The 72,089-nt window shown below is 39.4% G+C and overlaps 1 protein-coding gene across 1 annotated transcript; it reads left to right on the forward strand.

Moving 5' to 3' along the window:
• The first annotated feature begins 4,303 nt into the window (after positions 1-4,303).
• DBT (dihydrolipoamide branched chain transacylase E2) lies at positions 4,304-58,811 on the forward strand. Its single transcript, XM_032301412.1, has 11 exons — positions 4,304-4,409; positions 10,149-10,272; positions 13,672-13,747; positions 25,145-25,326; positions 34,568-34,689; positions 44,613-44,829; positions 46,378-46,544; positions 51,090-51,167; positions 52,724-52,915; positions 53,057-53,128; positions 57,159-58,811. The coding sequence occupies exons 1-11, from the start codon at positions 4,359-4,361 to the stop codon at positions 57,324-57,326; spliced, it is 1,449 nt and encodes a 482-aa protein (XP_032157303.1). The 5' UTR covers positions 4,304-4,358; the 3' UTR covers positions 57,327-58,811.
• Positions 58,812-72,089: the final 13,278 nt, after the last annotated feature.

Raw genomic sequence — 72,089 nt, forward strand, 5'->3', positions numbered from 1 at the left:
TCCAATTGGGAAGTATTTCTTAAGACAGAAAAAGCACTAACCATACAGGAAAAAAACAAACAAACAAGCAACAAACAAACAGATACATTCAACCATGTTAAAAGGAGGGAGGAACTCTGTACATCAAAGACTCTTATAAAAGAGCAAAGACAAGGAAAAAGATACCAAAAACTCAAATAAATGAAAAAGCATTACAATCTAAAATATATAAAGAACTCCCACACAAATCATCTAGAGAAAGACATACACACGATAGTGGGGAAAAAAAGCTAAAAACATGAGCTGGCACTTTAAGAATGATTGATAAATATATGAAAATGTGTTGACCTTATTAACAATCAGGAAATTCAAATTAAGAACATGATACCATTTTACAACTACTATGTTGGGAAAAATATTATTTTGGTTTTAGTGCGACAATATCAAATCAGAAACAATGGTTAATCTCTTAATAGCTGCTGTGTAGTTTGCATGATCATGTTGGGAAACAATATAGCACTATCTTGGGTAAAGTTAAAGGTAAGTATAATCTTGGGGTGCTTTGGTGGCTCAGTTGGCCAAGCAGCCAATCTTCAGTTTGGCTCAGGTCATGATCTCAGGGTCGTGAGATCCAGCCCTGTGTTCAGGTAGGTGCTGAACATGGAGCTTGCTTAAGATTTCCTCTTGCCTCTCCCCGCCCATGCTCTCTTTCAAAAAAAAAAGGGGGGGGGGATAAGTATAATCCAAGTCTCCACAATTCTATTTTTTTAAGTTTGTTTGTCTGTTTTAGTAATCTCTCCCTTCAGCATGGGGCTTGAACTCAAAACTCTGAGATCAAGAGCTCCACCACTTGAGCCTGCCATGTGCCCCTCCACAATTCTATTTTTAAGCATATATCCTTGTCTTACTAATCAAAGTGTAATTGGCTAACCAATAGCAACTAGAGCTTGTTAGGAATGCAGAATTTCGGGCCTCATCCAGATCTATTGAATGGGAATCTGCATTTTGACAAGATCCCCAGATGATATGAATGTGCATTAAATCTGAGAAGCACTGCCGTAAAGAAACTCTTGCACATGTATCAGGAGAAAAGAATGTATGTAGCGGCAGTAGTGGTAATAGTTGTAATGGCAATAGAAAAGAACTGGAAACAACACAAATGTTCACTGCACAGAGAATGGATAAGTAAATTGTGGTACAGTCATAAAAGCTAGTTGCAGAAAGATACAATTTGATGACATTTTTATAAAACTCAAAAATAAGTAACGGTAAGCAAGATATTGTTGGAGATTCATATATAACATATGGAAACAAAGTTATGCTTACACACATGCAGGATAATTTACCTCCAGTGAGAGGAAGGGTTAAGAGGAGGAGGAGACAGTGTGACCTTCACCAGAATAGGAAAGCTTATATTTCTTAAATTGGGTTATGGGCTCCAGGTTTTTGTTACTATGTGCGACTTACCGATATGTTATATTATTCTTTGTAAATATACGATGTAACACAAATTTTAACAGCGTCATTGAGCTATATGCCATAAAATTCACTTGTTTTAAGTGTATAATTCAATGATTTTTAGTACATTTTATAGTTCTGCAACCATCACCACAGTCTGGTAATAGGAAATTTTCATTACCATAAAAAGCTTTTTCCCATTCCCAGTCATTTGCCATTTCCCACTCCTATTCTCAGGCCCACGCAACCACTAATCTGCTCTGTCTCTGTAGATTGTTTTCTTTGGACATTTCATATGAATAGAATCATGCAATGTATGACCTTTCAGATCTGGCTTCCTTTACTTCCCATAATATTCTTGAGGTTCATCCATGTCATAGATGTACAAGTGTTTCAGTCATTTTTAAGGATACATAATATTTTATTATGTGAATATACCACATTTTGTTCATCTGTTCACCTGTTGAAGAGTATTTGGAGTGTTTCTAGTTTGGGGCTATTAAAAACAATGCTATTGCCATTATTCTTGTACTGGTCTTTGTGTGGACATATGTTTTCATTTCTCTTGGGTAGATACCTAGCAGTGGAACTGATGGGTCATAATCAGTCATTTATTAATTAGGAAAAGGGAAAAATGGTTCTTAGTTTCTTTTGAACTCAAGCAAATGGGTTAACTAGTAAGTAGGTGGCATAACAGTTGATGGTGAAAGATAAGGACACACACAATACTGAATGTGGACTCAATCCATTGAGGTCAAAAGAGGGTAAAAAAAAAAAAAAAGAATAACCAAGTATTTCCTTGGAAGAAGGTAGAATTAAAGGGAAAGTTAAGGGGTGCCTGGGTGGCTCAGTCGTTAAGTGTCTGCCTTCAGCTCAGGTCATGAAAACACAACACACCAAAATTATGGGCTGCAGCTTAAAGCTGTGCCATGAGATAAATTTATGACCTCAAATATTTGATTAGAAAAGGAGATGTTGGGGCACTGGGGTGGCTCTGTTGTTAAGCGTCTGCCTTCGACTCGGGTCATGATCCCAGGGTCCTGGGATCAAGCCCTACATCAGGCTCCCTGCTCAGCGGGAAGCCTCCTTCTCCCTCTCCCATTCCCCCTGCTTGTGTTCCCTCTCTCACTGTGTCTCTCTCTGTCAAATAAATAAATAAAATCCTTAAAAAAAATAAATAAAGGGAAAGTTAAGAGGAAGAAGGTGGTATACAGGCCCTGGGAAGAAAATAATTCACTTCAAAGTCACAGCTATTACATCTTCTCTTTATTTATTTATTTAAAGATTTTTTATTTATTTAACAGAGCAAGATCACAAGTAGGCAGAGAGCCAGGCAGAGAGAGGGGGAAACAAGCTCTCCGCTGAGTAGAGATTCCCAATGTGGGGCTTGATCCCAGGACCCTGAGATCATGACCTGAGCCAAAGGCAGAGGCTCAACCCATTGAGCCACCCAGGCACCCCATATCTTCTTCTTCTTCTTTTTAAAGATTTTATTTATTTATTTACAGACAGAGATCACAAGTAGGCAGAGAGGCAGGCGGTGGGGGGGGGAGGAGCAGGCTCCCTGCTGAGCAGAGAGCCCGATATGGGGCTCGATCCCTGGACCCTAAGATCATGACCTGAGCCAAAGGCAGAAGCTTTAACCCACTGAGCCACCCAGGGGCCCCCCACCCCCGCCCACATCTTCTTTTTAAAACACACACACACACACACACACACACACACACAATTGGGAATATCAAGTAAATAGTGCTTATAAAATGTTTTGTTAATTGGAAAGTTAAAAAAATTAAAGTTCTGACTTTTCAGATATTGTTCTAAAAGTAATGATTCGTATGTATTGCTTACAGTAGTTTGTATGAGAAATATACTGAAAAGCAAAAAAAAAAAAAAAAAGGAAAAAAAAGTGTGAGTTTGGGTAATATTAGGAAATTTGTGAAATAACTGAGAATTTGTTCCAGTCATTAACCTTGAATATTGAGGATTTAAAACGTCTTTGTTCCCATATTTTGGTCTTTAATTTTTTAGACATCTGTACAGATTTTATTTTTCATGTGGAGGGCAAAAACCATGCAAATGTCATCCTGGAAGTTTCTACTAATTGTTGTCCTAGTTGCTCTGAGAAAGATTGACTATTAAAACTCTGATATCATATTTTCCCCCCAATCAACTTGACCTGAATTTGACATTCTCCAAGAGCCAAGTAAATCAAGGTTATATATGTCTGTGATATATATTGTATATGCTGGGCAGCTGCATTTGACAACATTCTCTAAGAAGAAAAGATAATGTTGGTATCTTTATTTCAGACATTAGGGTAACCTTTATCTTCTGTAGGGAAAAAAAAATTGAAAAGGCAATTTCGGTCACTAAGAACCCTCAATGGGAGTAAGGAATACCAGTCAGTGGGTAGGATCCCAGCATAGACTTGTGACTCGATTAGTGATACAGAGCCTTGCTGCAAAGTTTGGAAACGTCGCATTTTCTGTAATCAAGGCGGGTACGATACAAGCTGAAAGGGGGTATTTTCCTACTCATCAGGTCTTCACCATAACTCTCTCCAAGTAACAGTCTTCCTTTTTGTTCCCTTAACAGTCTCCATTTCTACTACACGTATGAAAAAGATGATGGTTAGTGGACACAGCCATGGCCTGCCCAACTTTGTCCCCGAAACTCACGTCGAGCTGCCTCCAACCAGCTCTTTCCCCGCCAGCGTTGCTCTCTTACCTCGGTGCGGGACTCTCCGCCCCTTCGTGTTTCCCTCAGGCCCCGCCCCGCCCGCTGGTTGGCTGTGGGGTGGGAGGCTCGTTCCTGCCCTCGCCATTGGCCGCTCAGGGGGAGGTGCGTTTCCCGGCTCCCCATTGGTCGGCCCTGCGAGACAACTCTTCACAACCACCGAGCATTTGTCATTTCCGGGTAAGATGGCTGCAGTGCGTGTGCTGAGGACCTGGAGCCAGAATGCTGGGCGGCTGGTAAGGGGTTTGGGGCTGATTTGAGGTCGGGAAGGAATGATTTGTCGCCAGTGTTCCCGGAGAGGTGTGTTACTTTGTCGTCCGAGAGCCAGGCGGTCGGGGCACGTGGGATGGAGAAGTGGAAGGATGTATGCTACACGAAGGGCAGAGAAGGTGGCGAGCGGACCGGTCCAGAGACCCACTCCCTCCTTACCTGGCCGCGTTTCTGTCGCAACTCCGTCTCCTTCCAGCTTATCTACACCCAGTGCCATCTAGCCTTTCACCCGATAGCCTTTCATTGGGCACCATCTAGGTGCTGGGCATTGTGATAAACGCTGGGGATATGGAGATATATATTCATTCAGCATTTATTGAGCACCCACTGTGTGCCAGACACTGAGCACACGACCCCTGCCTCGGAGAACTTACAGTCTAGAGGAACTCGGAGAACTTACAGTCTAGAGGAAGAGACCCGTAAAGCAAACCGTAACAGCACGGATCCTTGCCTCCGAGGAGCAGGGAGACTCAGGCTCCATTCTGTGGACCTGTGTTCCTCTCCTGTGTCTGTGCCACATATCTTTACAACTTTTTATCACCATAGCTGCGACCTACCTCCATCTCCCCTTAAGTTTTCCCCTTTGAACAACCCTTTAGCACCAATCACCTGACATCCCGGTAAGCATAGTGTTTCGTCCTATTTGCATAGCGTTTTTCCTTCTGGGATCCCTTTTCCCTAAGGTCTTACAGTGGTCGATCCCTGAGCTTAGAAAATCTGTCAAGAGCCTGCTGTGTGCTAGGTCCTGTGCTAGGCACTCGCGAAGCAAATGTGAATGAGAGAACCCTGCCGTCTCAGATTAATTACAGCCTTGGGGTGGAAGGCAGGGAAGAAAAAGTTACAAAGAATTAGGACAGCTTGAGAAGTGCTATAATGGGGCATTATAGAGTTACAGGAACACATAGGCGGGGTACTGGTGGGTCAGAGAGGAGTTCTCAAGGGATACTGTGTAACTTGAGATTTACACCGTGGTAGGTATTGGCCTCTCTTGAAAGTTCTCCTTGCTTGGCTTCTGTGACACCACTTCCCACTATTCTTCTTCCTAGATGTTTGGCCACTCCATCCAAATCTCCTGTTTTTCCTGCCTGACTTGTAAATATGTATTGGTGTTTATAAGGGCTAGGACTTTGGCACTCTGCACTTCCCAAACTACTTCAGCCACTTCTTTCAATTTAGTTGCTGTCTGTATGCTGATAATTCCTAAAGTTCCAGCCTTCAAGACAGCTCTACTCCAGACCCACATATATCCTGCTGTCCTGGAGAGCTCCAGTTGCATACATAGTAGGTATTTTTCATCTGCAAGAAATAAAAACCCAGCCAATAAATGGGAAATTAACTAACTATGCATCCCATAGCTAGATGGCAGCTGGCATTGGTTAAGTGGCTCATACTTATCAGGGTTGTCATTTCAACAATTCATGAGGCCTTTCCCTTATGGTTACAAGAGGGCCACTACAACTTCATATTCGAGGGAGGAAGGGGGAGGGGGTGATACCAGCCACACTTTGGCCAGGACTATGTTACATGGCCACCGCTAGCCCAGGGGGTCTTGAAGGAGTTAGCATTTAGCCATCTCACAGCATTTACCCTAATGCCTCAGAGGCACATCGGATTCTGGTTTCCAGAGCTAAACCCTTAGACCTGTTTCTCTTTTGATTCTAGCCTATACAACTTGAGAATTTAGTCATTATTCTCCACCTTGCCCCCAGCTGCAGCTTTCCTGGTCCTTCCTAATTGGACTTTCTGCCTCCAATTGGTGCCTCCCCAACCCATTCTCCATAGTGTAACCAGGGTGATCTTACAAAGTAAGATACACATTTGAGAATGTCATTTCCTTGCTTAAAACTGCCTCAAACAAAATGTCCAAAATCTAAAAGACTATGAGGCAATTTATGATCTGGACCTTTCCAAATCTCTCAGGCTTCATCTCTTGCTGAAACCTACACACCCCAACCCCCACTCTGACACTTGCCTCACCCTTGCCCCACACTGAACTACATTGGAAATACAGTGAGCTTCAGTTAATTAAATACACTGCCTCTCTCAACTTCAGACTCCAGACCTTTGCACATGTATTTCCTCTGCTTTAAAGACTCTTGCTTTCTTTCCCTATGTCCTCATCTGTAATAACACCTCATGTCTTGGATTACTCTTACTCAGCCCTTAGGTCTTACTTCAAATTTGCTTTCTTGAAGTAGATTGGTTTCTTCCTTTGTGTTTGTTTTTAATACTCTGTTCTTCCCATTATAACACTATGTCATGATCAACTCTTTAACTGTCTTCCTTTGAAGGTATGGACTGTACATTCCATGAGAGAAGGAATTCATCTATTTTGTTCTTTAATCCCAAGTGCCTAGCACGGAGTAGACACTCAATAAATGTTTGTTGAACAACTCAGTAAAAAGTCTATTTTTTCCATCTGTTGTAAAGTATAAATAACAGGAGGTCTTAATATGTGTAGTAGATCATTAACAAGGTCTTACTACGTTGTGTTTTATTCTTCCTTATTGCACTGAGCATTTGACTCTTGATGAATTTACCATCGAATTAACATTGAGCTTTTCTATTTTGTCTGTCTTCTTGTACTGAAGTGTGAGCAATTTGAATTTAGGGACTATATTCTATAGCTTATTTAGCTTTGAATTCCCAAGCCCAGCACAATCCCTGTCTTTAAGAATGCTCAACAATTGCCTGTTTAATTATTATTTATTTCCTTGTTTGAATCTACTAAAACTTGGCTTCATTTCCTATTTTTTTGCATTCTGTTTCTAGAAAAAAATGTCTTTTTAGTTTGACAAATTATTTTTTCTCCTTCTCCCTTCTGTTGCCTTTTTTTTTTTTTTTTAAGATTTTATTTTTTTATTTATTTGACAGACCGAATCACAAGTAGGCAGAGAGGCAGGCAGAGAGAGAGGGGGGAGGCCTGCTCCCTGCTGAGCAGAGAGACCCGATGCGGGACTCAATCCCAGGACCCGGGGATCATTACCCGAGCCGAAGGCAGAGGCTTCAACCCACTGAGCCATCCAGGCGCCCCTTCTGTTGCTTTTTTGTCTTTCCATTCAGCAGCTTCACTAATTAGTCTAGTCTTCTCTTAGTTCAATTAGTCACTGTCACATAATGCCTGTTGTACTTATGTTGCTTTCTCCATTTCCACTGTAAATCACTTCAGGAGCCTGGTAGTTCATGCCTCCAATACTGTAATAGTTTCTTAACTTTTTCCTCTCTTACTTGGCTTTACTTGTTATAATCTAACCAATAAACTGCAACTATATTAATTTCTTAGTCCTTTTTCTTCAATAATCTGTAGTGTAGAAGTTCAAACTCCTTAGCCTGACCATTATATTCAACAATAATTCGGTCCTCATTGAGCCACTTCCAACACTCCCCCCTCCTTTTTTTTTTTTTTTTTAATTTCATTTGACAGAGCATAAGCAGGCGGGGCAGCTGGGGGGCGGGATACAGACTCCCCACTGAGCAGGGAGCCTGTGGGGCTCTATCCCAAGACCCTGAGATCATAACCTGAACAGAAGGCAAATGCTTAATGACTGAGCCACCCAGGCACCCTGCAACACTTCCTTTTATAAATTTGATCAAGCCAAATAAGCAACTCACTGCCTGAGGAGACAAGTTCTGGCAGCAGTTCTTTGTTTATTCTGTTCCCTCTGCTTTAAAAGTGCATTGCTGCTCTTTAATAATTAATACTTACTATGCAAGGCCCACCACAACTCTTCCCCCGGAAGCCTTCCCAGATCAAGCCAACCTTAAAAAACCAAACTAAAACACAAAAAAACTCTCCGCTTAAGTTCCTGTAACGCCTACTGCCTATACTTATTACAAAAAACTAGAGCATACATGTCCATGCATGAATGTGTGTGTGTGTGTGTGTGTTTATTTGTTTCTGCTAGGTTATAAATTCAAAGCAGGGATTATTTCTACTACATATAACAATGTGATGTAAGAGAAAGAGCCTCAGCTTCAGAGTCAAATTTTCTTGGTTTCAGAGGTGAATCTTGCTATTTGTTTGCTATTTGTGACCTTAGACAAAGCATTTAACCTCCTTGATCATTAGTTTCTCATGTGTTAAAGAGGGCTAATGTGCCCATTATTTCAGAAGGTAATTGTGAGATTAAAAAGAAGATGATGGATTTAAAGACCTTTAAAGTATCCAGCACATAGTAGGCATTCCTGCCTCCCTTGCCCGATTAGTAGTTCTTCAATAAAAGTTGCCATTGTTTAAGGTAGGACTTCCTAGTAGTTAAATTTTCTCTCAAGGTTTTTAAAAAAACCATTTCTTTATATCAAGGTGAACCCATATTCTTCAAAACCTCCATTTATTGCCCTAAATTAAAATTTGTGAATGTCTGATGAAGTGGAGGTTGATTTACACCTTTCATTCTGTTGTTGATTAAGAGCCAGGATTGTGGAAGTTGAAGGAGAAAGAAAGGACACAGAAAATGGGGGGTTGGGAAAGAGAATTCTTTCACTATCTGCTAAGTTTTAAGCTATCAATTTTCTTTAGGTTTTATGTTTCCCAAATGTTAATGTTAATAAAAATAAAATATATATTGTAAAGATTAGTTGCTTTATGATGATCTCTTAAGGTAAAACTAAGATGCATGATTTAAGATTATTTGTGTTTTAGGAAAGAGATCTTTAGTTTTTCTTTGCTTTCAGAAATCAGTAACAGCTTAGAAATTAAGGTGAAATATCACATAATAATTTAAATGTATTATTCGTGTTGGTAAACCAAATACTTGTTTTTATATTATTTGCTGTCAGAAAAAGAACAAAATTCTTGTTTATAAATACATATTATAATGTGGCTATAGTACATAACATAATATGTATTATAAAATAACTTTTAAATTTAAGGGCTAATCACCACCGAAGGATAAAGTACATGATAATAAAGTAATTTTTTAAATTAAAAGTAACTCCTACATTAATAAAAAAAATTGCGAATATATACCACTCTTCTCAAATACAGTAATGGGGTTCGAAATTTCTGTACATTATGTTTAAAAGTGTGATATAGTTAACCTGCTGTTAATAACATTGAAATGTTAACTTTCAAAATAAAATAGTCTACCTTTCAGACACATAGGTTCTAATATATCAAGATGAATACATTAAGGTCAATTTACTTCTCTTGTATATTGTCTTGCATTATACTGAGATGTTATACAAAATGGTCACATCTAAAGAGTCATCTGTAAATTATAGTAAGAAAACCTTTCCCTACAGCACTACACATGTTTTCAATGTCTTTAGTAGTTTTATTTTGGGAAGTCTTTAGTGACGCAACTGTACCTACAAACTCATGTGTTTGTACAAAATATATCGTTAAAATTTCTTCACTTTCTCAAGAAATTTTAAGCAAGGATCATAAGCATATAAGCAGCTGTGACTTTAGGGATATAGTTTTACTAAGTAAAAGAACAAAAGAATGTTCCTGGGTGACAGGGTTTAAGTTCCTTTGATTTCTTGAACAGAAATACTTGAGAAATAACCAGTCTTAATAAACTTTATTTTCACTGATTCCAGGTTTGGGCCAGTTCAGATATTGGCCTGGATAATTTCATACTGTTTGTATTGTGATAATGACTGTTCTACTTTTAGAACAGACTTGAAATTCAGTGTGTACTTACAGAGATAAGCCATCAAGAACATTCACAAAAGCTTTTACTTTATTTTCTCATCTTTAGATTTGTGTTCGCTACTTTCAGACATGTACGAATGTTCATGTTTTGAAGCCAAAATACGTGTGTTTCTTTGGTTATCCTTCATTCAAGTATAGTCATCCACATCAGTTGCTGAAAACAACTGCTGGTAAGTATGATCTCAAAATAGACTGTATACAATAATGTTTTATATCATACTCAGAACTTTTTAAAAAGGTAATTAAAAACTTATCAAAGTAGAAAGAGTTAACCTTTTCATTCTAGCCCAGCCCTCTTCGCTTTCCCTGAATCTTTCCTTTTCTTACTTTCTTTTTTGTGTGCCCTGCCCCCATCCCTTTCATATCTTTACATAAATGCGTGTGTCTTCATAATGTTGGGAATGGGTTGTCTTGGGCCATCTGCTCTGTATCACCTGGCTCATCCGAGTGCAATAGTCAGGTAAATTGTTGACTTAGTAGATTATATCCTTATACTGTCACTGTATTACTGGTTGGATGAAGCACTTACCTCAGTCTGTTGTGTTAAGATTGTGTGATGAAACTTTCACCAAGTGTTCCTAAATAGAAAGTTTCCTGACTTTTACCATTTAATTACCTTTCTCACATCTTTTTCTACCCTCAGTAAAGAACTTGAGGCTTAAGTATTAGATTTGGCAAGGGCACTAAGATTTTTTTTTTCCTGATTTTCTATTTAGATCTCTGATAAAGAACCCTAGACTTTTGTTACATCATTAAGCTTTTGACAGATACTTGTTGCCATAGTCTGTGCTAGCAATGAAAAATAGGGGGATTCCAGGCAGATCTAACCCTTGAGATCAAGTCTTTCCATGCCTTTTTATAGGTCATTTTCCATAATACCTTAAGATATATAAACCCTACCTTTGCCTTCTTCTTCTTTTTTTTTTTTTTAAAGATTTTCATTTTTAAAAGTTGATCTTTTCTCTTTACTTCTTAGAGAAAATAGAGGCCATTCAAGCAGAAACTCCCAACTTCTTGATCTAGTCTCTAAACACTTACCTTAAGCTTTGGGTTCTTGGTCTATCAATTACTAGCTGTGTAACTTTAACCAAGTTACTTAATTCCTTTCTATTTCATCATCTGTAAAATTGGAGTAATCACTGTACCTAACTCATTGTGTCATTGTGAGAATAAATTCATTTAACACAAATACTTACTTATCACCTGCTGTCTTCCAAGGCACTGTTCTAGGTACTTGGGATACATTCTCTTCCTATATTCCCTAACTTGGTGAATACTTAAGAGAGAAACCTGGAGCCCTCCTGATTCCTGTTTCACATCAAATTGATTACTGAGATCTATTAATTTGACATCCTCATGATTCTTAAATCTGTCTTCTCTTTTTCAGACAGTTTTGAAAATATATAAATATATTAAATTCTATACTTCTGTTTCGTACGTGTAATAGCCTCCTAACTGCTTTCTCTGTCATCCCTTCCCCAACCCCATCCACCACATTCCTGCCAGGGAGATTCTTTCTAAAATGTATAGATTTAAAGTTACAACTCTGAAATTGCAGATGGTATTCCCTATTGGTTAATTATTGCTGACTAATAACCCTGCCCATGACTTTAGGCTTAAAGCAACAATGATTTATTATTTCTCAGGATTCTGGGAGTTACCCAGATGGTTCCTGTGCTGGTTTCACCCAAGCTCACTAATATGAGGATCCTCGGCTAGAGGATTATCTCTCCTGGAAGGTCCCAAGATGGTCCCACATACATGTCTGACAGTTGGTCCTGGTTTTTGGGTGGGGTGTCTCATTTCTTCTCTACTTGGCCTTTTATCCTCCAGTAGACTAGATAAGTTTCCTTACTCCAGGATTTCAAGGCAGTATTCCAAGAGGGAGATGGTAGAAGAAGCTGCGAGGTCCTGGCTCCAGAATTTGTACAGTTTCACTTCTGCTGTATTCTGTTGTCCAAGCAAGTAATAAGCCAGCGTAAATTTAAGTAGTGGTAAATTAGACTCTACATCTTATGGGAGCAACTGCAAAAAATGTGTGACCATATTTACTTACCACTGGCTCGTGATCACCTTCAGGGCAAATTTCCAGCAGCTCACCATGGCACAGCAAAGAAAGCCTTTTTCAATCTTGACTGATTTATTTATTTATTTATTTATTTGCCACATGTACTATCTTCAGCCATGGAATTGTGTGTTATTCCCTAACCATGCTCTGTGCTATATTTCCATATTCTTCTTGCACATGCTGTCCCTTGAATAATACTGTTTTGTATAGAGGTTCCATAATATATTTGTCATTTTTCAGTTACTTCAATTGGAATTATAGATCTTCATTTTAACTCTATGATAACTATTCTTTTTTTTTTTTTTTAAGATTTTATTTATTTATTTGACAGAGATCACAAGTAGGCAGAGAGGCAAGCAGAGAGAGAGAGAGGGAAGCAGGCTCCCCGCCGAGCAGAAAGCCCAACTCAGGGCTTGATCCCACGACCCTGGGATCATGACCTGAGCCGAAGGCAGAGGCTTTAACCCACTGAGCCAGCCCAGCTGCCCCATGATAACTATTCTTGAGTACAAATCTTTGTGTACCTCTCTTAATTATTTCCTCAGGGGGAAAAAGTCTTAAAAGCAGAATTGCTTATTGAGTCAAAGATGTGGACTTTTTTTTTTAAGGCTTTTGATATTTAACACCAAACTACTTTTTCAGAAAGGTTCCAGTTTGTACTTTGAGCAGCAGGCCATAAGAGGACCGAACTTACCAGAGAGGAAATAAGAGGTGCCTAATACCTCTATATCAAAAATGCACTTGTATTTCTTAACCATAAACTTATCTTCTCATATTTATTAAAGAAAATCTTAGTACTTGAATCAGCTTGTTGTGTATTTTGTAAGCAATTTTGATGAATTTTGATGAAGATAGAGGAGAACTCTTGAATCAGTTCAGAGCCACTTGTTATCCTGCAAAAGTGAGAGGATCCATATCTACTTCCTGTTGACCAGAAATACTTTTTCTGGGGAATAATTGCCATAAAGTATCACTTGGCATCTAGTTGTTAATAAGAGTGGAGTAGAAATTTAAAAAGGGATAAACAATGGAAAGGAAGGAGAGAGACAAAGATTTAATAAGTTGGGCAGAACATGGTTTGGACAGATGAAAATTTTCCAAGTTTTCTATATATAGAGCCCTCTGATTGTTATCCACTAAGAATGAGTAGAGTTACTTGAAGTCAAAAGAGATCTAAGAGCAGGACAGTAAGGTTACTATAGTTTAATAGCAGAAAACAAGGAGATCCAGCTAGCTGGGCCTTCTATACCTTTGTAAGAGTGCATTCTTTTTCTTGAAAGTTGGAAAATGGAAGTGCTGTGGCCATTATTCATAGGTCTGTGATGCTGAGTAATTTATTTAAATCTTTGATGGTTATGAATGATGTTTATGCTTTCAAAAATTATTAAATACTTTTTTTATCTGTAAAATGCAATAGGTTCTGCCTCTCATTTAGTTGTGAAAGCATCTATTAGGAATATATTATGTATTTAATGAGACCATTTCTCATTTGTCTTTGAAGCTCTGCAGGGGCAGATTGTTCAGTTCAAACTCTCAGACATCGGAGAAGGTATTAGAGAAGTAACTATTAAAGAATGGTAAGTTGGGGCATCTCTCTGGCTTGGTTAGTAGAGTATGTGATCTTGATCTCAGGTTTGGAAGTTCGAGCCCCATGCTGGGTGTAGAGATTACCTAAAAATAAAATCTTAAAAAAAAAAAAAAAGTAAGTTATTCTGAAAAAGATTGTAAGTCAATGTAAAAATTAGTTGTTTGAAAATAAATATGAATTCTTTAAGCTGAGAAATTTCTTTCTTTAACAATGCTTTGTTTTAAAAGCATTAAGGTAGTTTATGTTGCTAATATGTTGTTAACACAATTCATCATACATCATGACATTTTATTTGATGTAATTTCTTAAGGATTATTTTTTATTCTTTTAAAAAAATTATTTCACTGCTCACCCCTCTATGAAAAAGGGAAATTAGTCTGTAAAAAATGTTAACTTGATATGACCATGTGTTTGAATGACATTTTATATGAACTATTTTTTTCCAGACTGTTTTAAAATCATGATATAGTCTAAGCTCTCTTTACTGAAAATGACCTCAGTAAGAATGTCTGTACGTTTTACTCATTGTTCTCTGACAGTTGGCCTGTATTTTTAGGATAGGTTAAATATAATACTGAAAGATATTAATCAAAAAATAATTTTGCAAAGGTTCAGAGTTTTTCAAAAAAAAGCCTTGTAACAGGCTCCTACTGCTTTAATCATTCTTCTACCTCTTTTCTGTTTCCTTTTTGGAAATAAAAAAGAAACACCTCTGGGTAGTGAACTGATTTTTAAAAGTGTCTAGGAATAGCAGTGAAGATGAATAAATGGGTGCTCTTCTCCATAGTTTTATACCGTTGAAGATCCCTATAAGAATCTGATTCAGCCACTTGTATATTCTTTCTCTGTAGTTTTCACTGTTGTTACTTCATAAATTAGAAAACAGTAAGAATGTAATTGTGCCTTACAGTTACATCTCTAGTGGCATTGTGGGATTAAGGAAGGAGCAAGAGCAAATTAGAAGAGCCTGACTGATACTTATAAACCATCTTGCCTGGGATTCACTTGGTCTCTACTGAGCATTGATTCTTAATGTGTAAATTGGGGGAAACAGCACTTACTCTGCCATCTTACAAAGGTTTTTTGTTGTTGTTTTTGTTGTTTTTGTTTTTGTTTTTTTAGCAGGCTCCCCATGAGCAGGGGAAGCTAGATATTGGATCCCGGGACCCTGGGATCATGACCCGAGCCGAAGGCAGTGGCTTAACCAACTGAGCCACCCAGGCGCCCTCACAAAGGTTTTGAAAGGATCAAATAATATAATATATAGAGAATGCCTTTTAAAATTGCCAAGTAATATGTACATTTTTGCTTCTTTCTATCTTTTAGAAAAATAACTTCTTTCTAAGACAAACACTAGTCTTTGTAGATTCTAGAATTTTTTTTTTAACATTTCTTAATTTCTACCTCTTACTAATTCTCTGGACACATATGTTTTGATAAAGGGTTTTAAGGTTCTTGGAAAAGGAGATTATGTCATTCCTAATGAAAATGAATAGTTCATTAGATAAGAAACACATATTTGATTAAGGTTTTACAGACGTTTTTAAAGAAATATTAAGAGCTTTCTTAAATTCTGTGTGCTTTTTCTCTAACTTAATATCTATAAATCTCAATTCAAGGGGAAATAATATATATTGTAAAGCAGTTGGGGGCGCCTGGGTGGCTCAGTAAGTTGTGGTTGGCTCTTGATCTTGGCTCAGGCCTTGATCTCATGGTTGTGAGTTTGAGCCCCACTTTGGGCTTTTTTTTTTTTAAGTCTACTTAAAAAAAGTATATGTATATATAATTACATATATACACACACTCTCTCTCTATATATACAACATCATGTATTTAAGCATACACTCTATATATAATATTATGTGATATATGTAGTATGTATTACCATATGGTATATATATAGATACACATACTATATATATATATACACACACACATACATTATATGTATATATAATGTAGATTGGTAAAATGTTCAAAAGTAGAATAGTGTGCTGTACAGCAAGAATAGAAATTTGAATGTGTAAGGAAGCATGATTTCACAGAAGGTGATGTTTTCGTGTAAGTGTCAGTAAAACCTTATCCTTAGAATTTGTAGCAGCAAATAAATGGGTAAAGAAGAAAAATACTTCAATTTCAAAAAGGCTTTGACAGATTTCCAAAACAAAAGTTTGGATTATATATTTGCTTTTGCTTTAAAGTCAGTTTTGTCTGATAGTAATACAGCTACTCCAGCTTTCTTTTGGTTACTGTTTGCATGATTTTGTGTGTGTGTGTGTGTGTGTGTGTGTGTGTGTGTGTGTGTTATGTATTTTGCATGTGTTGTGACCGTATAATTGTGAGTTTATCTCTGGATTTTCTGTTTTGTTCTATTGATCAACATGTCTGTTTTTGTGCCAGTACCATACTGTTTTGATTATTACGGCTTTGTAATATAATTTGAAGTCTGGAATTTTGATCCCTCTGGCTTTGCGTTTCTTTCTCAAGATTGCTTTGGCTATTTGCGGTCTTTTGTGATCCCATACAAATTTTAGGATTGTTTGTTCTACCTCTGTGAAAAATGCTGTTGGTATTTTTATAGGAATTACATTAAATGTGTAGATTGCTTTGAGTAAAAAAAAAAGTAGACTTATTTTTTAAAGATTTATTTATTTATTTATTTGACAGAGAGAGATCATAAGTGGACAGAGAGGCAGGCAGAGAGAGGGGGGAAGAGAGCCGGATGCGGGCTTGATCCCAAGACCCTGAGATCATGACCTGAGCCGAAGGCAGAGGCTTACCCCACTGAGCGACCCAGGTGCCGCAGTAGTATAGACATTTTTAATCATATTTGTTTTTCCAATCCATGAGCTGGACTATCTTTGTATTTCTTTGTATCATCTTCAGTTTATTTCATCAGTGTTTTATTTTTTTCAGAGTACAAGTCTTTCTCTTCTCTTTGGTTAGGTTTATTCCTAGATGTCTTCTTATTTTTGGTGCAATTGTAAATGGGTTTGTTTTCTTAATTTCTCTTTGTGCTGCTTCTATAGTGATGTATCAAAATGAAACAGATTTCTGTACATTGATTTTATATCCTGCAGCTTTACTTAATTCATTTAGCAGTTTTAGTAGTTTTTTGGTGGAATCTTACGGGTTTTCATAATATGTCACCTGCAAAAAGTGGAAGTTTTGCTTCTTCTTTACCAGTTTGGATGCCTTTTATTTTTGTTGTTGTCTTATTGCTGAGGCGAGTACATCTAGTACGATGTTGAATAAAAGTGAAGACAGTGGACATCATATCTTATTCCCGACCTTAGGGAAAGTCTCAGTTTTTCCTCATTCAGGATGATGTTAGCTGTGGGTTTTTCATATATGGCCTTTATTATGTTGAGTTATGTTCCCTCTAAACCTACTTTGTTGAGGGTTTTAATCATGAATAGATACTGTACGTTGTAAGATGCTTTTTATATGTCTATTGAAATGATCATATGATTCTTATCCTCTTATTGATGTGATGTATCGATAAGACTTCTGTTTGTTGGGAGTTTTTTCACTACTGATTCGATTTCTTTGCTGGTTCTCTCTCTACTCAAAATTTCAATTTCTTCTGATTCAGTTTTGGTAGTTTATATGTTTCCAGTTGTCCAATTTGTTGGCAGATAGTTTTTATAATAATCTATTACAATTGTTTGTGTTTTTGTGGTGATGGTGGTTGATTCTCCTCTTTCATTTGTGATTTTATCTATTTGAGTTCTTTTTCTTTTTTCCTTGATAAGTCTGGCTAGAGGTTTATCAATTTTACTGATTTTTCCAAAGAACCGGGTCCTGGTTTCATTGATCTGTTCTATTGTTTTTAAAATTTCTTTATCATTTATTTCTGCCCTAATCTTGTTTATTTCCTTCCTGCTACTTTTAGGTTTTGGTTTTTGTTCTTTTTTCTAGCTTTTTTGGGTATAAGAGTAGATTGTTTATTTGAGATTTTTCTTGCTTCTTGAGGTAGGCCAAATTGCTGTAAACTTCCCTTTTAGAACTTTTTTTGTGGACCTTATGTTTTCATTTTCACTTGTTTCTATGTACTTTTAAAATTTCCTCTTTTTATTTCCTGTTTGACCCATTCTTGCTTATTAGCATGTTATTTAACCTCACTGTATTTGTGAGCTTTCCAAATTTTTTCTTGTGGTTGATTTCTAGTTTAATAACATTGTGATAGGAAAAGATGCATCGTATTACTTTAGTCTTCCTGAATTTGTCAAGGATTGTTTTGTTGCTTAATATGTGATCTATTCTGGAGGATGTTCCATATATGCCTGAAAAGAGTGCATGTTCTCCTGTTTTATGCTGGAATGTTCTGAATATATCTATTAAATCCATCTGGTCCAGAGTGTCTTTCTTTTTTTTTTTTTTAAAGATTTTATTTATTTATTTGATAGACAGAGAGGCAGGCAGGGAGAGAGGAGGAAGCGGACTCCCTGCTGAGCAGAGAGCCTGATGCGGGACTCGATCCCAGAACCCTGAGATCATGACCTGAGCTGAAGGCAGAGGCTTAACCCACTGAGCCACCCAGGCGTCCCCCAGAGTGTCTTTCAAAGTCATTGTTTCCTTGTTGATTTTCTGTTTCAATGAGCTGTCCATTGATGTAAGTGGGGTATTAAAGTGCTCTTTTATTATTGTATTATATATTGGGTCCTTTATTTTTGTTATTAGCTATTTTATGTATTTGGGTCCTTCCATGTTGGGTGCATAAATATTTACAATTATATCTTCTTGTTGGATTGTCCCTTTTCTTATTACATAATGTCCTTATTTGTCTCTTTCTTTTCTTTTCTTTCTTTCTTTTTTTTTTTTTTTTAAGATTTTATTTATTTATTTGACAGACAGAGATTACAAGCAGGCAGAGAGGCAGGCAGAGAGAGGGGGGGAAGCAGGCTCCCCGCTGAGCAGAGAGCCTGATATGGGGCTCGATCCCAGGACCTGAGATCATGACCTGAGCCAAAGGCAGAGGCCTTAACCCACTGAGCCACCCAGGCACCCCTCTTTTTTTTTTTTTTTTAATTAAATATTCTATTTATTTGTTTATTTTAGAGAAAGAGAACATGAGCTGAGGGAGGAACACAGGAAGTGGGAGAAAAAAATCTCAAGCAGATTCCATGCTGAGCATGGAGCCTGATATAAGGCTGAGATCAAGACCCAAGCCAAAATCAAGAGTCAGGAACTCAACCGACTGAGAGACCCAGGTGCCCCATACTCAGCTTTCTTTTGACATCCATTTGTATGATAGATGTTTCTCGATCCCCACTTTCAATCTGCAGGTGTCTTTAGGTCTAAAATGAGTCTCTTGTAAACAGCATATAGATGGGTCTTTTTTTTTTATTTTTGTTTTTTATCCATTCTGTCTCCCTGTGTCTTTTGATTGGGATATTTAATCCATTTACATTCCAAGTAATTATTGATATGTATTTTTCACTATTTTATTACCTGTTTTGTGGTTGTTTCTGAAGAATTTTCCCGTCTTTCATGGTTTTCTGGTTTTGTTGAGTGATATATTTAGATTTCTTTCTCTTTTTCTTTGCATATTTATTAGTGGGTTTTGGTTTGTTGTTACCATTAGGTTTATATATAACATCTTCTGCATATAGCAGTGTAAATTAAGTTGATGGCCATGTAAATTTGAGCACATTCTTTTCTCCTCCCCATGTTTTAGGTATATATTGTCATATTTTACATCCTTCTATTTGTGAATTCTTTGACTTATTTTTTACAGGAATAGTCATTTTTACTGCTCTTGTGTTTCCTACCATCATACTGTCACTCTCAGTCTCTCCTTTCCACTCAGAGTCTCTTTTAATGTTTCTTGCAAGGCTGGTTTAGTGGCCATGAACTCCTTTAGTACTTGTTTGTCTGAGAAATTCCTTATCTTTCCTTCTATTCTGAATGATAGACTTGATCACTAGAGCATTGTTGTCTGCATTTTTTTTTTCCATTTAGCACTTCAAATATATCATGTCAATCTCTTCTGGCTTTGAAAGTTTCTGCTGAAAAATCTCTTGATAGCCTTATGTGGTTTTTCTTGTATGTTGCTATTTTCTTTTGTCTTTCTGCTTTTAAATTTTCTTTAACACCGTATTTTGCCAATGTGATTACAATATGTCTTGGTGTAGATCTGCTTTTGTCAGTTTTGATGGGGGCTCTCTGTGCCTACTAGGTCTGGATATCTGTTTCCTTCCCCAGATTAGAGATGTTTTCAGCTATTATTTCTTCAAATAAAGTTTCTATCCCCATTTTCTCTCTCTTTTGGGACTCCTATAATATAAATGCTACTACATTTGGTGGAGTCACTGAGTTCCTTAAGTCTGTTCTCATTTTGCATAATTCTTTTTTCTCTCTTTTGTTCAACTTGATTACTTCCCATTACTATGTTTTCTAGATCATTAATTTGCTCCAAACTGGTGTTCATTGCATAAAGTGTGTTTCTAATCTTGTTTATTTTACTCTTCATCTCTAATTTGATCTTTTTTTTTTATCTCCATTAAGGGTCTTACTGATGTGTCCTACTCTCTTTTCAAGTTTAAGAAGTATTTTATGATTATTACTTGAAATACTCCATCAGGAATATTACTTATATCTCTTCCACTTAGATCTCCAGCCATGGCCTATTCTTTCATTTGGATCAAATTTCTCTGTCTTCTCATTTTGTTTAAGTCTCTGTGCCTGTTTCTTTGTGTTTAGAAACATGTTCTTAAAGGTAATAACCTTATAAAGAAGAGGTCCTCTAGTATCCTAGTGCCCTGCCATGTAGTGTCCCCTGTTCTCCAGAGCCTGGCACTTATAGGAGTGTCTCCAGTGTGTGTTGCATGTGCTCTGCTGTTTTATCCTGGCCACTTTATCCTTTAGGCGTGTTGTCTGCAGAGGATGCCTTGGCCTGTTGTGGGCAATATTTGGTCCCTGGCCTGATTGTGGTGTGTTTTAATTAGGTGTGCTCTGGTCTGCTTGTCAAATGAGACCTGTTGCCACTGCTGTCAGAACCAAGGCTCCACAAAACGCCCAGATTGGGAGATACAGCATTGGTAGGGTTTTGGACCAGTCTTTTGGGGGAGGGGACTCACCATGCTGGGACTGAGGCAGTGTGGCCAGGAAGGGTGCTTCCACTGGAGCATGGGGTGCAGGAGGTGGTGGGACTTGGTGTAAACATGCTAAGTAGTATGTGTCAGCACCACACAGCTTCCTGTAGGTAGACCTGTGCTTTTGCTGAAGGGTAGGGGAGGGAAATTGCACCTCCCAGTTCTTTTGTTTCTGAAGGGTTCTCTCTGTGAATGCTGCCTCTCTGGGATGTCCTCTAAGATAAACAAATAACCTTCTCACCTTGTGATCCAGGATGTTTTTGAGGTCACTGTTTCCATGCTGTATATCTGCAGGCTATTTGCCTAGTCTTCTTTCCAAGAGCACCCTCAATGCCTTCAGGCTCTATCTGAGCCAAGTCCACTGACCTTGACAGCTCTAGGCTTTAAGCCGTGCTGTTTGCAAGAACTCCTGAAATTCAGCCAATTCCAAGCCAATTACTATTGCAGTTAAGTTTTCCCCGTGCACTCCCCTATGTGTTAGTTTGTCTCTCACCCTTCTCTGCCACCAGTTACCTACCTCGCAACTGCAGCTGCCAGTCTGTTTCTCTCCTAAACCATGTCTCTGCACATCCTACATTCATTAATGTGACCTCTTCTCTACCTTTAGTTGTGGAGTTTGTTCTGCCAGCCTTAAGACTGACTTCTTAAGGTATGATTTCTTAAGGGTATGTAGGATGATATGGGAGTTGTCTAGTTGTATTTGTGGGATGAGGTGAGCCTTGGGTCCTCCTGCTCTGCCACCATCTTTCCCTCCTGCATGATATATTTTTTTGCATCCTTTTAACTTATTTGTGTCTCATAGATAGTATATAGTGGAATCATTTTTTGAAATGCATTTTTCCAACTATGCCTTTTATTGGCATGTTTAAGCCATTTATATTTAATATAATAGATAAAGTAAAATTCATATCTGCCATTTTGCTATTTGTTTTCTATGTTTTATGTGTTTTTTTTCATATATTTCTCCCATTAGTGCCTCTTATTGTGATAAATAGCTATTTCTACCATACCATTTTAATTTCCTTGTTTCTTTATATATATATGTGTGTGTGTGTGTGTGTATATATATATATATATATATATATATATATATATATATATATATATATTTAGTTACTTTCTTAGTGGCCGCCCTGTGGTTTATAAAAAACAATGTAGTTTGGATTAATATCAACTTAGTTTCTATAGTACATTAAAAACGTTGCTCCAATATAGCTTCTTCCCTTCTCCCCTCCTTTTTTGCTATTATCATCATATGTATTACCTGTTTTAAAATTACAAGCCCATCAATAGTTTTTAAAATATTGCTTTATGCACTTGTTTTGTAAATCAGATAGAATTAAAAAGCTGTACAAAGAAAATTTAGTGTCTTGGGGCACCTGGATGGCTCAGTGGGTTAAAGCCTCTGCTTTCGGCTCAGGTCGTGATCCCAGGGTCCTGGGATCGAGCCCCGCATCGGGCTCTCTGCTCAGCAGGGAGCCTGCTTCCCCTCCTCTCTCTCTGCCTACTTGTGATCTCTCTCTGTCAAATAAATAAATAAAATCTTTAAAAAATATATATAGTGTCTTGTATATTTACCTATGTAGTTAATCTTTATTAGTATTCTTTATATCTTCATGTGGATTTGAGTTGCTGTCTATTGGCCTTTTATTTTAGCTTGAAGGACTCCTTTTAGCATTTCTTGTAAGGCAGGTTGCTAGCAAAAATACTGTTTTAAGTTATTTGAGAATGTATTTATTTCTCCTTCATTTTTTGAAGCACAGTTTTGTTAGATATAAGTATCCTTGACTGACAGTCTTTCTTCTTCTTCTTTTTTTTTTTTTTAAGATTTTATTTATTTGTCAGAGAGAGAGAGAGAGTACAAGCAGGGGGAGCAGCAGGCAGAGAGAGAAGCAGGCTCCCTGCTGAGCAAGGAGCCCAATGTGGGTCTCGATCCCAGGACCGCAAGATCCTGACCTGAGCTAAAGGCAGATGCAGCCAGTTGAGCCACTCAGACATCCCCAGTCTTTCTTTTCTTTCAGCACATTGAATGTACATTCATTGCCTTTTGGCCTCCATGGTTTCCGACTAGAAACCATCTATTAGTCTTGAAAGGGTTCCTATAGTTGATGAGTGGTTTTTCTTTTGCTGATTTTAAGATTTTCTCATTGTCTTTCAGCAGTTTGATTATGAAGTGTCTAGGTGTGGCTGTTTTGAATTTATCCTATTTGGACTTTGTTGAGTTTCTTACGTAGGTACATTAATGTTTTCTTCAAGTTTAGGAAGTTTTTAGCCATTATTTCTTCAAAGATTTTATCTCTTTATTGATAATCTTTATTCAGTGAGGCATCATTTTCTCCTGTGTCCCTTTAATTGTTTAGATATGGTTTCTTTTAGTACTTTGAATATTTAATTGCTGATTTAACTTTTATTAAAGTTAATTAATAATATTAATTATTTTTAACTAACATCTGGACATCCTCAGGGATGGTTTCCATTGACTGCTTTTTTTCTCTACACGGGCCATACTTTGTGTTTCTTTACATGTCTTGTAGTTTTTTGTTGAAAACTGGATATTTTACATAAAATAATGTGGCAGATAAGTGGTAGAATATATGGACGTCTTATTACCCAGGTCTTCCTTTTAAGAACCTCTTGTTTGCCCTTTTATCATTGCCTCAGCTAGCCACAATTTTCAATTGCTGTGGACTGTTTTCAGCAAACACCCTGAGGGAACTGAGTCATGTCAAACAAGAATGAGCTCTGTGAATAGATTTTTCCCAGATAGCTGTCCAACATGTCAAATAGGGACAGTTCTCTGGGAGCATAGCTTTTTGTAAAACTCCAAACTTGGGTCTGCCCTTGCTATAACATAAGGCTGCTGATTTTCAAGACTAATGCTGAGCTGGAAAAGAAAAGGAGAAGAGGAGTTAAAGTAATAAAAGTAGGGTGCACCTGGGTGGCTCAGTTACATCTGCCTTAAGCTCAGGTCATGATCTCAGGTCAGGGTCCTGGGATTGAGCCCCATGTTGGGCTTCCTGTTCACTGGTGAGTCTGATTCTCTCTCTCCCTTTCCCTCTGCCTTTCCCCTTGCTTGTGCTTTCTCTTTCATGCTATCTCTCAAATAATAAATAAAATCTTTTTTAAAAAAGATAAAGCCAGCTATTTTTAATGAGATTCAGCCACTTTTCCTAAATAGGTCTTTCTTGATTATTGCCCTATTGTAATTTCTAGAATTCTGAAAAAGTCCGTTTTTAATAACTTTTGCTGGCATACTTGTATTGATAGAGGAGCAGAGTTCCAGAGGGACATAGTCCACCATTCTAGAAGTTTAAGTCTGCTATATGTGCTTTTAAACCTAGTTTCTGTGTCATGGGTGATGTTTTACCATGGACTGAGAACTGGCTAAGATAAGAAAACAAGGAATAAGAAGGACTGAACAATTATCTTAATGAAGAATTGGTGATAGTAAGTCAGAAATGTGCTAGATACATGAAGAACGGTATAAGAATCAAAATCATATGATGCATTTCAGATTTGGTTCCATTCATCCTAGTCTGTTTGCTAAGAGTATCTAGAAGACCCTGGGACACTGGCATGGCTCAGTCAGTTAAGTGTGTGTCTTCAGTTCAGGTCATGGTCCTGGTGGGACTGAGCCCTACATCAGGCTCCCTGCTCACTGGGGAGCCTGCTTCTTCCTCTCCTTCTGCCTGCCACTCCCCGTGCTTGTGCTGTCTCTCTGTCAAATGAATAAATAAAATCTTTGGGAAAAAAAAGAATATCTAGAAGAGACTTACAATGCATACCTAAGATGATTAAGGAGAAAAAGAGACTCATATAAAAGAACAGATTTAAAAATTCTAGAAGGAAAGACTGAGAGAACTCAATCCAAAATTCATGAAATTACAAAGAATATGCATTAGGGATATCTATTTTTGGACTTAATTATAGAATAATAGACAAACCTTAAAGTTTGATGAAGGCTAATATAATAAAAGGAAATAACATTTTAAAAACACATTTTTAGAATTTCTTCCAAGAAATGGGTGAGGCATCACACCTGAAAGTGTAATTAAATTTTTGGATTATATATCTATCAATGGCTTTTAAATTTTTAGTATTTCTTGAGGATACATCAAAGAGACCCCTTTATAGTCTTTTTCTGACATTTTTTGGTGCACTATCTGGGACTAAATGACATAGTGGATAGATACTGACCTAATTCAGTGCAGCATTTACATTGTTAGAATGATTAGTATTATATACTTATAATTATTCATGTAAAAGTGTTTTGTGTCTTTTTCTTTTAGGTATGTAAAAGAAGGAGATACAGTGTCTCAATTTGATAGCATCTGTGAAGTTCAAAGCGATAAAGCTTCTGTTACTATCACTAGTCGTTATGATGGAGTCATTAAAAAACTGTATTATAATCTAGACGATATTGCCTATGTGGGAAAGCCATTAGTAGACATAGAAACGGAAGCTTTAAAAGGTATTGTAAACATGTTCATCTATTTTGCCAAATTGATTACTGCTGTCCTTTTGTTATGGGTACTAATTAAAAGAGATGTTTACTTTTAATAACTTACAGAATTTAATTTGGTGGTTTAAAAGCTGAAATTAGGAAAACAGTAAAGGTCCTCTGTGATGAATGATTATCTTCTGACCAGTTACCATATTAGAAACATATACATTAACACTTAATTTATCTGGAGGCCTGCCTTCTATAATCCTTAGTGTCCAAAAGAATGAACAGTCTTTCTCAGGAATTAAAGATTCAGGCCTTGAATCCTAGTCACTAATGTCAAAAACTGGAATATGTGAAAGATTAAATATAACAGTGAGATCATTTAGTTTGCCACTGACTCAAAAACAAAAACACTTTCTTGGGGTGTCTGACTAAGCCAATCAGTGGAGCATGCAACTCTTGATCTTGATCTTGGGATTGTGAGTTTGACTCCATGTTGGGGGTAGAAATTACTTTAAAAATTGTTTAAATTAAATATTCAAAAAAAAAGCCCATACTCTCATTGGCAATTATGGTTATGAAAGCCAAACTTCTTGAAGAGAACTGGAAGAGAAAAGAAGGAAAATCGTAACGAAAAGTGAAGAGACTAGCATTCAGAAGAAGCATTGACCATGGGACGTAGAAGCAGTAGATGTCCTGACAAAAGTGAATCTGTTGTGACAGTGTTGCAGAGGAAAACTCAAACAGTGGGCTCTCCCAGTGGTGGGAGACAGCTGTCTACCTCAGAAATTCCTTATGGCATTGTTGTGATACAGTAAAGTTATGTCATCTAGGAAACAGCTTGGCCATCAGGGATTGGCTGGGGGGGCAGGGGGAGGCATGTGTGTGGCGTAAATTTTGTGATGCAACCCTAAGCCAGCAATCTATCTGGGAAGGGCTAAAATAGACATCCGAAAGAAGTCTGAATTACAGTGGCTGGTTGACTCATAGTTCTGCAGACTGTATCATTAATAACAACAGCAACTAATATCACAGTCATACTTCACAGTTTATAAAAAGTTTCACTATTTATTTTATCCTTACTTGTGAAGTATTTCAGTTTAACAGATGAAGAAACGAAACGCAACCTATAAACGTTGAGCGATTTGCCCAATGGTCAGTGACAGAGCCAGATTTAGAACTTGATCGCCTGTCTTTGTCCAGAATATTTTACACTATGACGTGCTGCCTCCAAAAGTTGGAAGATGGCCTATTAAAGCCTTCTTATATATAAAATGCAGAAAACCAAAAATAAGAAAATGAAAACCTTCCTGCTACTCAGAACCACTCTTAACACATTAGTGTATATCATTCCAGATGTTTTTCTAAGCACACACACATGCTTTGAAGTAGTTTTTTTTTTTTTACCAAAGTAATGTATTGTGCTTACTGTATTCTAATCTGTTTGCTTAACTAGGTCTGTGTTTTCATGACAATACATTTTCATTTCATCTGATACTCAGACTATTTAAATTTCCCCAGTTGCCCCCAAAATGCCCTTGAAATTTCAACTGGTTTGTTCAAACTGAGGTCCAATAGGGGACTAGACATGGCCCATGGTCTCTTTTCATGTGACTCATACTCTTTCCCATTTTGTTTCGTGACACTGACTTGTGGACAGGACTATGCCATTTGTTTTGCAAAATGTTACGTCTTTGGGATTTGTCTTTTCTCGCTTCACTACATATGGCACTATATATGGCACTATATAGATACTTCATAATCATTTGAGTGTCCTTGCCTAAATTAACAATTGCTTTAAGGGTTGTGGAATGATGATTTTTTGATTCTGTCATTCTTTTTACATTATTAGCTAGCATTATTCTGTGAAGTGGAGCTTCACCCTCAATCAGTTGGGTCTGTTAGTTACTCTGAAATACAGTTTCTATGGGAAAGACAGAATAAATGCTTCTTTTTCCTTACCAAGGGGTTGCTTTTAATAGTGATGTTAAATTTCTAATTTTCTCTTTGTGTGTATTCAATTGATTAGCTGTGTTTAATCTATTATAATCATTCATTTTCATGCTGAAATTGTAATAGAAGAGACTCTTTCAGGGTGGCTCCTGTGTGTTCTCTTTTTTTTTTTTTTTTTTTAAAGATTTTATTTATTTATTTGACAGAGAGACACAGTAAGAGAGGGAACACAAGCAGGGGGAGTGGGAGAGAAAGAAGCAGGCTTCCTGGCCAAGCAGGGAGCCCAATGCAGGACTCGATCCCAGGATCCTGGGATCATGACCTGAGCTGAAGGCAGCTGCTCAACCGGCTGAGCCACCCAGGCGCCCCTCCTGTGTGTTCTTTTAACATGACCTCATTAATTTTCAAAAGCTTTCTTGCCTTTGGCACAAGAAGATGATTGGGGCTCACTGTGTACATTTCCTATCTGAGATCTGGAAATTATCCATTTCTTCAAGGCTCTTGTTCCTTTTAATGTGAAATCGACAAGAGATCATAATCTATGTAGTAGGGGTGATTCCGGTATTGAAAGGCATGATTTAGGAGTATTAAAAACAAAAAAGAATTTACCTTTTAAAATTACCTGAAACACAAAATTATTTTGATGGATCAGTGACTTTTTATTGTTGTTATTATTCAGTTAGGACGTGAAAATGCAGGAGGGTTATACTCTTTGCACAGAGAATGCTGAATCCTAACCACTAGACCACCAGGGAGCATCAGTCTGGGCACAAACTGGACAAGCAAAGATGGTGAACACTATTGTGAGTGTTATTAAATTAGAACACCCAGTCTAGACTAGATTAGATACTAATCTAGGCCATCCAAAAAAATGAGTTATTTATATGAACAAATAAACAGTTGAGATTTATGGGGTCTTTTATTATTTGGCTTTAGAGTTTGTTTTGACATTTCTGATGGGATTCAACTTTATAAGTCTTGTTATATAGCAAAATACAAAGTCATAGAACTGTTTCAGAGTAGGGGTGTTTTTTCTAGAGAATTGTTTCATAAAAATCATCTCCTGTATAGCATGAATGAATCTCAAAAAATTATGCTGAGTGAAAGAAACCAGACAAAAAAGAGAACATGCAGTATGATCTATGTACATAAAATTTTAGAAAATGCAAACTAATGCATAAAGACCGAAAACTGATTAGTGGTTGCCTGGATAAGGAATCTCTTGTGGGTGGGGTGGGTGTGTTCTTTATCTTTATTGTGGTAATGGTATATGGGTATATATATATATATATATATATATATATATATATATATATATTTCAGATTTATCAAGTTTTATGTATGTGCAGTTTATTTTATATCTGTAAAAAATGAGATTGTGTAGGTTATGTTCAGAATAAAAATTATCCATTAATACTCATAGAGAACTGATCATTTGCTCACTTTGTGTTTTGTTTGCTAGTAGAGTATAATCTAAACAGTTACCTTGCATAGTGGTTTTATTTTGCATATGTGCTTTTTTGCTCTTATATTTATGTTGTGTTTTTTTACTGTAAGAATAAACTATGAATCATAACCTATCTATAAGCAAACCTATAGAACAGAAGATTCAATTTAATGAGATTTATATATGCTTCTCTTTAATTTTATAAGTGGGAAAGATTTCTAAATATTTTGTGTACCTTTTCTCAAGCAAGAATTTGTAGTAATATTCAACTTGTTTATATTGTTTTTGCTTTAGTGCTAGTAAAACCAATTATACTATAAATAGAAAATGACCAAACAAAAAGTCTTTTATAGGTATAAGATACATTATTTCCATTTTACAGGTGGAAAATAATTATAGCATAGAACTACCAAGGGTATAAGGGTATAAGAGATCAAATTTAGACATCTTAATAGTAGTACTGGAAATTAATCCTGTCTTCCAATGCTTTTTTAAATGATATTCTGTGGTACTGTCTTTTGGAACATGGTGGTAGTATCTACTTTTCAAGGCGGGCGTATCAGGATAATTCTGAGAAGGGAAACTCTATTTGTGATGTCCAGGTCCTGTCTATGAGTGCTTTGACTGTAGACAGACCTTTACTTGAAAAGAGCTTACTGGTCTCACTTATGCCTCTTTGTATGTGTGACATTTAGAAGGCATATACTGTTGTGCTTGCTTCAGCAGCACATATACTACAAGGCATATACTATTAAATATATATATAAGTTGAATTATTTAATATTATCAAGATTCTATCAGAGCTATTCCATGTCTCAGTGTGTTGTCTGCTGTAAACTCAGTTTTAAGTATAATGCCATGCATTCTTTTTACAGCTAATCTGGCTTTCTCTAGTCTCTATTTAACAAAGTAAGATGGCTCCTCACATTTTTAAATAAGTGAAGTTTCTTATATCAACTTAGAAAATATTTTTAGGGGAACCACTAATTTTCTTATTTTAAAATTTTATATATTTTACTCCTTATAGTGAGGGTATTGAGTATAGCCTAGAATCTTTTTTGATTACATAAAAATATGTTAATGAACATTTATTATTCTGGAAACAGCACAATTTTGCATCTGGCTTTTGGTTTTTCAGCTTACTTCTTAGCATTATGATCATGTCCACCCATGATTCTCCTTCCTAACTTTCTGGGAACACCAGTAACTAAGTTTGTTAAGAAGTAGGTACAAAGAAGAGCAAGTATTATTGGTTAAGAGTCTAAATTTCTTTTTTCTGGAGTGAGGGCATGGTTTTAATGCTGAGGCTGTGTGGCAGCTGTTCTAAGTATTCTGATCCTAAAGCTGTGCGGAATTAAGTTGCCAGAACATCTGGCCACCACCACTATATCTAATTAATCCTGATTGAGGAGTCTTGCTATCGTGGGAAAGTATTAAGGAAAGAGAAGGAGGAACATAAGCTATAATAGAATCCTGTCCTTTAAAATCACTGCCTCTCATTGACTGAATACTTTCTCTGTTCTAATGCTGTATATACATTATTTCATGTAATCATGTAGATTGAGTTATCTAGATTATTACTTGCATTTGACATGTGCATCATTGAGACCCACAGAGGTTTAACATCTTGCCTATAATCGCATAGTTAGTAACTGGGGGAACTACAATTTGACCCCAGCTCTGTTTAATTCTAAAGCCCGTAATCCTAGCCACTTTGTTACAGTGAAAATTCTAGTCAGAGACTATGAGTATCAGCTCCATTCTGCTGCTAGAACACTGGGACTGAATTTCTAGCACTGTTTGTATGCACACTTATGAAAATCTGCTATAACAACATAAATAAGGTATCCCACAGAGTTTATAATCTTATTTTTTTAAGATTTATTTAGATAGATAAACAGAGCACGAGTGGGAACGGCAGAGGGAGAGGGAGAGAGTCTTAAGCAGACTCTGTGCTGCGCCTGACATGGGGCTCGATCTCAGAATCCTGAGATCATGACCTGAGCCAAAATCGAGAGGCAGACATCTAACCAACTGCACCACTGAGGCACCACCCTACAAAGAGTTTATAATATTAAAATGTTTATCAGGATTAATAAAGTATTCTGAATTGAAGAAAAGTTCTTTGAGGGGTGCCTGGGTGGCGTGGTTGGTTAGTGTCTGACTCTTGATTTTGACCACATCGGGCTCTGTGCTCAGCTTGGAGTCTGCTTGTCCCTCTCCCTCTGCTCCCCTCCTCCCACCACCTCCCCACCCCTCTCACACTCTCTCTCTCCCTCTCTCTCAAATAAAGAAATAAAAAATAAAAAACCTCTTTAACCTAAAACCATTTATAGGTAAAACCATTTCTCATAGCATGTCGGGACGCCTGGGTGGCTCAGTTGGTTAAGCAGCTGCCTTCAGCTCAGGTCATGATCCCAGCGTCCTGGGATCGAGTGCCACATCGGGCACCTTGCTTGGCAGGGAGCCTGCTTCTCCCTCTGCCTCTGTCTGCTGCTCTGTCTGCCTGTGCTCACTCCAGCTCCTCTCTCTCTCACAAATAAATAAATGAAATCTTAAAAAAAAAAAAAAAGAACATAGCATGTCATTTAATTAAATTATACTCAATGACATAAATTACAGAGTGTAATCCCTGGGCATCGTAAGTGGGCAGTAGTTTATTTAGCTGTAATTTAGTTTTGTTCAGCCAGTTGTAGATTAAACTGATTGAATTAGCTGTTTCAATAATTTGATGTGAAAGAGAAAATGCAGTGGGATCTCATTGGTTTGGGTATCATCAATTCTCAATTTATGATCATTTATATAGGAACTAAAGTTTACATTTGTTCTACAAGGAAAGGTCGTCCTAAGAAGTTTTGCAGAGAGAAAACTTTTTGTGAAAACAAATTGTTTCAAACACCCTTGAATGCTCTGTATTTAAACATTTTCTGTATAAGAATTTCCCCAATTAAGTGAATTTAATCGACTACTTAATGTCATTTTTAGAAATAGTTCTTAAAATACCTAAGAATATTGCAATTTCAGTTTTAATGTTTTTACTAATTCAAATTACTTTTTTATTTAGTTAATCTGAAATAATAGTTCTGTTAGAAATTTGCATCACGGGCGCCTGGGTGGCTCAGTGGGTTAAGCCGCTGCCTTCGGCTCAGGTCATGATCTCAGGGTCCTGGGATCGAGTCCCGCATCGGGCTCTCTGCTCAGCGGGGAGCCTGCTTCCCTCTCTCTCTCTCTGCCTGCCTCTCTGCCTACTTGTGATCTCTGTCTGTCAAATAAATAAATAAATAATCTTTAAAAAAAAAAAATTTGCATCACTTGAGGAATTCTGACATTAAATTGGCAGTTTTTATGACTTATTAAAAATAAATGACTTACTTATAAAATAAAATACATAAAATTTATACAATAAATGACATTTATAAAATAAATGACTTATTAATAAAAATGCTTATTTACCAGAGTTTTTTGTTCTTTTTAAAAATTTAAGGCTTTTAAAACTATGTATTCTAAATCCACTACTGAAAGAATAAAACCCCACATATTATAGTGCTAGAACCATGAAAATCATGTCACTTGGGGGAGTGTTTTGAAATTTTTGTTTAGCCTTAACTCCATCGCCCCTAGAGTCTGTTTCTGTATTGGTAATGTTGAGAACTCTACACTTCATTTCTGTAACAGTGTTGTGATCATAAAAGGAGAAAATATGTGTAAAAACACTTAGAAAATGATTTAAGGTACTGTGTAGTAAGGTGGTATTTTAGTGCTGAAGAGAGCTTTCTTCTAACAACTACCTGACTACTACAAATAATATATAATATGAATGACTTCTTACCGATGAACTTGTCTCATATTTATACCCAAATTATTCTGAAAGGCAGTACTACTTGGTCATATATCGGAATGTTTTCCAGAAAAGCTGAATAGCAATACATTCAGTGATCTTTTGGAAATATATAACCTTTGTATTTGAGCATTATTACATTTCTCATATTACCACAAATACACATTAATTCAGGTTATATTTAGAATTCCTACAATAGGATCACCTTGGTTTCCCTTTGCATCCTAGTTCCTAATGCTCATCTTTCTTATTAATTTCTCCAATAACTTCAACAGATGATACTACAAGGTTTCTCAAATTGCAGCAAAACTATACCTTGAACAATAGGAGCTGTATTCTAGCTTCTGTGAGAAAATTTACCAGGGTCGTGAACTAATGGAAACAACACAGGGTGAAGCAGCCTCAGAATGATTTCCAGTTCTTAATAGTGTCTCAGCTGTGTGAACTTAAGCCAATCCTTTCATCTTTCAAGTGTCAGATTTTTTTAATCCACAGGGTGGGATAATAACACCTATCTTACACAGTTGGAGTGAAGATTAAAATATGACACTGCATATGTAGTGGAGTATTTGACATATAATAGGTAATTGTGGGGAAGGAAAAATAATTCTCCCACTAACCTTCTGAGTTCTTAGCTGAGACTTCCTGTAATAAAAGACAGATTCACTAGAGAAAAACAGATGTTTATTAACATGTATACCTCATCTATACATGGGAGACACCCAGGGAAAGATGAGTAACCCAAAGAAGTGGCTTTAGAGTTTAGGCTTAAATAGCATTTTAATAGGGAAAGGGGAAGTGGGATGTTGGCTTCTTAGGGGAGAGTAAATAGTTTTTCAGGAAGATGAATGGGCCCTTAGAGAACTGATGGGAGGTATGACAGTTTTGGGTCAAAGTTTGAGTGTAGTGCTGACTTCTAGTCTCTCCTATGATGGGAATCAATATTCCCTAGTGGATGAAACTCCTGGGGAAGGGGTTTATGACTATTGAGTTCCTTCTGGAAGATCTGTCTTTAGGCACATGAGAGTTTAGGGAATGCCTTTCCCTGCATTTGCTGTTCTTCAAATGCCTACAGCTCAAAATAATCAGTCCATGAAAGTGGTATGCTCAGGATGGCATATTCTGCTAACCTACATGCTCAGTACAAGTTTTGTTTTGCTTTCCCTTCTGCGCCATTAGGGGAACTTTGAGAGCTCCACTGGGGCCGTTCATAGCCCAGTGAGGAGAAATGAAGAGATTGTCTTTCTGTAGGTACAGCAGTGGAGAATTGTTCCTTGCTCTGAATGGAATGTCAGAGCAAATTCAGTTGCCTGCTTTCAGAGACTTAGTGGCTAATTCACTCATTCCCACAGAGATTTCTGTACAGACTGGATTTCCAAGCATCAGACTTTGACAGTGCAGTGCTCTCTGAAACTTTTTTATTTTTGGTTGCAGAAATTCATGCTAAGAGCCTGAGTTCGTTTTTCATCTATTGGCACTCTAGATTTAGAGACTAGACCAACCACATTAGCATTAGCCATGAAAATAAAATCTTCCTCAGCATTCCTTAAGCCGTATTCAAAGCAGAGAAAAATGTTATGTGCTTTATTATTTTAGGAAGGCATTTTAAGATTGTCACAGATTTTATGGATTCTTTCATGTCATTTGCCTCACATATGATTCTTATTGTATACTATTTAAGTATAAATGAGAACTTTATCAGGGAAGTGTTTAAAATACAAAACATTTAAACATTTATTGAAGAAGCTTTCACTTTTTAACTTGTAGCTGCTGCATGATTCTAAGAGAAATGAAGTAAACACCAGGTAATATAAACATTCCGCAGCTCTAGGTACCAGTACCCCCCTCCCCTCAACCCCTTTTGTTTCCCTCTGTAAAGTTGTGTCTTCCCACTTTGAAGTAGCCTGACTAGTATGCTTTTGATTAGATGTATTAAGTTCAATTTATTTGTATATTATAAGCCACGAAGCTCGTTTTATTTTTTTGTATTTTTCAACTGAAGAGTAAAATTTTACCTTGTTGACCAGATTCAGAAGAAGATGTGGTTGAAACTCCTGCTGTGTCCCATGATGAACACACACACCAAGAGATAAAGGGCCAGAAAACACTGGCAACTCCTGCAGTTCGCCGCCTAGCAATGGAAAACAATGTAAGTTGTCTTAATATTTAAGTGTGAGGTTGCATAGGAAATACACATTTGTATCAGTGAAAAGTTAGCCAACTTTTCTGTGAAGAGATGGCTCAAGTTGAGATTCAAGGAAAATGATAGTGTGTGTTACTGAAAAGTGATTGTTGCAGAAAAGCACCAGTGAGAAATGAGAAACCACAAACTTGTTTCTTGTATTAGTTGAGCAGTGTGGTTTTATTATTTTTCCTTAGAGCCTAAGTAACCCATCTATGGAACACTTGTAGATAGTAGTGTCTTGGATCAGGTCCCCTGGCTGCCAGTTTGAGACAGGGATTTGGATGCATGTGAAGGATCAATTGAGGGGAGGGAACAACTTTTGTAGGAATGAGGGAAGCAGATAGACAAGGGAAGAGACGGAAAATGGGCCAGGCAAGGATGTGGTCTCAAGGATCTCATCCAGTACAATTTCAATGGTTTCATCAAAATGAAACCATTGAAATTGTACTGGTTTTGATGAAACCATTGAAATTGTACTGACTTGAGATGAGGAGACCAGCCTTTTGAATTTCCTCCTGTCCATCATTTGTACTTATCCAGGGCTTGGTGGCTCCCAGGTCCTGGAATCAGTATGTATACATTATCTCATTTAGTTTTTACAGTAATGCTGTAAGTTATGGGGGCTATTTGAGACGTGGAGAGGTGAAGTAACAGGTCCAGGGTCACACAGCTGACATAGTGGTGGAGCCAGGATTCTGAAGTGAGTCTCTGTGACTCCAAAACCAGTGCCCTTACTCCTGATAGAGTGCCTCAGCAGTTACTGCGTCCAATTTTTGAGTCAGACACTGTATACACACACAGTCTTTCTAATCCTCATGGCCATCCTGCAGGGTAGTTTGGATTATCCCCATTTTGCAGATGAGAAAGGGCAGAGAAGTTGATTAATTGCCTCAAACTGAGTTAAGTAGCTAAACTGGGGGTTTGAACACAGCTGTTCTTTTCCAAACTTGGGTTCTTTGCACTATGCAGGGTTTTTGTCTGTTTTTGAGAGAGGTAGTAAGTTACAGTGGGAAAAAACAAAAGCTTACATTTTAAAAGTAAGGTAATGAGTCATTAAAATGTTCATATCCCTTCAGACCCTTATCCTATCATTGGGAGACTATCCCAAGGAAATAATCTAGGATATATTCTTTTAAGTCTTTTATATAGCCAAAAGTGAGACGGCACATACGGGTTCAGAATGAGGAATATGCTTAGGTAAATTATGTTAAAGATTTATTTATTTATTCAAGAGAGAGAGAGAACAGGGGAGGAGCAAACAGAAAGGGATAAGCAGACTGCCCTGAGCACAGAGCTCAAAGTGGGGCTTGATCCCAGAACTCTGAGATCATGACCCAAGTTGAAGGCAAGAGTCAGGGCACTCAACCAGCTGAGCCACCCAGGTGTCCCTGGGTTAATTATGTTTTAAACCCTTAATGAAAATTTATGTAGCAGTTAAATGTGTTCAGATATGAAGACTATTTGGCATAATAGAAAATAGAAATAATATGGAACACTACATTGTTAAGGGCATCAGATGAAAGATTGATATTATGTATTACTTTGAAAGTTATAAGTATTTTACTAATGTTGTTCTTAATTATATAGAAAAACCTCTGGGGTACCTGAATGGCTCAGTCAGTTAAGCATCTGCCTTTGTCTCAGGTCATGATCCCAGGGTCCTGGGATTAAGCCCCACATTGGGATCCCTGCTCAGTGAAGAGCCTGCTTCTCCCTCTGCCCAGACCCCTTTATGCTCTGTCTTGCTCTCTCACTCTCTCTATCTCAAATAAATAAATAAAATCCTAAAAAAAAAAAAAAAGGCAAAACTATCTGTAGCAGTGCCTGATTTTGCTTTCCTATACCATTTCTTAAAGATGTATATAATAAATGGAATATTTGTATAATTACCAAAAATTACTAGATTACTTATTGTAAATCACCTTTTTTTTTTTTTGGCAGTTCACATATTTATGAATTGGGTTTGTTTTAAAATTAAAAGCCAGTGGCATTTACAGTTATTTGAAATTACCTAAAAATTATTTGAATCCTCAGAATTTTTTTTATATACTAAATGTTTGACATGATAATATCCTTTATTCTTCTGAAGTCACCCTTAGAGAAGCACTAATACAAATGATGCAGGACTTAACCCTGAGAAATTAATAAATACACAATAAGTATGAGGCTATCATCTAAGCTTATGTCTTTTTATTTAAACAGAATGAAATTTAAAGAGAATATTTTATTTCTGTACCAAACATGGAAGGGATTAAATAAAGCCTGATCAAAGTGTTTCCACAGAGAATCATGATCCTTTTAGGTTCCAGGACCCAGTTCCACTGGGTGTATTGGGGGCGGGGGTTTGGGGCGGGGATGGTTCCCACATCAGCAAGCAATTCTCTGGACATCAACTGAGTATCCTACAATTCAGGTCAGTTCTGCATGGTCTGTCAATAGTGTCAGAATTGACAGGTTAATGATTCATTCCTGCAAGACTGCCCACCCTCCCCCACAACAGTTCAGATGCTCTCAAGCCAGGTTATCATCTATGCTTCTGACCAGCTGGCTACAGATAGGAGTTTCCATTGACCTCCTCCAACTCAGCATGCCAGTCACAAACCCAAGTTATTACCTGTCCTTCTGACCTGTTGGCCCTCTCTTTGGATTTGATTAATTTGCAAAAGCAGGTCACAGAATTTAGGAACCCCATTTACTCACTAGATTACCAATATATTATAAAAGAATACAGGGGCGCCTGGGTGGCTCAGTCATTAAGGTCTGCCTTCAGCTTAGGTCATGATCCCAGGGTCCTCGGATGGAATCCCACATGAGGCTCCCTGCTCTTTGGGAAGCCTGCTTCTCCCTCTCCCCATCTCCCTGCTGTGGTCCCTCTCTCGCTCTCTCTGTCAAATAAATAAATAAAATCTTTAAAATAATAATATAAATAATACAATTCCAGAACGGCCAAGTGGAGGGACACAGAGGATATGTGGAAAGAGGCATAGGGGATCCATGCCCTTTCCAGGTGTGCCACTCTCCCCAAATCTCCACGTGCTCACATCCTGGAGGCTCTCTAAACACAGTTCTTATTGGGTTTTCTTTGAAGGCTTCACTACATGCTTAGGACTGACTGAATCATTGTCCATTGACAACAGAACAAATTCAACCTCCTGCCCTTCTGCCCTTCCCAGATTTGGAGTAGGGGTACTGAAAATTTTAAACGTCTAGTCGCATGTTGGTTCCCCTGATAACCAGCCTCCATTTTTAGTTTCCCAGGGTCTTCCTAAAGTTAATTAACATAACAATAGAGACCTCTTTTCACAGGCCCTTTCAAGGGTTTTAGGAGCTCTGTGCTGGAAATGGGGAGGAAGACAAAAAATATACTTATTATAAATTATAATCTCATAATGATTGTGTAGTGGAAAGTGGAATTTTGTCATTTGTTATTATGTAGAAACAATAAGGGGCACCTGGGTGGCTCAGTCGGTTAAGCATCTGCCTCTGGCTTAGGTTGTGATCCCAGGGTCTTGGGATGTATCCCCTGTCTGGCTAGCTGCTCAGTGGGGAGTCTGCTTTTTCCTCTCCCTTTACCCTTCCCCCTCTTCATGCTCAATCTGTGTGCTATCTCTCACTCTCTCTCAAATAAATGAAATCTTTAAAAAGAAAAACAACAACAGAAAAGAAACAATAAAACACACATTTGACACTTGGGCTGAGAAAGTCAGTAAGTTTAAATTTACTAGTAAAATTGCAGTGTTTTATACTTATCTTAAACAACTGTGAGAAAAAAGGCTAAGAGAGCTTTTGTATGGTGATTATTTTAACTGTTACTAGTTTACTGTTGGCTGAGTTGTCTCAAACATGCTATAAAGGCATATACATGTGTTGCATCTTTCCCGGTGTCAGCTTTATTCAATCACAAAACAAGGTTAAGATCATTGTAAAGTAAGTTCAGGATTCCAAACTCTGACATTTTACTATGCATTTAACCTGGCTTCATACACGTCACAGAAAGCAAAGTATGATATAAAGTCATACAACAAACAAAATACAATAAGGGTAAGAAGTTAACAAACCAAACACTAAGTAAGCCCCTGAGTGCACCGTTGAGAGGAGGATGCCATCTGGTCTGGGTCAGCTCTCCGCACATGCTGCTTACTGTGTGCAGGCAGTGCAGGATCTCTTAGTTCAGAAAGCAGCTGGGCGAACTTTTGGTGGCAGTTGCCTTTTTAATGCAGTCAGATAAGGAAGGGTCTAGCATCTGAAGAGTCTGTTTGCTACAGAGGTCTAACCTTTTTATTTGTTTTTTATTTTTTTAAAGGATTTTTTTTTTAAGATTTTGTTTATTTATTTGAGAGGCAGAGATCACAAGTAGGCAGAGAGGCAGGAAGAGAGAGAGGGAAGCAGGCTCCCTGACAGCAGAGAGCCCGATGTTCCTGGGATCATGACCTGAGCCGAAGGCAGAGGCTTCAACCCACTGAGCCACCCACGCACCCTAAGGTTTTGGTTTTTTGAGAGAGAGATTGAGATAGTACAGGTGGGGTGAGGGGCAGAGGGAGAAGCCAGACACCCTGCTGAGCAGGGATCCTGACATGGGGCTCGGTCCCAGGACTTGGAGATTCTGACCTGAGCCAAAGGCTGATGCTTAACCAACTGAGCCACCTGGGTGCCCCACGGTCTAACCTTTTTAAAACTTCATTAATCTTAGGCCTTGGCAGGCTTCTTCTGATTCTAATAACTTCTAGTTCCTGGTTCTTCCAGGTTTGCATGACTTTACTGATTATTAGTCCTTAGAACTGTGCTGGTTTTCCTGATTTCCTGTCTTAGCTGCAATGCCTTTGGCTGATTATGTCATTGCTTGACATGGGCTCTCTCTTGCTCTCTCTACAGAAGGTCAGAAACATTGGTCTACATTTGCTATAGTGTTTAAGTCTTTAAATTTTCAGTTCTCCTTAGTCTCCAGAAATTTAAAAACAAAACAAAACAAAATCTATTAAGAACTATGCAAGAAGTTTAAAAGTAATTGATTGCTTATAAAATATAAGTTTTCATAGGTATGGATTATATACAATGTAGATACTGCATTGTTACCACCCGGGCAAATGAATTGTATATACAAAAGTAATGAATAAAAAAGTAACAATGACTATATACAGAGGATAGCTATAGTTTAAGAGCATTCTATTAAGATGATAAAAATGTTATTTCTTTGTACAAATTTGTAGTGGACAGAGATTATTTTTACCTTCAATTGATTAAATTCTGTTTAGAGACCTTAATGATGAATATATTTATTTCTAGATAGTTTTTGATGTCAGAAAATGTTGGGGTTCAGAGCAAACAGTCTTAAGACATCTTTGGTGCAAAAAGGTGGTTTTATTAAAGCACAGAGACAGGACCCATAGGCAGAAAGAGCTGCACTGGGGCCATGAGGAGTGGCTGATTATACTTTCAAGTTGGGAGGGGGTTAGGGATAGCTTAAGACTCTAAGGAATCTTGAAAGCAAGGTTTCCAGGACCTTGAGGGGATAAATTAACCATTGTTAGGAAAAGATCATTTATTTCTAATAAAACTCTAGTCATGAGCCCCTTCAGATGTTTATCAGTGGGCCGTATGCTTGGGGGATGACTGCCAACATACATCTTGAGGGGCAGAGATAAAGGGAGTTTCCAAAGGAATTTTTAAAAAATAATTTATTTATTTATAAACATATAATGTATTTTTATCCCCAGGGGTACAGGTCTGTGAATCGCCAGGTTTACACACTTCACAGCACTCACCAAAGCACATACCCTCCCTGGTGTCCATAACCCCACCCCCTTTCGCCCGATCCCCCTCCCCCCAGCAACCCTCAGTTTGTTTTGTGAGATTAAGAGTCACTTATGGTTTGTCTCCCTCCCAATCCCATCTTGTTTCATTTATTCTTCTCCTACCCCCTTAACCCCCCATGTTGCATCTCCACTTCCTCATATCAGGGAGATCATATGATAGTTGTCTTTCTCTGCGTGACTTATTTCGCTAAGCATGATACCCTCTAGTTCAATCCACATCGTCGCAAATGGCAAGATTTCATTTCTTTTGATGGCTGTGTAGTATTCCCTTGTGTATATATACCACATCTTCTTGATCCATTCATCTGTTGATGGACATCTAGGTTCTTTCCATAGTTTGGCTATTGTGGACATTGCTGCTCTAAACATTCGGGTGCATGTGCCCCTTCGGATCACTACATTTGTATCTTTAGGGTAAATACCCAGTACTGCAATTGCTGGGTTATAGGGTAGTTCTATTTTCAAAATTTTGAGGAACTCCATGCTGTTTTCCAGAGTGGTTGCACCAGCTTGCATTCCCACCAACAGTGCAGGAGGGGTCCTCTTTCTCCGCATCCTCGCCAGCATCTGTCATTTCCTGACTTGTTAATTTTAGCCATTCTGACTGGTGTGAGGTGATATCTCATTGTGGTTTTGATTTGTATTTCCCTGAGGCCGAGTGATATGGGGCACTTTTTCATGTGTCTGTTGGCCAGCTGGATGTCTTCTTTGCAGAAATGTCTGTTCATGTCTTCTGCCCATTTCTTGATTGGATTATTTGTTCTTTGGGTGTTGAGTTTGCTAAGTTCTTTATAGATTTTGGACACTAGCCCTTTATCTGATATATCGTTTGCAAGTATCTTCTCCCATTCTGTCAGTTGTCTTTTGGTTTTGTTAACTGTTTCCTTTGCTGTGCGAAAGCTTTTGATCTTGATGAAACCCCAATAGTTCATTTTGGCCCTTGCTTCCCTTGCCTTTGGCGATGTTCCTAGGAAGATGTTGCTGTGGCTGTGGTCGAAGAGGCCAGTGTTCTCCTCAAGGATTTTGATGGATTCCTTTCTCACATTGAGGTCCTTCATCCATTTTGAGTCTATTTTCATATGTGGTGTAAGGAAATGGTCCAATTTCATTTTTCTGCATGTGGCAATCCAGTTTTCCCAACACCACTTATTGAAGAGGCTGTCTTTTTTCCATTGGACATTCTTTCCTGCTTTGTTGAAGATTAGTTGACCATAGAGTTGAGGGTCTATTCTGGGCTTTCTATTCTGTTCCATTGATCTATGTGTCTGTTTTTGTGCCAGTACCATGCTGTCTTGATGATGACAGCTTTGTAATAGAGCTTGAAGTCCTGAATTGTGATGCCACCAACTTTGGTTTTTTTTTTCAATATTCCTTTGGCTATTCGAGGTCTTTTCTGGTTCCATATAAATTTTAGGATTATTTGTTCCATTTCTCTGAAAAGAAATGGGTGGGATTTTGATAGGGATTTCATTAAATGTATAGATTTCTTTAGGTAGCATAGACATTTTCACAATATTTGTTCTTCCAATCCAGGAGCATGGAACATTTTTCCATTTCGTTTTGTCTTCCTCAATTTCTTTCATGAGTGCTTTATAGTTTTCTGAGTATAGATTCTTAGCCTCTTTGGTTAGGCTTATTCCTAGGTATCTTACAGTTTCGGGTGCCATTGTAAATGGGATTGACTCCTTAATTTCTCTTTCTTCTGTCTGGTTGTTGGTGTAGAGAAATGCAACTGATTTCTGTGCATTGATTTTATATTCTGAAACTTTACTAAATTTCTGTACAAGTTCTAGAAGTTTTGGAGTGGAGTCTTTTGGCTTTTCCACATATAGTATCATATCATCTGCAAAGAGTGATAGTTTGACTTCTTCTTTGCCGATTTGAATGCCTTTAATTTTTTTTGTTGTCTGATTGCTGAGGCTAGGACTTCTAGCACTGTGTTGAATTACAGTGGTGATAATGGACGTCCCTGCCGTGTTCCTGACCTTAGCGGAAAAGCTTTCAGTTTTTCTCCATGAGAATGATATTTGTGGTGGGTTTTTCATAGTTGGCTTTGATAATATTGAGGTATGTGCCCTCTATCCCTACACTTTGAAGAGCTTTGATCAGGAAGGGATGCTGTACTTTGTCAATTGCTTTTTCAGCATATGGTTCTTGTTCTTTTATTGATGTGTTGTATCACATTGATTGTTTTGTGGATGTTGAACCAACCTTGCAGCCCTGGAATAAATCCCACTTGGTCGTGGTGAATAATCCTTTTAATGTGCTGTTGAATCCTATTGGCTAGTATTTTGGTGAGAATTTTCGCATCTGTGTTCATCAAGGATATTGGTCTGTAGTTCTCCTTTTTGATGGGATCCTTGTCTGGTTTTGGGATCAAGGTGATGCTGGCCTCATAAAATGAGTTTGGAAGTTTTCCTTCCATTTCTATTTTCTGGAACAGTTTCAGGAGAATAGGAATTAGTTCTTCTTTAAATGTTTGGTAGAATTCCCCTGGGAAGCTGTCTGGCCCTCGGCTTTTGTTTGTTTGGAGATTTTTGATGACTGTTTCAATCTCCTTACTGGTTATGGGTCTGTTCAGGCTTTCTATTTCTTCCTGGTTCAGTTGTGGGAATGCATCCATTTCTTCCAGATTGTCAAATTTGTTTGCGTAGAGTTGCTCATAGTATGTTCTTATAATTGTTTGTATTTCTTTGGTGTTAGTTGTGATCTCTCCTCTTTCATTCAGGATTTTATTTATTTGGGTCCTTTCTCTTTTCTTTTTGATAAGTCTGGCCAGGGGTTTATCAGTCTTATTAATTCTTTCAAAGAACCAGCTCCTAGTTTCGTTGATTTGTTCGATTGTTTTTTTGGTTTCTATTTCATTGATTTCTGCTCTGATCTTTATGATTTCTCTACTCCTGGTGGGTTTAGGCTTTCTTCCTTGTTCTTTCTCCAGCTCCTTTAGGCGTAGGGTTAGGTTGTGTATTTGAGACCTTTCTTGTTTCTTGAGAAAGGCTTGTACCGCTATATATTTTCCTCTCAGGACTGCCTTTGCTGTGTCCCACAGATTTTGAACCGTTGTGTTTTCATTATCATTTGTTTCCATGAATTTTTTCAATTCTTCTTTAATTTCCTGGTTGACCCATTCATTCTTTAGAAGGATGCTGTTTAGTTTCCATGTATTTGGGTTCTTTCCAAATTTCCTCTTGTGATTGAGTTCTAGCTTCAGAGCATTGTGGTCTGAAAATATGCAGGGAATGATCCCAATCTTTTGATACCGGTTGAGATCTGATTTATGACCCAGGATGTGATCTATTCTGGAGAATGTTCCATGTGCACTAGAGAAGAATGTGTATTCTGTTGCTTTGGGATGAAATGTTCTGAATATATCTGTGATGTCCATTTGGTCCAGTGTGTCATTTAAGACCTTTATTTCCTTGTTGATCTTTTGCTTGGATGGTCTGTTTATTTCAGGGAGGGGAGTGTTAAAGTCCCCTACTATTATTGTATTATTGTCGATGTGTTTCTTTGATGTTGTTATTAATTGGTTTATATAGTTGGCTAGTCCCATGTTAGGGACATAGATATTTAAAATTGTTAGATCTTCTTGTTGGACAGACCTCCAAAGGAATTTTTATACGTTAAAGACAACTTACGGAGTCCTGGGGTTGGGAGAATGTTAAGCTAAGATTGCCTTTTGTCCTTAGCAAAGTATTAACATCAAGGCAGCTGAGTTCTTAGAGGAATGTCACTCTGCCTGTCTCAAGGACTTGTCAGTGGGCCGTAAGTAGTAAGGAAATTAATTTTTTTTTTGCCTTTTTTTCCCACATTGGTTTAATTTTTTTTTAAAGATTTTATTTATTTATTTGACAGACAGAGATCACAGGTAGGCAGAGAGGCAGGCAGAGAGATAGGAGGAAGCAGGCTCCCTGCTGAGCAGAGAGCCCAATGCGAGGTTCGATCCCAGGACCCTGGGATCATGACCTGAGCTGAAAGCAAAGGCTTTAACCCACTGAGCCACCCAGGCGCCCCTGATTTAATTTTTTAACATTAATACGTGTCTTCTTCTTCTATTTTTTTTTTTTTTAATAGATTAAGCTGAGTGAAGTTGTTGGCTCAGGAAAAGATGGCAGAATACTTAAAGAAGATATTCTCAACTATTTGGAAAAGCAGACTGGAGCTATATTACCTCCTTCGCCAAAAGCTGAAATAGTGCCACCTGCACCAAAACCAAAAGACAGAACTATTCCTATACCAGTATCAAAACCTCCAGTGTTCATAGGCAAAGATAAAACGGAACCCATAAAAGGTAATAATAGTAATGTAGGGCACTACTACAAGTTATTGGGGGAAATTTACTTCTGTAGATCCAGGTGTATAGAATATGGTGTTTTCAATTCCTACTGAAGGGAACGTTTAAGTTGATCATACTTTTTTAAGTGGTGAAATAGCATAGTTTTTCCAGGAAATGCTTTAATCTCTACTGTTAATTTCTGAAGAGTATTATGTGAGCAGGTTTTTTGGAATATAAGTTTATATACTAATAGTTGTTCTTTTTAAACACTCAGTATGTTAGGGGTGCCTGGGTGGCTCCGTGGGTTAAAGCCTCTGCCTTCGGCTCAGGTCGTGATCCCAGGGTCCTGGGATTGAGCCCCACATCGGGCTCTCTGCTCCGCAGGGAGCCTGCTTCCTCCTCTCTTTCTGCCTGCCTCTCTGCCTACCTGTGATCTCTGTCTGTCAAATAAATAAATAAAATCTTAAAAAAAAAAAAAGACTAAGTATGTTATAAATGTAATTTTTAGTCAGCTTCAGAATAATTAGGTGTGATTTGTTACCTATAAACTCTTAGGATGATTAACTTCCAGAAGTGTGGCTTTGCAAGAAAGCCAGTAAGTAAATACATGACTTGTATCCTTTTGTATTTTTTTAATATGCCCCAGCATTAAGGGCACTTACCTCTTAATATCATTACACTTGACATTGGGTACTATGCTGCAGTCAGTGCTCCAGCATTGGAATTAATGTCTTTTAATTACATAATGAAGATGGTGGCCTTGAGAGGGAGAGTAGGGTTGAAAAAGTAAATGACATTAGAAAACCCTCCATTTTAGTAAAAAGGTTTAAAGGATTTAAGAATTTAAAAATATGTGCCTAGGGGCGCCTGGGTGGCTCAGTGGGTTAAGCCTCTGCCTTCAGCTCAGGTCATGATCTCAGACTCCTGGGATCCAGTCCCGCACTGGGCTCTCTGCTCCTCAGGGAGCCTGCTTCCTCCTCTCTCTCTCTCTCTCTCTCTCTCTGCCTGCCTCTCTGCCTACTTGTGATCTCTGCCAAATAAATAAATAAAATCTTAAAAAAATAAAATAAAATAAAAATATGTGCCTGGGTGGCTCAGTTGGTTAAGTATCCCACTCTTGGTTTCAGCTCAAGTCATGGTCTCAGGGTCATGAGATTGAACCACCTTGGGCTCTGTGCTCGTGCAGAGTCTGCTTGAGAGTTTCTCCCTCTGCCCCTCCCCCCACTAGGGCATGCATGCTCTCTTGTGCTCTCTCTCTCAAATAAATAAATAACCATTAAAAAAAAAAGAATTTAAAAATATATGTCAATTTGGGATTCTGGGTGGGGCAGTTGGTTAAGCATCCCACTCTTGGTTTTAGCCCAGGTCATGGTCTCAGGGTTGTGAGATTGAGCCTGCCTTGGGCTCCGTGCTCAGCACTGAGTCTGCTCAGAGATTCTCTCTCCCTGGTCCTCCCCCGTGTACACACTCATGCATGCATGCTTTCTATACCTCTCTCTCAAATCTTAAAATATATATGTATTCAATGTTAATGTTAAAATATATATATTTAATGTTTTCCAGGCTTTCACAAGGCAATGGTCAAGACCATGTCTGCAGCCCTGAAGATACCTCACTTTGGATATTGTGATGAAGTTGACCTTACTGAATTGGTCAAGTTAAGAGAAGAATTAAAATCCATTGCTTCTGCTCGTGGAATTAAACTCACCTTTATGCCCTTCTTCCTAAAGGTGAGGTTTCGTTCATTTCAAACAGGGCTTGAATAGGACATTAAAATTTTATTTTGCAAATATGCAATGTGTTAACTATGGATTTAGATAAAAATACTACTTCTCACCACATCATATAGTTAGAAAAATGTATAAGTGCATTATTTCTTTGTTTCTTAGGAATTTATAAAATTAAAATTTGTGTCTTTTTTTTTTTAAAAGATTTTATTTTTATTTGTTTGACAGACAGAGATCACAAGTAGGTAGAGAGGCAGGTGGGCGGGTGGGGGGAAGCAGGGTCACCACTGAGCAGAGAGCCCAATGTGGGGCTCGATCCCAGAACCCTGGGATCATGACCTGGGCCCACGTCAGAGGCTTTAACTCACTGAGCCACCCAGGTGCCCCTGTGTCATATTTTTATCAGCTCATCTCTCAGTCAGATAGTGGCTTGTCTTGCCAGTTAAATAAAGCCTTTAATTCTGAAAGGATCACTCCAGCAAAATCCTGATTTGAACAAAAACAGGACTTGGTGTTGATCTTGCATAGATCACTGATATGTATCATTTTCATTTATTCAACAAACTTAATTGGAGGGTCATCATTTCTTGGCCTTGTGACTGGTATAAAACCAGACTATCAGCTGACCGTAGGCAGCTCCTCAGTATCTCACTCATATTAACAACCATTTATGCAGCAGGTGTCATGTGGCCGACCATGTACTGAGCATGCTATATACATCATCTCTTATAATTTTCAGAATAACCCTGGCATGCAGATATTGCTATTCCCACTTTCCATTTAAGAAAATTAGGAATTTCTCAACTTCTCTAAGTTGAGAAACTTGTCAAGGATATATAGCTAAGTGGAGAAGCTAAGTTTCAGGTTCTAGTCTGTTTTACTCAGAAATACATATTGGTCACTCCAGCCCTTTCTCCATACTGCACCCAGACGAACTTTTCATTTCTATAAATGAAAACAGTGTATTATTCCCTGATTCTTTCCAGTGGTCTCTTCATTGTCCTCAGGTTAGTTTCTAAACCCCTTAATTTGGCATATAAATAGGATTGCAAGTCTCTGCTTCCTACCTCTCCAGCTTCATCTCTCAGGCACTCCTTCTGGGTTTGTTTTTTGGTTTTTTGGCGTTGTTTTTTTCCAGTTTTATTTTGTTTTGTTTTGTTTTGTTTTGTTTTGTTTTCAGAGAGAAAGAGAGAGAGCACAAGCAGGGGGAGCAGCAGGGAGAGGCAGAGGGAAAAGCAGGCTCCCTGCCAAGCACGGGAGCCCACTACGGGTCTCCATCCTGGGACCATGGGATCATGACCTGAGCTGAAGGCAGACACTTAACTGACTGAGCCACCCAGGCACCCCTCCTTCTGTTCTGGTCAGATTAAGCCTGCATAGTTGTTGGACTAGGTGACTTCATGTGAAATGCCCCCTCCTCCTTTGATCAAATACCTGCCCATCCTAAAGGCCAAATTCTGTTTGGGAACAGCCTCCTCCAGAAGCTGTCTGTGGCTGTCACAGTTTGAGTTCGATATTCCTCTTGCCCATTGCAGTTCATCTCAGTGCAGTGCGAGTGCTGCTCAGTTTTCTCTTACTGCGCGCTGAGCTCACAGGGCCCAAACTGGTCTTTACCTCCTTCGTTTCAGCTGCTAGCTGAACAACTAAGTGACCTATGAACATGGGATGTAATAGATGTCTATAAATGAGACGCCTGGGCTATGTTTTAGCTATAGAGTCATTTTTAGAGACACAGTCATCGAATCAGGTGGATGAAATTACCCACATGGTGTGCAAGGGAGGAGAGAAGGCTAAGGAATTTACATCAGTGTTTAAGGGATAGATAGAAGTGGATTTGGCAAAGACAGTAGAAGAGAGTAAATGGATCAACGGTATGACGACAGAAAAACCAGGCAAGTGTCTCCTAGAAGCCAAAGTGTATCTCTTGGTGTATAATGGACCACTCCTAAGTTTAAGTGTTTTGGAACAACAGCCATTTATTATTTCTCATGAATCCACAGGTAAGCAGGGCCAGTCTGCTGATCTTGGCAGAGCTCACTTCTGTGTCTACAGACAGCTAGTAGGTTGGTGTAGGTGGGCTAGTGTAAGATGGCCTTGGCAGGGATGACTCGTTTCTCTCCCTTATGTCTTTCTCAGCTCTGCAGCATGCTAGCCTGCACGTGGTTTAATAGTACTATTAGGGATGAAGAGGAAGCAGAAATACTTCAGCACTTTTTCCAAGCTCTCCTGTATCACGTTTGTTCTTGTCTCATTGACAAAGCAAGTCACGTGACTGAGCTCAGAGTCAGCTTGCACAGAGCACCACCAAAGGGCATGGATACAGGAGAGGCATGAACCATTGGGGCCATTCACTCTGCCACTCATGCCAAGAGAGAAGAAAAATGTTGTGATGGGGATGCCTGGCTGGCTCAATTAGTAGAACATGGGACTCTTGATCTCAGGGTTGTTGGTTTGAGCCCCATGTTGAGTGTGGAGATTACTTAAAAATGAATTTCAAAGCCCTTTAAGAAAAAAGTTAGGGTGGGAATAGGCTATTGGATTAGTAATTAAGAGGTCATGAGTAGAAGTGCCTGGATGGCTCAGTGGGTTAAAGCCTCTGCCTTTGGCTCAGGTCATGATTCCAGGGTCTGGGATCGAGCCCCATATCGGGCTCTCTGCTCAGCAGGAAGCCTGCTTCCCCTTCTCTCTCTGCCTGCCTCTCTGCCTACTTGAGATCTCTATCTGTCAAATAAATAGATAAAATCTTAAAAAAAAAAAAAAAGGTCATGCATGGCCTTAGTCAGGGCTGATTGAATAAAATATTGTTGAGGTCGAAGCTTGACTCCAGTTGCTTGGTGGATGAATAGAAATCAAGGAAGAGGAGATGCTATAAATATCTGGTAAAAGGCAGATGAGCATAGGCACAGAGGGCAGGTATGGTGGTAGTTTGGGGTAGATTAAGGAAAGATTCCATCTGCCCTCTTCCCTTCCTGGAAAAACTGGAACAGATCTGAGGCTGAGGGAAAGCTGGAAAATGGAGAGTTAAAAATATGTGAGTGACAAATGACAAAAACATATGAGTAAAAACTGGCGACATCTGTTTTGAAGGAAGGGGAGACCAGCTTTTTATTTTTTATTTTTAAATTTTATTTATTTATTTGAGAGAGAGAGAATGAGAGCATGAGAGGGGAGAAGGTCAGAAGGAGAAGTAGACTCCCCATGGAGCTGGGAGCCCAATGCGGGACTCGACCCTGAGACTCCAGGATCATGACCTGAGCCAAAGGCAGTCGCTTAACCAACTGAGCCACCCAGGTGCCCCGAGATCAACTTTTTAATATGCTGAATTTATTTTATTATCATTTGTCTTCATCGTTTTAGTCTGAATGAAATACCTGATCTTTATTTTGAGAATAAAATTTAGTGTGCTTTGTTTTAAAATGACATTTTTTCTGCCTATATATAGTTTCAGAACATCCAGGAAATACTAGAATGTATTGTATAGGGAAGAAAATAACTTCTTATTGAGGGACTCACCCCCACCTTGTTTTTTCTTTTACAAAATTTGGACTGTACTCAAAATTCTGTTAACACTTAACCTTAATCATGGATTTTTATATAAAGAAGATTAAATTTACAGTTGTCAAATCAAATGCTTAGTAAAACTTGCCTTAACTCTCTAGTTCAAGGAAATGATTTTTTTTTCCACCACTGACCCCCAGACAAAAATAACACTTAACACAGTGCTGGTAAAGAATTCTTTATTGGACTAGATGAAGGCCAGGATGGGGAGGGGGGTGGATTTCAAGGACAGTCTTAAGCATTTTTACTTACCTATTTTTTAAATGTAATACAAGGCATGACAACCAAATTCAGTGTGTGAGCTTTGATTAGATCCTGGATGGGCAGAAAAACAGGGTATAAAGAACATTTGGGGGACAGTTAGGATAATTTGAATATGGACAGAAGAGGAATGGTACCGAGTAAGAAGAAGAAAAAGGAAAAAAGATGAAGGGAGAAGAAAGCAGAGGAGGGAAACAAAAATCCACCAATTTGGCAAGGTAGCCAGTAAGTAAATGTTCACACCAGCTCTGCCCTTCACTTGGCCAAGGACACCAAGAGGAACACTAGCCTCACATGGTCAGTGCCCTTGGAAACCCTTCGTACTTGTTCTTTCTATACAGGGAAACAGCTTACTGCCTTTTTGTTTTAACTCAGTGTGTTTCTGAACTTCAGATTTACTTCTCATGTAAGATTCTACACGTAAAATTCTTCTATAGAATTTAGACATTTTGTTTGGTACTTTGGTCAGTCTCTACACTTATTTTGAAAATCTCCTGAAGTTAATAAGCTGCCTGACGGCTTTATCTTTTATTCTTCAGTGATTACAGTGACTTGGTTCCACCCTCCTTGAAGGGGATATTGGGAGTAGTACGCCTGGGTACATAAAGATGAGAAATTAAGCTCAGTGTCAATAAGGGTTCTCACCCTCCCTCCCTCACCCGCCTTATTGCTTCTGATTCCCTTTCCCAGTTACGAGTGCTAATGTTGCATTCTCTTTCTGTTCAACAGGCTGCGTCCTTGGGACTACTACAGTTTCCTATCCTTAATGCTTCTGTGGACGAAAACTGCCAGAACATAACTTACAAGGTTGGCTATGTGTTGTGGAAAAGTGCTTGTTATAAATAGAAAATGGTGCAGCTGTGCTTATAGGTTGGAAAAGCTTCTTTTGTACCCTGAAGAGTGATTTTTTTTTTTTTAGACTAGAATTAAAGGTATGGGATAAACTATTAAACTGAAATATAATTTGTTATTTTTACTGGTTTTACTGGTTACTAATGATACTGTTCAGACATATGGAGTTCCATTTTCTAAGTCCCTTTTGTTTATTGCTTAAAATAATGGAAATAAGTGGCCGTCAGGCAATGGATTATGTTAACGATCCTACATACCCTCCCCTTAAAGAGATAACCTCTGTCAAAATGGAGTTCCTGCAGTTTTTAAAACAAGAATAGGTTTTTTTTAAGGTTTTCTTTATTTATTTGACAGAGAGAGACACAGCAAGAGAGGGAACCCAAGCAGGGAGAGTGGGAGAGAAAGAAGCAGGCTTCTTGCAGAGCAGGGAGCCTGATGCAGGGCTCGATTCTAGAACCCTGGGATCATGACCTGAGCCGAAGGCAGACACTTAACGATTGAGCCACCCAGGTGTTCCAAAACAAGAATAATTTAAACAGAAATAGGACAAGTAATGAAAGTATGCATTCCATTTGAATGAGCTCTTCTGTTTGGAGTGAAGATTTATTGAGACTAAGAACTGTTTTGGGGATGCTAATCATTACTTATATTTCTATCTAGTAGTAAGCTTAGGTATTTTAGGGGGTCAGATCTAAAATCTTCCCATATAAAGGGGTGCCCAGGTGGTTCAGTCATTTAAGCATCCAACTCTTGATCTCAGCTCAGGTCTTAATCTCGGGGCCGTGAGTTCAAAGTCCAGATTGGGCTCCATGCTGGGTGTGAAGCCTACTTAAAAAAAAATAAATTAATAAATTAAATAAAATCTTCCCATATGATTAATTTCCTGATTAAGTATCTACTTGTTGCAAAAAATTCCAGCAAGAAAGTAACTATTTACTTTTTAATCTCATGACCTAAGATAACTCACTGTTGATGTTGAGATATGCATTCTTCTAGGATTTTATTTTTGCATACTTTAAAAAAATAGTATTTTTATTTTATTTTAAAAAAATATTTTATTTATTTATTTGACAGAGATCACAAGTAGGCAGAGAGGCAGGCAGAGAGGAGGAAGCAGGCTCCCTATACAGGGGAGAGCCCTATACAGGGCTCCATCCCAGAACCCTGGGATCATGACTGGAGCCAAAGGCAGAGGCTTTAACCCACTGAACCACCCAAGCGCCCCTCCAGAAAGTCTTATGTAACGACCAGCTTATATATCCACTAATAATGAATGGAAAGAGCCTGTTGCCCAATATTCTTACCAACAAAAAATGATTTTTTCCAAAAAAATCTTTTTAAAATTCTTCAGATCATCATCAATCTGGTAGAAAATAGTTTTTGGTTATTTTTCATAACAAAGGTTAGTCCTTTCTTTTCGTTAACTTATAAAAAAAGCATACTGTATGTATGTGTGTGTGTGTGTATGTATGTATATATATATACACTTTTTTTTTTTTTTTTTTTTTTAGGCTTCTCACAACATTGGCATAGCAATGGATACTGAGCAGGGGTTGATTGTGCCTAATGTGAAAAATGTCCAGATGTGCTCCATATTTGAGATCGCCACTGAGTTGAACCGCCTTCAGAAATTGGGCTCTGTAGGTCAGCTCAGTACCACTGATCTTACAGGAGGAACATTTACTCTTTCCAACATTGGATCAGTGAGTAATAGAAATGTTCAAATTCTAAACTTTAACTGTAATTCTGATCATATGCTCAATTAAAATTATAATATTTCATTTCCCATTTGTTCCTCAAAAGCTTAATTTTTCTACTCTTCTGTTTTACTTTTTTTTTTTTAGATTGGTGGTACCTATGCCAAACCAGTGATACTGTCCCCTGAAGTAGCAATTGGGGCTCTCGGATCAATTAAGGTATGTTTATTAAATAATTGGCAAAAGAGTTTTAGCAAATTGGGAGAGTAAACACAAGACTGATCATTTCTGAGATTTTGCCCTGACTTTGTAGGCTTGAGTGTAACATTTGGCTCTGTAAGCCAGTTATTCTTCCTAAGAGGTAGGCCTGCAATTCCAGTGGCTGCCTCTATGTATAGGAAATGGTGGTGATCTGGATTGTTCGGTATAGAACCACTGTGGTTCATGCCAGGCACAGATGCACATCTTTATGGATAATCACAAATACAGTCAGTATGCTCCCATCAAAATATCTTTATTTCCAAAGACCAGAGATAATAGTAAGCCAGCCCAAATTATTTATAACAAAGTGAGACACCATTTAGACCATTTTTCTCATACTTCACTTTGCTTAAGACTCATTGAGAGTACTAGTTAAAAATGTAGTATTCTTGGGGGCCTGGGTGACTCAGTTGGTTAAGCATTCTGCTCTTGATTTTGGCTCCGGTCATGATCTAAAGGTTGTGAGATTGAACCCTGCATTGGGCTCTGTGCTAGACATGGAGCCTCCTTAAGATTCTCTCTCTTTCTCTCCCTCTGTTCCCCCATTCCCCCTCCCTCTCTTAAAAAAAAAAAAAAGAAAGAAAGAAAGCAGTATTCTTGGCTTTGGGGACAGAGCCCCCAGAACTTACATTTTAAACAAGAACCCAGGTGGGGATGCCTAGGTGGCTCAGTCAGTTAAGCGTCTGCTTTTGGCTTGGGTCATGATCCCAGGGTTCTGGGATCGAGTTCTGCATTGGGCTCCCTGCTTAGCGGAGAGTCTACTTCTCCCTCTGTCTACCGCTCCCCCTGCTTGTACTCTTTCTGTCTCTCTCTCTGTGTCAAGTAAATAAAATCTTTAAAAATAAATAAATAAATATAAATATATATATATATATATATATATATATAAATAAGCAAGAACACAGGTGATTCCAACATGAGTGATCTCTTGACCATGTTTTAGGAGACACTGACTTAGAATTAGGGTTGCAGTGATTCTTTTTTTTTTTTTCCCCTAAGATTTTATTTATTCATCTGACACAGAGAGAGAGAGAGAGACAGCAAGAGAGAGAATACAAGCAGTGGTAGAGAGAGAAGCAGGCTTCCCACTGAGCAGGGAGTCTGATGCGGGGCTCGATCCCAGGACACTGGGATCATGACCTGAGCTGAAGGCAGACTCTTAGTAACTGAGCCACCTAGGCACCCCAGGGTTGCAGTGATTCTTGGCTACAAATTACAGTCATCTGGGAGCTTGAAAAAAATGTTTAAGCTCACTCTATACCAACTGAATTACAACTGGGTCAGGGGGTGGTACGGAGCTTGGGCATCTCTGTTAATTCAGTGTTGAGAGGCATCAGAATCAAAGAATTAAGCTCTTGGATTCCATTGCAGTACCACCATTATTAAATGTCATCACTATTTTGACTTATTTTGGTGTTCATGTTTTCAGAAAAACCATTCTTTCTTTATATTTATGATGCTTGCACACTGAGCATGTCTGGGACTTGTCTTTCATGAGTTATCATTTTTGTATTGGCATCTAAAATTTCCACAGAAGACTTTCATTCAGCCTTTGATTTGCTCTCTTGCAGACAGTACTTTAGCTGCTATGCTACTCCCTTTTCCTAGCCTTCCCTCCAGCACACAGAGGAGATAGAAAAAAAAAAAAACAACACATAGCAGACTCTATTCTTTGGAAATCAGGAGTTTCTCTGAATATGCCTTCCCTGTCACCCATTCCCCACCCAGCAAGAGCTCAGCATTTGAATCTCACAGGATTCTGACTTCCTATAGGTTCCCAGCCACCATACCTACTTGGCAAGTCTTGTTTTTCCTTTTCATTAAAGAGATGTATTACCCTCTGGATTATATGTACATATATACATATATACACATTTATATATATACATATATGTGTCTATATATCTATATATATTTCCATATATGTATATATATACAATTATATATATATATAATTGTGGTAAATTATACATAACATAAATTTACCATGCTAATGTATACAGTTCAGTGGCATTAGGTACATTCACGTGTTTACAACTGTCACCACCATCCATCTCTAGAACTTTGTCCCAGACTGAAACTGTCCACATATATCACCACATTTGGTTTATCTGCTTGGTTCTAATGAGTTGGGTTGTCTCCTTTCTTTGGTTCTTGTGAAGACTGCTGTTGTGAATATTGGTATGCAAATATCTTTTCACTAGGTGTCTGTTTACCAAATCATTTGACCCATGATTTCATCAAGCTAAGAAGAATAGTTCTTGAAATATAAACCTTATAATATGTTCTGGGTAGGAACAAGTAGGGCGTATTTCATTCTTCTCTCTCAGTGTATCCTCTCTCCTTCGCTACTTTCTGTTTTCGCTGTAAATTTTGAATGTCCTGTTGATAAATGGTCTAAGTCACTAATACCCCACATAACTCAGTTCTCAGTGCTTGTTTTCCCTGACCTGTTAGCCACACTGGAGTCAGCTGATTGACACCACTTCCTTGGAAAGTGTCCTTCACCACGACTAGTAGAATACCTTGCTGTTACAGCTTTCCTCCCATCTACTGCTTGTTCCTCTGAGGCTCCTCTGCCCAGGCTGCCTTATTTCCTAATCTCTAAGCCTCTGAGTACCAGGGCTCAGTTCTGGCCCTCTTCTTGATCTTTAAGCACCATGTGTATGCTGAAGACATCCAAGTTTATATCTCCAGACCTGGCCTCTCCTTTGACTGCCAAATTCATATATCCTGGTTGGATATCTAATTAGGCATCTTGAATTTTCTGTTCCTTTCCTTGCCACTCCCTACCCTCAAACTTGCTCCTTCTGAAGTTTTCCCTTTTTGGTAAATGGCCATTCTTCCCAAAGACCTCCTCCTGTAGCTTCTCACCTCACTCAGTTTCAGGGCCATTTGAACCTGTGCGGTGGCCTCCATGGACCTGCACTGGTGCTCCTCAGTGTAATCAGGGACCCATGTGGGGCTGTGACTGCTGTATCCCGTGAGGAGACTGTGAGGACGTCACTGCCGAAAGGGGAAATAGGGTTTGGATACTTTCACAGCAGTCTGACAGGTGATTTTGGGTCTGTTGAATCTAATAAGAAGTTAGGGCTTGTGTTTTATTTATCTTTTAAAATTTTTCTTTAAATTTGTTTGTCTTTAGTAATTTAACTGACTGAGCCACTTAGGTACTGTTTAGTAATTTAATATGTTTTTTTAAAATAGTGTGCAATGGAATAGAAATTAAAAAAAAAAAAAAAAACCGTAGGGCATTTACCAAAGACAGATTGAGAAGCATTGCTCTTGACAATGTGCCCTGTGTTCCGCCTGCTCCATCTGTGACCTCATCTCCTACCTCCCACCCCTACCCCCTCCACTGCTGCCATCCTGCCCACCTTGCTATTCCTCCAACAGTCCAGCCCTGCTTCCCCTCTGTATCTCTTGGAGTATCCGCCTGGCTTTCTTCCTCACTGCCTTCATTGAGGAAGCCTCGGTGAGGCTTTCCCTGCCCAGCCTGTCAAACAAAAATGCTGCCTGCACCTGGCCCCTGCCTACCTTCTCTCCTGTTTCTACATGGTATATGTTTCCTTTGCACTTTTCATTATCTAACATGTTACATATTTTACTTATGTATCTTAATTGTCTCTCTACATTAAAATGTTAGCTCCAAGAAGGCAAGGAATGTTGCTTCTTTTGGTTTAGCTCCAGAGCTGAGAAGAGTACCTGGTACATAGTAGGTGCTCAATAAATATTTGTTAAGTAATTGAAATCTGAAGTGAGATTTACTGTATATATGGAAATTGTGCAGGGTACAGGAAGTACCCTGGCAAAACTGAAAGCTTGAGGCAAATATAAAAATGGGAAAAATTGGAGTTAACACTTTCAAGTCATTTTGGGATGCGCATTTCTTCTATTACAAGGAGGGGAATTTGCTTACTTTTTCACCATTGCTGTTGCTAGAGCCTTCGAGCAAGTGAAGGTTGACTGTTCTTTGCCTTATTTCTAGGCCCTTCCCCGATTTAACCAGGAAGGAGAAGTATATAAAGCACAGATAATGAATGTGAGCTGGTCAGCTGATCACAGAATTATTGATGGTGCTACAATGTCACGCTTCTCTAATTTGTGGAAATCCTACTTAGAAAACCCAGCTTATATGCTACTAGATCTGAAATGAAGATTCATCGGATGTCTTTGAACTTTTTGAGCTTCCAAAGAATATGTAGAGCTAGCTGTGCAGCTTCATCACAATGTGTATTAGAAATGATCTGTATTATATGATTAAGGTTCCAAGGCACAATATTTCTCACTGTTCTGTTAGACTTTTTACCGAAAATGAATGATGGTGTAAGAGTTCTTCTGCGGCTGTCACATTTTATAGGTCATGATGTCACTTCTTAATATGGTGCTGAGGTCTTTGTGTCCATGGGTTGAAACTAGCAAGAACAACAAAATTAATGTTACTAAAAGACACACTGCCATATCCAGTGTTTACCCTATCTTTCTTTCTTTTTTCTTTTTTTATTTTAGACTGACCTTAGTGAAACTTCTCAGTTACACTTAGTTAGGAAAAGGAATTCATGTACAGAAATATCTTCCATTTCCCCACAATAGAAATGAGAGATAACACTAACTCTTGGATAAGTGCAATTACTTAACCTTTTAAGATATCCATGATTATGTTGCTCCATAGAGATTATCTGTAAATTTCTTGTTTATATAAATTAATATCTTTTAAAGGGGAAAATTATAAGCTAATCTTGAAAATTGCCCAATTATAGGGATGCTTGGCTGGCTCAGTCAGAAGAGCATGTGACTCTTGATTCCAGGAGTCATGAGTTCAAGCCCCACATTGGGCATTGAAAATAAAAAATAGCCCAATTATAGTTTTATAACCAGTAAGGCTGTCAAAAGCATTTGTTTAAAATGAATATACTTTTCGAATTTTGGTAACATTTTTTGTGTTTTGTTAGGAAAAAACTTCACCTTGGCAAACTTGCCTCATGTAAGGAAAGTGCTTTAAATGTAGCAGCTGCTGACATTGTCTTAATTTGGAAGTCCATTGCCTTTTAACTATTTTTTATCCTCCTTGCCTTTAGCTGAAACATAGGATAGGATAATGTGTTCCATTCTCAGTATCCTGAGAAGGAATGTGAATACGAGGAGAGAGAAGAGTCTAATGGGTAATTATGGACATTAAAACGATAAATATTCTATAGAAATGAAGGTATCAGAATGATCATTTTGTAAGAGGCCCACTTTAATCAGAAGTAGCATCAAGGTGAATATAATCCAACATTTTGATTTGCATTCAGAAATCCAGGTTGCTTCTAATATTGTCTATATGTTCAAGTGAAATTTTGTAACAAAAAAGTTGTTGTAAATCTCAATTTTTTTCAAAATGAGAATCATGTAAATTAGAAAATAATCAAATGAATGTTATTTTTAAAATTTAGATAGTACATTAAGGAGTTACAAAGAAAATGAAGTCATCCATAATCATATTACTGTTAACATTTAGATCAAGGTATCTGTATACATAGCTATTCTTTTTATAACAATGAGATCATGCTATATCTACTATTTTATAATTTGATTTTTTAATTTAACATTATGGGTAACTTTACATGTCAATAAACAATTCTACATTATTGTACTTTAAGTGACTGTATAATATTCTGTATGTGTATTTGTTATACATTTGATACTAAACTTCTGTACAGCAGGCATGATGCTAAGCACTGGGCACAGAATATCCTCCCTAATGGTCCCTGCCTTCATTGGATTTACAGTCTAGTAAGGAGGAGGAGGCAGATACTGAACAATCATTAAAAGTAAAGTATCATTACATGTCTAAGTAGGAAAAAACAGGGTGCAGTGACAGCATCTAATAAAGGTTACTAATCCTGTCTTAGAGGGTTAGGAGAGTATGTACCATAATTTAACCTACCTCTACTGATGGCATTTGCAGAATTTTAAATGAAGAACAATATGTTCAGTTGTTTCTCTCTCTCTCTCTCTTTTTTATGAAGGAGATAGAAGTTTACTGAATATACCATAAGGGAGTGACAGGCAGGACCTCAGAGAAGAGGCTGTCTGCCTGTCAGTTGTCTTCTAAGGAAGATTCCCCCAAAGCCCCTCTGGACACTGTCCCTTACATCCCACTGCCTATAATTTAGTTATATGGCCAACCTAGTTGCAAAAAAGTGTGGGAAAGAAGAGGGCATGTGCTTAGCTAAATATTTTGTTACTTTGGGTAAAGGAGAGAAAGGCTGTTAGGAGATAATTGCCATCTCTGCTAATAGAAGATATTTTATACATTTTAAGTTAGTGAAGACTATAATACATAAAGCAATTTCTTCATGTCACACATCCACTACAGTGCAAACTGAACCTCAGTCCGGGTAGATCCACTTGCTACTCTGTCACATTATGTCTTAGCACAACTCCGACCAACTTCTCTTACTTAAGCTAATAAGCAATAGAGAGTAGTAATGGGTCATCACTACCAAGTGAAGTGCCTGATGAAGCCCAGATATTACTTTATCCTGTTTCAGGTCTTCTGTAAGCTTTCTCAGCAATTGAGAAGGCTGAGTTTCATTTCTATTGTTTTCTTTTCTACTCTTGTCCCCTGGGACATATCATAAGTACCACTATTGAAAGGGTCAACAATTTGAGGAGATAAAAATGCAGGGACTACCTCTTGCATTCCGTTGTTCAAATTTCTCTCTTCTTCAGCCTGAACCTGTATTTTTTAAGTGTAACAGTCAGGACATTTTCCACTGCAAGTGACAAAAGCCTATTTCTTCCTGGGTTATATTACAAAGGGTATTTCATTCATATTAATTGAAATGCTCAGGGTATCAGTTTCAGGTATGGCTAGATCCAGGGACTTAATAAATTCAAGACAGTCTCTTGTTTTTCTGTCTCTATCTCTGACTCTTTACTCTGTATCTCTTGGATCTCAAGACAAGCTGTCGCAATGTGTTGACAAAGATGCTTACGAGTACCCAGACTTACATTCCTCAGAACTCACATTCTATTTCCAGTTAAAATCCCAAGGAAAGTTTCAATTGTTCTGGCTTGGTTCATGCCCATCAATGTGGGCAGGAGAATACAATACCCTGATTGGCCAGGTTGGATAGTAATGGTCATCCTTGGACCCTGGGAGTCAGTCCCATTCAACCACATGGAGTAAGAAAGGGCATCTGGAAGAATTATCTGAGTAGAGTAAAAGCCGAAAAAGTCAACTACATAAAGTGACTTGTTGCCTTTCCACACCTCATATTAAGTAATAAATGTTTTCTAAGACAGTTCTTTTTTTTTTTTTTTTAAAGATTTTATTTATTTATTTGACATAGAGAGATCACAGTAGGCAGAGAGGCAGGCAGAGAGAGAAGACAGTTCTTGAAGAACCTGGGTAGAGAGGAAGCAGAAGAGGTGGATAGGGAGTGGGAGGTAAATACAGACGATAATACTAAACTGTGTCCCTGTTAGTTGTGATTCCAAGAATTTACAGTATCACTGAGGAAAAGTATTTGTATTTTCTTCCTAGTTTTCAGTGTTGATGAGCAGTAATTTCATTCTCAAACCTCAAATGATGCAATGTTGATAACCCAACCAATGTCAAAATATAAATTACTAGCTTCAATATTTTCACCTAATCTTTCTTAAAATTCTTGCATGCTAATCTATTTTTTCATGCTAATCTATTCACTAGCTTTGATGTTTTACACATATACTGGTGTCTTAATTATGGCAGAAGGAAAAAGTCTAAGTTAGATTTTTCAAAGCCCACTTCTATGAAAAAACAGAAGATGAACAGAACCTTATGGCTTACCATAGGGATATTTATCAAGAGAAAAAGAAGATACACGTTTCAATTTACCTGACACATTCTACAAGAAATCATGGCTGCCAGGTTAGTCTCAAACAGATTCCTTCTAAATTCTGCAGCAAATGCCTGAGCCAGTCTTCACAGTACCTGCGCCAATCTTTTCTGCTCATTTTTAAGCACCTGCACAGATGTCTCCCCAGCCGTGTTGTGTTAAGGAGAAACTTCCTAATAAATGTCTTTAGAGAAGACAAGGTGATTCAACCCAATGATCTTTCTTCTCCCCTTTTTACCTCAAAACCTTTACCTTCTCACACTTTCCCTTTGTTTTCTTTTTGAGGAAGATGTGATTCTCCACCAAAAATCAAGCTTGCTACTCTCTATTATTAATCTCATTTCTTCCTCCTGACCCTTCCTTTATGTTTAATCCATTTTGATCTTTTAGCCTCTGCCTCACATGTAGAACTATACCAGATGCAGTCCTCTGACACACTGGTTAAGGTTCATTTCCAGGACTTATTGGAGACTTATCCCAGAACTCTTGGCAAATTTACTTTTTTTTTTTTTCTTACTGATGAATGTGTCAGGATCATGTTGTATATCCATAAACCTGTTCCCTTTTCTTTTGGACACACAGTTAAATATTTTCCAGCCTAGCCTGCAGTTAGGTAGGGCCATGTAATTTATTTCTAGCCATTGCAATATGGGTAGAAGGGATGTAAACCAATTCCAAACGTAGCCCATAGAACCTCCCAAGAGATCCTCCACACTCCTCCTCTTTCCTTTCCATAGCAAGCCTCAAGCCTTTATATTGAAGATGGCAGCCACACAAGATGGAAGGAGCCAGCATCTCCAAGCCTCCCCACCACCACCCCCAGCACGGACTGGATTGGATGTGATACAGGTGAAATAACTTCTATTGTTAGAAGACACTGATCCTTTGAGATTAATCTGCTCTTCTAGGTAGTAATAACCCTAACTCCAAGCTTATGCGATGCTTATCACATGTGACTAAATTCAAACCCATTTAAATTTAATCATTGTGGCTATTGAGCAACTGAAATGTGGCTAGTATAACTAAGAAGCTGAATTTTATTGAATTTTAATTAATTAAAATTTAAATGTAGAGAGTCACATGTGGCTAGTGGCTACCATACTGGACATTGCAGAAACAGAGTATTTTCATCACCATAGAAAATTCTAGTGAATAGTGCTGCCCTAATAAATAGAACTGTTCTTTTTAAATAATCTCTTGCCCCTAGAAACTCTCTACTTCAGTAAAACTAATTTCCCTCTATCTAAAAAAAAAGCTCCAAACCTTCCTTTATCACATTGTTACCTTTACTTGCCACCGCAGGAGTGAACTATCCTACCCTTCCTGCCTTTGCCTACCTTCTTGACTGGGTGGTCTCGAACTCCTTGCAGTCTGGCTTCCTTCCCTACTGCTCACCTGTAATCAGTATGCTTGGCAAAAGTTTGGCCACGTCTCTCTCCCAGGAGTGACCTAAATTCTCTCTCGATCCACCTCTCTCCTGAGCTCTAGGCACTCATTTTCACTCTTTAGCATCTCAAAGTTACCACGTGTTTCAATGCTATCTCATCAGAGAAACCAGGTCAACTCTGAGAATTATTTTCGCCAAACCCTGAGATGGCTCATGTTATCATTGTTATCCCCACAAAACAACCACAGCACTTTCATGTTCCAGAAGGCAATCACCATTTAGGCAAACACTGAAGGTAGTGTGAACCCCTGACCTTTGCAAGCTCAGAATGAAATGGAAAGGAATTCATGATGAGACAGTTCCAGTCCTGAGCAGGAGGGCTTTGACCACGAGCTAGTTCATGTGCTAGTCAGACCCTTGTGAGAGAACTCTAGGCCAGCTTGCTAAAATTGAGCAGGAGAATTTGGAGACAGTCCAGACGAGAGCCACAAAAGCGAAGCATGACAAGAGTAATTGAAATTGTGTTACAGAGGCCGTCTATATTAGGCTCCTACTGAGTATCACGTGGAATGTTACAACACAAAGCATTGGGAACAGCTGTTCTGGGCCTTGACAAGAGACAGGAGAGAAGAAATGAGAACAGGTGTGAAATCAAGAATTTACCCTGGATATGGGGCAAAGTTGGGATGGTCAAAGAAGGATTCATGCTTATCCCAGGCTGAAGAGGAGCCCAAGTCCCCTCCAATCTGCAGCCCCAGTGCCTCCGCTCACCCGCATTTCCAGAGGAGCCTTCTGGTCGTGTTAAGCTTGTGGTAAGGTATGGAACTTGAAGTTTGCCACAGAGAGCTCCTTAATAAGTTCCAAATATGGGTTAAATAGTTCTAAAAATGTGGTAAAAAGGATAGCTAAAAATATCGAGGTTTATAGAGTCTGTACAGAAGTTGCAAGAATGCAGTGATCTGGAATAAAACTAGTAAATTCATTTCCTGGAGAAATGAAGCCGGGATTCAACTGCAGTGACAAAGGCAACTAAGCTGATGGCAGGTGTAATTAAGTTAATGGAAACTGCAGGGATGAATATAAATGATTTCAAAGTGAAGCTTGGGGACGCCTGGGTGGCTCAGTTGGTTAAGCAGCTGCCTTCGGCTCAGGTCATGATCCCAGCGTCCTGGGATCGAGTCCCGCATCGGGCTCCTTACTCTGCAGGGAGCCTGCTTCTCCCTCTGCCTGCCATTCTGTCTGCCTGTGCTCGCTCTCTCGCCCTCTCTCTCTCTGATAAATAAATAAAATCTTAAAAAAAAAATAAAAGTGAAGCTTGATTTTCTAGTTTCACTAAAAGGATCATCTAGATAGTTGGACAAGTGTCTTCAACGGGCTTGGCATCAGGAGCTCTGGGGTGAATTTCTGGAACTGCTTGCCTGGCACTGGGTGAGTCAGGTTATCCCACAGGTTTTCCATTTCCTCCTTAGGAAATTGCTGGCAGGGAATGTTCTGCTTAAAGTGGAACCCTCCTGCACTGTCACCGGGCATGCAGCCTGTTGCAGCCACTCTGGAAAAGAGCATAGTGGTTCCTCCAAAAGCTAAAAACGGAACAACCCTAGGACCCAGCAATTGCACTTCTAGGTATTTACCCAAAGGACACAAAAATGCACATTCAGTGGGGTACAAACGTCGTGATGTTTATAGCACCATGAACAACTATAGCGAAACAATGGAGGGAGTCCCAATGTCCATTCACTGAAGAATGGAGAAAGAAGATGTGGGAGATGGATACACAATGGCATAGGCCCCAGCTTCACGAAGAATGAAATCTTACCATCTGCAAGGATGCAGATGGATCTAGAACGGTATAAGCTAAGCAAAATCTGTAAGGAAAGACAAATACCCACTGACTTCACTCCTCTGGGATTTCAGAAGGAACATAGATAAACATAGTGGGGGGAGGAAGATATACAAATGAGGAAACAGATCAGCCTTAGAGCACAAACTGAGGGTTGCTGGAGAGCAGGTGGGTGAGGGGAAAGGGTTAAATGGGTGATGGCATTAATAGGGAGGGCACTGGTGGTGATGAGCTCTGGGTGTTCTATGGCAGGTGAGGAATCAGGAAATCCTATCCCTGAAGGAAAGGAATGAACACTGCAGGGAAACGAACTAGAATTTAAGTCAATGAAGAAAAGAAGGGGGTGCCTGGGTGGCTCAGAGGGTTAAGCCTCTGCTTTCAGCGCAGGTCATGATCTCAGGGTCCTGGGATCGAGCCCCGCATCGGCTCTCTGCTCAGTGAGAGTCTGCTTCCTCCTCTCTGTCTCTCTGTCTGCCTCTCTGCCTACTTGTGATCTCTGTCCATCAAATAAATAAATAAAATCTTAAAGAAAAAGACCATGTTCTGCTTCATGAAGATTGAGGTAAAAATGGAGTGACTTTCGCTCTCTTATTCTGTAGATGATAGGTTTCAAACACTGTGGCAGGATACGCTAGTGTCTTACTGCATAAGGAGTCCTCGGAAAGCTGCAGTGAAAGATTCAGATCTCAGAGCACGTTCATGTTCCATTGATATGTTGCTTACAGTTTGCCCGGGTAGGAAGCTAAGTGCAGAGAAATACGACAGAAGAGGACAGGAGGTGTTAACCATTCAGGAGGTAGCCTTCTTCCTTTCTCATGAAAGCCTTGGGCCAGTGTAATTTTGGAAGGCGCAGGGAATCCTGAAGCGTTGCAGCAGACAGGGGTGTTCCAGTTCTGGGGAGAGCTGACAGGGGTCCCAGAGGAGAGCGGAGTGCATTCTGCAGGAGGGGGTGGGCAGGGCTGGCTCCCGGGGTGGCCACGTGTCTCCCGTGTGACAGTTGTGACAGGTCAGGGCTGGGAGCAGGTTCCTGGCTGAGGACAGGGGAGGCCCGGGTGCCGATCTGGCAGAGCCCCTTCTTCTGTGCCACCGGCCTCAGCCAACACTCATGAGCTCCCCGTCTGTCCCTCCAGTTCAGACTTCTCCGCGTTGCCAGGCCAAGACGCTGGGTCGGGCTTCTTTCTTTGAGTGTGTGTGGAGTTTCAAAAGTTAGGTAGTGGAAATGACATCAGGACACGTGTTCCTCTTGTATTTCCTGCTCTCCTTTCAATCACTGAAGTGAGTCAGACCTGCTAGTGGAAGCGGAAATTGGTGTGTTTTTCTTTCCTGTTTTAATTAAACAATGGGAAAACAGACTTCTGAAATAGTCAAAGAATCCTTTGTGCCGGTTCATGTTTTTCTTTTCCATGAACACTTTCTCATATTAGAAATTATTTTTTAGGGGTGCCTGGTGTGGCTCAGTCAGTCAAGCCTCTGCCTTCAGCTCAGGTCATGATCCCAGGGTCCTGAGATCAAGCCCCACATTGGGCTCCCTGCTCAGAGGGAAGCCTGCTTCTCCCTCTCCCACTCCCTCTGCTTGTGTTCCCTTTCTTGGTGTGTGTCTCTCTGTCAAATAATACATAAATTTTTTAAAATTAGGTTTTGAGGTAAAGCACAGCCTCAGAGCTGTAACAGGGTGCAGTGCGCTTCGTGAGGGGGAGAAATGGAGGAGTGTAAATTGTTTAGGAGCCTGGGGAGTGGCTCACTGCAATCCCAGTGTTAGCCTTCCCTGGTGAGGCGGGGAAGGCAGTGTGTGTGTGTGTGTGTGTGTGTGTGTGTGTGTGGCTGCTCAGCTGCTCACCTGGTGGCCCATCCTGGACTCTGAAACCTGAGCCGGTGAGTCACTCGCGACTTGAACAGGGGAACTGTTGAAGAACAGAGAATGAACCCTGGAGGGCGCCTGCACCCTTGGCACTTGGACAGCTCCATGGAGCAAAGGAGCTCATCTCCCGTGAGGTGTGTCAGGATCCCTGAGGGTGTGCGTTTTTGCTTCCTGGGAAGAGGTTGTATTTTCATCCTTATCTGAACCAGAGCCATGTTGTCTGGTTATGGAGAACCAGACCTTTACATGACCATGTCATTATTATTCTTGTTATTTTAATAAGGCAATCTAGACACTGACTTTGAGATACAAATATCCAAAGGAAAAACACAAGGTCAACTATATATATGAGGACTGAACTTGTGGGGCCTCTCATCAGGATGGGCAATGTTGGGCTGCCTGTATGAGAAAGAACACGGAATTCTATTTGGATAGATGTGTGCTCTGCCCACGTAGTGTTCTATTCTATCCTTTCCCTTACTTCTCTGAAGGGAAAATAGAGTGGTGACTGGAGCTGGGTGTCTGCTTTGAAGGAACAGGAGATAAGAGATTTGAAAGAGCAATGTTCATGCTGATGTGGTGCTCCATGCCTAGGGAGTGAGGGTTTGAAGCTTGGACTCAGAAGCATTGGTGTTCAGGGAGGATGTGGTTCGAGTTTCCTGCAGACAGAATTGCTCAGCTGGTCTGCCTAAACAGGCCCATTCCTGCCTTTTGGAGGGCAGCTTGAAGGTGGCTCGAAACCCTAGGGCACTGGAGGAAGGATCTAGAAGGGACACTGGGCTGGATCAGTGTGGACAAACCCAGGGAATTCCAGAGCTAACGATGAACACGTTTCTGAGACTGGAGTTGGCTTCTCTGTGAGCAGCATTGAGCTGCGCTGGAAAGCAGTCTCTGTGTCTTAGGAGTCACCATGTCAGCAGGTGTGAGCCTGGCAGGGCAGTCAGATCAGATCTCTGGGAGACTGTAAGGCCTTGGTGGTGGCCTTCGCTCTTGATGCACAGGCCAGCTTGCTCCAGGGCCAGCCCTCCTGCTACAGATGTGATAGGAAACTTGCTTCCTGTTTGGTTCTCCAGCCCTCATCTCAGCAGGGGGCTTGGTGGGAAGCAGCCCACAGGCGGCATAATGGCTTCTTGCCCATTGTGTCCCTTGCTTCCTTGGACAAGGCACCACAGGTGTCCTCTGCCTGGTGCCTGTGAATTCAGCCAGGAGAAGCACTTCTTCCAGAGACACACCCCTGAGGAATCCTCCACTTTCCTGTGTTGTGTGGAAGGGGCCAGTTTTCATTTGGAACTGAAATCTCAGCTCCTGCCATGAGGTTTCAAGACCACGCGGAACACCGGTCTCCTTGAAGCTGTAGTTCCACATGGGGCCTGACCTGTGAGATTGAGACCAATCCTGGGCGGCCTGCTGCTGCTGCTGCTGCTGTTGCTGCTGCAGGTTCCTTCCTGAAAACTGTGCAGCAAAGCCTGATTTGTGATGACGTCCCAGGAAAGAGAGAGAGGTGCAAGATTCTGCCTAGCACAGGAGGATGCCAGACGTCAATCACAGGTGGCTGGTGCAGGGAGGAGAGACGTCTGTTTCCCAGGACCATGGCTAGAGGGAGGTTTGGACCCTGGGATGCTTCTCTGCTCAGCTTTTCAGATGAGCACATCCGGCAAGGGGAGAATGTGTGTGTGCTCACCTGGAATTGAGGAAGGTGTCTGGTTTCAGGATTCGTGTGCAACCGGATTCCTCTTATGGCTCATTTTCCTGATGGTCTTCAGGGTGCCATAGGTGAACCCATGGTCCCAGGCATCCTCGCTGTACACGAGCTCTGGTCACCTATTCCCCCAGGGCTCTGGACTGGGAAATCAGAGGGATCCCATGGTGAAACTATCAGAGTAGGGCTCTGTTTCCCCCTTATCAAGATAGCCTGGTGACTGTGGTAACTGGTCTGGAAATAGAAAGCAGAAGACAGGGCTGGGGTGCTGAAGGGGAGGTGGTGGTGATGCTTGCTATTCACATAGGGGCCAGGTGGGTCTTTACTAGGAAGTTAATGCTTGAGTCAAGTTCTAAAGAATGATGAAAGCGAATGATCTCACACCAAGAGCCTTCTAAAAGGAAGGGAAAGCATATGCAAAGGCCCTGGGACAGGAGCATACCAGGTATATCCAGGAGGAGCAAGAAGGCCCTGTGGCCACAGGAGATAGCTTAGGACATGACTTCAGGAAGGTGACAACCAGGTGACAGAAAGTCATTGCAGGGCTGTGACCCCACGAGACTCTGTTTCAGTGAGCCATCCTGGCTGCAGTGTTGAGAACAGATGACAAAGTGTTGAGGATGGGCAAGGAGGTCAATGATGAACTGTTTCCAGGAACTCAGGCAAGAGATGGGCTCCAGTGTGGACCAGAGCGGTGGCCTTGGAAGGAAGGGTTAGTTCTATCCTGGGTACCTATTGAAGATGGAACTCAGAGGATTTGCCAATGGGTTCAAGATTGGGAATGGGAGAAAGGAGGAATTGAGGTAACTCCCAGCTCTTGTTAATTGTCCCAAGGGAGGTGAAAGAGGAGGTTTCTAGGGGTAAGAGATAGTCTATTCCACCTGCTGAGGAAGGTGCCTTTCACAGTGGCTCTGCTGTGAACTTCTACCCCCTCAGCAACTTTCAAGTACAAGTCTCCCCCATTTTTCTCAAAGTTCATGGTAAGACACTTGACTTTTTGGAAAGGTCTATGTTATTACCCAGCTCAATAGCAGCAAGAAACCTGAAGAGGATTTCCCTCTTATGAAAAAGGTCAAAAAGTGGGCATCATGTTCAGCATCTGTTTTGTGGGGTACCACCACAGAGGCAGCATGCACCCAGCCAGCTCCTTCCTGGGCTCTGCTCTCTGCGTTCAGCCACCGGCACTTTGAATCATGTCTGTGAGCATCTGCTGTGCTTTATCTCCATTTATTTTGGGCATCCATTAGGATGTTATGTCCTGAGGCCTGGGAAGAGCCAAAGAGAAGGAACTTTTGGTGTCTGAGCATGCTCACTAATTTTTCTGTAGAAATGAATGGTAAGTTCTTTAATTACATCATTTTAGTTAGGTAAGTTCTTTTTAGTTCATTTTTGATCAAATGAATGGTAATTTCTTTTTTAGTTACATCATTTCAGTTGGGTAAGTTCTTTTAGTTACATCTTAATAGTTACATCATTTACATCTTTAGTTACATCATTAGTTACATCATTTTAGTTAGGTAAGTTCTTTTTTATTACATCATTTCTGCTGTGAGAGCAGGAACACTGTACTTTCAAACAGCAGGGGAGCCTGTACCCCATCCTGCAGGGTTAGCTTTCGTCTCCATGCAGCACAGAACATTCCATGACTTGCAGATTTTATCACTCAAACATGGCACCTTTGGCCACCTTTACCCCTTTCCTCCCTTCCCTGAATCTGGCAATCACGAATCTGCTCTCAGTATGTATGCATTCAGTATTGTTTTGATTCCATGTGGAAAGTCCATGAGAGACTTTGGTGTTTGTATTTCTGTGTCTGAGTTACTTAGCATAATGCTCCCAAGGTCATTGTTTCCATGTCTGGTTGTCGCCCTCGGCCCGCAAGAATGACAATCAGCCTGGTATGGTGTTCAGGGTGACCAATAAGGGGCCAAGCAATGGGGAGAGCCAATGAGAGTCTTGTTACTATGCTGATTAAATTTGAAACAGCCAATGACTATGTCCTCCTTTAGGCGGGCTTCACCAGCAAGTTCGTTGTTTACTTGCAGCGTATTTTGCTGGCAGTGAGCCAAGCGCCATCTTGTAATGGCGGGGACTTTCCTGGCTGGAGGTGGTCCCTGACATCTCCCCTTTTTTGTTTTATGGCAGAGATTGTGCCTGTCTTAGGTCGTCAGTAGCAGAAAACATCCTTACCCGTCATCGGACACAAGATATCGATGATCTCTGTCCTGTCTTAGGTTGGTATGTTTCTCTACTGATCTTACCCGTCTTTGACTACCGATCTAGCATGCTTAGCCATATCTGGGAAGATGTCCCAGCCCCTACTGACATAAGAGCTTGTGCTATATAGCTCGGCTCTGCTCTCGCTGCTGTGTTCTCCATTGGCGAACTTTTCTGAATAGAAGCAGAATGCCAATAAGAAGGAGGACAAGAAGACCAATTGTGCCAGCCCATTGTTTGGTGAACTAGAACATATTGCTGAATGTTTGAAATAGCTCTGGGAGGGGTCGTGAGAGAAAAATTATGGATACATCATCTGTAATAGAAACAGGGACTGGGATGTTAGTGGGAATACGCATGACAACAGTAGAGCGAAAGTTGGTACCGTTCCAGCATTGGGATAAGGAGCAATTGTCATTTGAGCAATTGAGACGATCATCATCAAGAGCTGCCATTAAAGAGGAGGAAAAGAAAAGGAGGGGCTATGCAAACAGGCGCTGGGGGGAAGGTCATATTTTGATTGCAACTGTTCATTTGCACCGTCGTTTCGAATCGTACTGTTATATTTTGTTTATAGGAACAGTTAAAGAGAACCCCACCTTTAAGCATAGACATGGGTGAGATATCAGAGCATGCTCCTAAGGTATTGCAAAGCAACCAAGCCTCAAAAGGTGAAGAGGGGTTGCTGTGGGCAAAGACTGTAAGGGCTCAGGTTTCTGCCCCACCTTTCGCTCTAACTCCTGTGCACTGTTGGCTTTGAGAAGGTCCTTTAAAGAACCCTCCAATCTAGATTTTGATAATTCAGAACCCATCTGGCCGCTTAGGTTAATTTCACAAGCGATAAGAAAATCCTGGCTCTATGGCCGCACCGCTTCTTGTTGCAGTCTTGTAAAATCCCGGCTCTATGGCCGCACCGCTTCTTGTTGCAGTCTTGTAAAATCCCGGCTCTATGGCCGCACCGCTTCTTGTTGCAGTCTTGTAAAATCCCGGCTCTATGGCCGCACCGCTTCTTGTTGCGGACTTGTACAAGTTTCCCACCACCTTTGTCGTGGTTTTACCCCGCTTACCTGCGGACTTCTCCCTTGCAAGGTTTTTCTATTTTTCTTAATATTTCCCGGGTCTCAGCACCATTTACTGCCCTCGGCCTGCAAGAACGACCATCAGCCTGGTATGGTGTTCAGGGTGACCAATAAGGGGCCAAGCAATGGGGAGAGCCAATGAGAGTCCTGTTACTATGCTGATTAAATTTGAAACAGCCAATGCCTATGTCCTCCTTTAGGCGGGCTTCACCAGAAAGTTCGTTGTTTACTTGCAGCGTATTTTGCTGGCAGTGAGCCAAGCACCATCTTGTAATGGCGGAGACTTTCCCAGCTGGAGGCGGTCCCCGACATCTGGTTATTGTGAATAATGCTGCCATGAACATGGGAGTGCATCTCTCTTTTTGAGGGAGTGTTTTGTGTTTTCAAAGAAATACTCAGTAGAGCAATTACTGGGTCATGTGGTAGTTGTATTAATTTTTTTCCCCAGAACCTCCATAGCATTTGTCACAGTGGCTGCACCAATTTCCATTCCCACCAACAGCACACAAGGTCCCCTTGTGTTCACAACCTTGACCATACCTGGTGTCCATCTCTGGACACTGTCTCTGGATTGCCGTTCCCATGGTTGTGAGGTGATAGCTGATTGCAGTTTTGATGTATGTTTCCCTGACGACAATTAGTGGTGTTTAACAACTTTTTCAGTGTCTGTTGGCCACCTGTATGCCATCTTTGGAAATTATCTATTTACATATTCTCCCCAGTTTTTATTCGGTTTTTGTTTGGATTTGAAGGAGTGTTTTGTGTATTTTGGATATTAACCTCTTCTCACACATACGATGAGCAGATATATTTTCTCATTGGGTAGGTTGGCTTTTAAGGGTTTGATGGGTTCTTTGGCCATGCAGAAACTTCAGTTTGGTGTCATTCCCTTTGTTTATTTTTGCTTTTGTTGCCTTTGCTTTTGATGTGTGATGTAAAAGACTCTTCACCAAAATAAATATCGAGAAACT

The sequence above is a fragment of the Mustela erminea genome, chromosome 10, assembly GCF_009829155.1.
Source record: "Mustela erminea isolate mMusErm1 chromosome 10, mMusErm1.Pri, whole genome shotgun sequence".
In the NCBI taxonomy this organism is placed as follows: Eukaryota; Metazoa; Chordata; class Mammalia; order Carnivora; family Mustelidae; genus Mustela; species Mustela erminea.

Bases quoted from the DNA above. Each gene is read 5' to 3' on its own strand.
- DBT (XM_032301412.1), top strand. From the start codon at position 4,359: ATGGCTGCAGTGCGTGTGCTGAGGACCTGGAGCCAGAATGCTGGGCGG. The intron at 52,916-53,056 runs GTGAGTAATAGA...TTTTTTTTTTAG, and splicing joins CTCTTTCCAACATTGGATCA to ATTGGTGGTACCTATGCCAA. The intron at 53,129-57,158 runs GTATGTTTATTA...CCTTATTTCTAG, and splicing joins GGGCTCTCGGATCAATTAAG to GCCCTTCCCCGATTTAACCA.